General features: G+C 38.6%; 2 protein-coding genes across 2 annotated transcripts; both read right to left on the bottom strand.

Moving 5' to 3' along the window:
- Positions 1–29,329: 29,329 nt before the first annotated feature.
- Positions 29,330–40,288, bottom strand: LOC311289736 (pancreatic secretory granule membrane major glycoprotein GP2-like). The gene is made up of 6 exons (XM_084407976.1): positions 40,199–40,288; positions 38,906–39,090; positions 38,603–38,766; positions 35,244–35,489; positions 30,970–31,132; positions 29,330–30,809 (listed from the first exon to the last, which is right to left on the bottom strand). The coding sequence occupies exons 2-6, from the start codon at positions 38,906–38,908 to the stop codon at positions 30,720–30,722; spliced, it is 666 nt and encodes a 221-aa protein (XP_084264102.1). The 5' UTR covers positions 38,909–39,090; positions 40,199–40,288; the 3' UTR covers positions 29,330–30,719.
- A 2,081-nt stretch (positions 40,289–42,369) lies between these two features.
- Positions 42,370–63,366, bottom strand: LOC311289825 (uncharacterized protein; the record flags this gene model as incomplete). The annotated part of the gene is made up of 6 exons (XM_084408073.1): positions 42,370–42,445; positions 45,267–45,443; positions 46,226–46,486; positions 47,655–48,674; positions 60,075–60,189; positions 62,886–63,366. The coding sequence occupies 6 exons, from the start codon at positions 63,364–63,366 to the stop codon at positions 42,370–42,372; spliced, it is 2,130 nt and encodes a 709-aa protein (XP_084264199.1).
- Between the last annotated feature and the right edge of the window lie 8,723 nt (positions 63,367–72,089).

The following is a 72,089-nucleotide window of genomic DNA, read 5'->3' as shown; positions in this document are numbered from 1 at the left end:
ATCATAAGCACAATGTTTTTTAGTTTCCACACGCAGTCCACAAACACTTGAAAATGCGCACATTTAATACAGTATAGCCTTCATGTAATATAGAGCGGCCCGCTCATTTTAAGATGCCCATCAACATTAAAATTCAGGCTACGCCACTAGTCAAATTGCCCAATATATAAATTTATGAGATGTATCAGTAATGATAATGGTCACATTTCTAATAAGAACAAAAACATAATATGTAACCAAGGCCAAATTATGACAAACAGAAAATATTAATTCAGTACATTAGTAAGTTAATTGTTATAGATCTTAGTGAAACTGACTATAAAGAGATGACTTTCTTACCTTTCCTTGTGGTTCTTGAAATGTCGAATGAAATTAGACGTTGTCGTTGTCGTGTCGGATATCCTTGCGTTGCATATTTTGCATCTGGCAAATCTTTTTTTATTGGCACGGTCCAGTTCAAAGTCCTTATAGCCAAAGGAGACTATTTGTGGAGCTCGACTACTGTCTGCCATGTTTGGCGCGGTTTGAATTGTGCAGCGTTAAAGGTACATACTCTGATTAGTGGTGCTGACGTCACACAATAATAATTTTTTTTAATGAATTTTATTGCTGTTTATTTATTATAAGTTCAAGTCATTGTCGAGTCTTCCACTTCAAGTCAAGTCACAAGTAACTTGTTCTCAAGTCAAAGTCAAGTCAAGTCATTTTCATACTTTAATCAAGCAAGTCGCAAGTCCTGAAAATTGTGACTCGAGTCAGACTCGAGTCAAGTCATGTGACTCGAGTCCCCCACCTCTGCATAATATTACACCATACACCATTTAAAAAAAAAAATACATAGGCTACTGAGTTACTAAAACAATCTTTGTCAAATAATACACTTGTTTGTTCACAGTTTGAACGTTCATGTTTCCATTTGTTTAATTTAAAGATCTGAGGTGAATTATCCATTGTTGCTTTTACAGATACAAAGCTGGAGCACTAAATGATATTCAAAGTCACATTTCACGCTTTTAAAATTAAATAAAGCACATAAACAGTACCTGAGATTATCATCGCCACACTTGTGTTTGATGTTCCAGCGCGACGTCGCGCCTGGTTAGGACAAAAACTCTGATTAACATGGAAAAGATACCTTTTATCGCGTGTCGCGTCGCGTGTAGTTAGGACACGGTGTCAGGCGCGAGTGATTTCAATGTTAAGTCAATGCAAAGACGCGTTTCGCGCGTAAAAAATTCCTGCGGTGCGAATGAGGCGTAGAGCGCGAAAACGGCTCATTCGCGCGTCAAGTTCAACCACTTTGGTTTATGACGTCTCGCACGTGGTGGACTAATAACTTATTTTAATTAATCTGTTTGAGATCGAATTAACGCTAGATTTTGTCATATAAGCTACAGACATGGCATCTGAAGACCATTTCTAATTTTTCTCAGTTATTTTGCTTTATTACCAGACTCAATATTTGGATCGTTCTTACATAGTAGAGCACGTTCGCACATGCGCAGTCTTCAAAAACGGTGCTTTAAATCTCTTGACAAACTAAAAGACGTAAATTACATTTGTATGTATTCTAAATAAATAACACGGGTTGTACTGAATGTCAGCTTGCTTATTTTACTAAAGATAAGGATTTATTCAGTCTACATCTCAATGTAAACTAGAAGCTTCTAACCACAGCTCGAGAGCTGTCGTTCCAACCACACAAGTTTGCAATGCTGTTTGCGAACGTTCGTTGGAACGATGGTTTCGGGAAACACCAAATTGTTGAACTATGCTGATAACGACGGAACTTGTGACCATAGTTGGCTAACGATGCTTTCAGGAAACGCACCCCTGCTCCGCTCGCTCATTCCGTAGGGTCGCTCGCTCAACCCAGAATGGCCTGCAGGTTCGAAAATATGTGGAATAAGGGCTGCCTCCGACTAAATTTTTTTCTAGTCGACTAGTAGTTGTTCATTTAAGCCATTCGTGGACAAATCGCCCCTTTATATTAATTTAATTACTTAGGCTATATACAGGATAATGAGCGTTTACGTAATATAGCTGCACTCAAGCGCACGACCGCATGTATAAAGCTTGCCACAAAGAACTGGTAAAAGTAATGATTATGAATGTGTCTAAAATAGCAAGGAGACATTTAAATATTTATTAATAAACTGGTGTTTTCTGTGTCGCTGCAAAGATGAAGTTGACGATGCGGTCTGCCATGAACGCCAGAGAGAAATGCACATTTCATATGGATTACATATTCAGAGAGTAGCCTATTTGTTTTGAATATTTTCGTTTAAAATTTCAAGCTTTCTATAATTAATAGCCTATATTTCTCAAATCTGTGAGGCACAAGCTGAGTTTCGGCACCCTCCAGTTCACATTCAATGCACGTAATTGTGCCGGCGCCTTATTACATTGTCTGCTATATATTTGCTTCTTATTTATTAAATACAAGCAATTGGTTGATAACAAAATTATCAAAATTAAGATACAATTTATACTAAAACGAAAATCTTTTAAAAAGAGTCTTTCTACAAAACAAAATTCAATTAAGTAGTCAAAATCATGTCTTAAAAAACATAATATTTTCCAGGCCCCCCGGACGAAACAGTTTCCAGCGCGCCTGGACACACCCCAAAACTAGACATTCTGATAGGAATGCCCATGGGCTATAGCCCCGTTCACACCGCCAACGACACGCAGCGACAAAGCAACACGATCCCGTTCAATTCAATGGAGCGACTTGAACTTGGGAGGCCCCTGGGCTTCAGCCCAGGTAAGCCCGTGCATTAATGCGGCCTTGGTGCTGATGGTGCTGAATTGGTTGATATGGCTAGATTGAGGTTCAATAATACTGCAGGGGCAGCAAAATAAACTGACCCGGTCCTTAAACTGGAAATGGTGACGCTTTCACGGATGGCTACTGCTCTACAGCTTATGATGCAGACATCAAAAGACTAAAGCTCAGGGTTGCCAGGTGCCAGCAGGGTTTTCCAGGCCAAAACCTCGTCTTTTTTTTTTGTGGCTTGTTTCTCGTTTAAACACATTGAAATCATTAAAGGGATACTCCACCGTTTTTTCATATTAAACTATGTTATTCCCTTAAATAAGACGAGTTGATACATACCTCTCTCGTCTCAGTGCGTGCACTAAATCGCTCTGGCGCGCGGCGAAACTTTGTTAGCACTTAGCTTAGCCCAGTTCATTCAATATGGGCCAAGCAGAGAAGCTACCAAACACCTCCACGTTTTCCCCATTTAAATACAGTTACTCGCGTAGTGTAACTCGACCTAGGACGGTGACACAAAACAAAACGTTGCGCTTTTCTAAGCGTGTAAAATGGATAACTATATTGTATGGCGGAATACCATAGCAAGTGCTTGGAAGCACTTCGACTTCGGCGCAGTAAAATCTTCACTAGAGGGAGCGGGGGCCAGTGAGAGGATTTTTCACGAGTGAAGATATTACTGCGCCGAAGTCGAAGTGCTTCCAAGCACTTGCTATGGTATTCCGCCATACAATATAGTTATCCATTTTACACGCTTAGAAAAGCGCAACGTTTTGTTTTGTGTCACCGTCCTAGGTCGAGTTACACTACGCGAGTAACTGTACTTAAATAGGGAAAACGTGGAGGTGTTTGGTAGCTTCTCTGATTGGCCCATATTGAATGAACTGGGCTAAGCTAAGTGCTAACAAAGTTTCGCCACAAGACAGAGCGATTTAGTGCACGCACTGAGACGAGAGAGGTATGTATCAACTCGTCTTAGTTAAGGGAATAACATAGTTTAATATGAAAAAACGGTGGAGTATCCCTTTAACAAGCTTTAAAATGACCCATTTTTTCTTAGCCTATCCGATTTTAGAAACCATATTCAATTAAATGAACGCAAAAGTAGGCTACACTGACTTCAGTCAGACTATTCTACTATTAAACTATAAGCTTATGTTACGGAAAATAATGCGATCAACTTAGGCTATCAATGAGTGTTTATTGTCACTAAAAGTCGCTTGGAACAAAAGCATTCAGTAACATTAAAACATCGAGTGGATATATGGACATAAAAAATAACCCACTTTAACATTTCAGTTATTTCAAATGGCAACATGAAACATGCATATTAGGGCTGGGAGAAAAAATCGATTCACCTAGTTATTGCGTTTAAAAAAAAAAAAAAAAAAAAAATTATTACAGAATATTACAGATATTAATTCAAATTAAATTGCTTTATTTTTGCCCTTGCTTGTAGATGAGGTTGACAGAAGTTAGCCACTTTCGATTCAATAGAGGATGAAATGTGTCGTTACAGAACTCCACGAATCATCTTTAAAAGTCTGTGATCTCGATTCAAACACCCACGCGATCTTATTCCATTTCGTTTGTCTATTAAGCCTTTGACAAAATCATATCGCAAAATTCACATCTGTGTTGGCGCTGCCGCTGACCCAGAGAGAGTGTCATGAAACTGCAGTGTCAGCTACCTAAGTTTGAAAACCTAGTATGTTGTTTGAGGGGCGGGCGTTGCCGGCGTGCGTCACTTTAAGGTAGTGGGAGGGAGTGTCTGTTGTGAGGTTAGGGGGCACGTCAGCCAGAGTTGTAGTGTGTGTGTGAGTGAGTGAGACTGCTGCCTGCTGAACATTGGGTTGCAGGAATAAGGATCTGAAGTGCCGGTGTTTCGGCAACAAAAACCCGCCGAACTGATCCGAAACCAGCTCAATTTTTATCCACCTGCCCAAACCCATTTTTGGCAAATCGCCCAATCTGGCAACCCTGCTAAAGCTCATGATCTGGCTAAAGGAAAACAGTTAAAACGTATTTGTTGATGTAGGTTATTTGTTTTTGTTTTTAAAGCAAAGTCCTAACTACTTTTTTCTGTTTTTTCACTCTGTTACAGGCTGCCAGGAAGAACGTTTCTATTGTTCCTGTTCCTGTTCCTTTTTAATCCCTTTTCTCCTGTAAATATTTTTTTGTTCTATATTAAAGCGTCTTAACTTTGAATCGTGTCTGTTCATTGTTACACACACAAAATGAAGAGAATAATTTTTTTCGATGTCAGTATAGCATCGAGTATTTTTCATTTTGTTTTTCATGTTGGATAGTCAGGACTGTATAACATGCACCATACATTGAGGAGGGCCAAGTCTTATACGTTAAGAACAATAATAAGTCAAAAATTAGACATGGCAAAATTGTCCCCCCAATATTGGAAATTCTTGCTCTGTTCTGTTTTTTAGGATGACAAAAAAAGGCTTAAAAGATACAGTCTGCCTTGGTCTAACAGCGACAATCCAAATAGAAATCAAATCAAAGGTCTGTTCACAGAAGCAGAGCACGCATTCCGTCAGTTTAACGTTGAAAGAGTGCGAGGTGATCATTTAATAATTCAACCCAGACAGCACGTTCAGTCTTACCAACGTTGGCAATTGGAGGGCACCAGCGGCAAAGTATCGGAAGGGGTTTTTCCCCTGCACACCAAAAAAACGTTGGTGGGTAAACCATCGGCGGGATGAGTCTACAGCCACTCCAATTCATGCACACTACGGAGATCGGCGGAGGAACCGTGAGGAACCATTTTGCCGATCCCGCTTCTTTTTTTCTTTTCTTTTTTTTTCACAAATGCTGCTGCCTACTAGATCTACCGTTAGGTGGCGCGTGCACGTTTTTATTAGTGGTGGGAAGTTCGGATCATTTTACTGACTCGGATCTTTGAGTCTCGTACAGCAAAATGAACGAATCTTTTTTCGAGTCATCAGCAGAATATAATTAAAATTACATGTTAAATAGCCCAACACATAGTACTTGTGAAAATGTTGATTACATTTGTAAAAAATAAGAAGAAGAATTATAAGAAACTAAAATGTTTAATTAATTGATTAGTTGTTGAGTCTTAAGTTCAGGCTATTGCTCGAGTCTTCGGGTTCGGGTCCGAGTCTTTCGTTCTTCCTGTTAGTCCCATAGAGGGCTATGCTGTCAGTAGCGGAAACAGAAAGGATTAGTTCATCTCTCGAGTTTTCGGGTTCGAGTCCGAGTCTTTCGTTCTTCCTGTCAGTCCCATAGAGGGCTATGCTGTCAGTAGCAGAAAGAGAAATTATTAGGTCATCTCTCGAGTCTTCGGGTTTGAGTCCTTCGTTCTTTTGTCACGTGACTTGTCACCATATTGAACACTAATTCACAACCTTTTTACAAACAAGCACGTAGTTATTTATTTTTTATTTTTTTTACTCTTACAGTTACGTGATGCGTTTCTGTTCTCAATATTATTTTCTATAACATTGAATGTGATATTTAAGAGTTGGTTAATGCAAAGCTTTATCCATATGATAGGGGAAACCACTTTGATGAGACTTGTATACAGTGGATTATAATTTTCAGTTAATATCATAAACATATACAAATATGTGAAATATATTGACTATTCAAATCTAACTTCACAAATTCAAGTCAATTAGACTATTACTAATTTTGTATCATCTGTATTTTATTTTTCTCTATTGAGTTGTTATATTATTGTTGTCTTTGTGTTATTAATGAATAAAAATCAGTTAAAAAAATTGAAATGAAGTGTTATGTATTTTGGATTCATGTATATTTTTGAGTCATTCACTATGTTTTTTGTTCATAATAAATCGCCTAAAAAGTTTGAAACCTACACCTTTGTACATAGCTTATTATAACACTGTACACATTCTTGACTGGTTGTTTATTGTTTGTTTATTGTTGTTTTTTGCCAACAAAGCTTTAAAACACATTGGATAACCATCCAAAAAGGAATTAAATCAAATCAAATAAAAATAAATACAAATTAAAAGAACACCATAAAGCCACAGAGCATAATAACCATAACGGAATAGCGGAATACCATAGCAAGTGCTTGGAAGCACTTCGACTTCGGCGCAGTAAAATCTTCACTAGAGGGAGCGGGGGCCGGTGAGAGGATTTTTCACGAGTGAAGATATTACTGCGCCGAAGTCGAAGTGCTTCCAAGCACTTGCTATGGTATTCCGCCATACAATATAGTTATCCATTTTACACGCTTAGAAAAGCGCAACGTTTTGTTTTGTGTCACCGTCCTAGGTCGAGTTACACTACGCGAGTAACTGTACTTAAATAGGGAAAACGTGGAGGTGTTTGGTAGCTTCTCTGATTGGCCCATATTGAATGAACTGGGCTAAGCTAAGTGCTAACAAAGTTTCGCCGCAAGACAGAGCGATTTAGTGCACGCACTGAGACGAGAGAGGTATGTATCAACTCGTCTTAGTTAAGGGAATAACATAGTTTAATATGAAAAAACGGTGGAGTATCCCTTTAACAAGCTTTAAAATGACCCATTTTTTCTTAGCCTATCCGATTTTAGAAACCATATTCAATTAAATGAACGCAAAAGTAGGCTACACTGACTTCAGTCAGACTATTCTACTATTAAACTATAAGCTATAAACTATTATGTTACGGAAAATAATGCGATCAACTTAGGCTATCAATGAGTGTTTATTGTCACTAAAAGTCGCTTGGAACAAAAGCATTCAGTAACATTAAAACATCGAGTGGATATATGGACATAAAAAATAACCCACTTTAACAGTTATTTCAAATGGCAACATGAAACATGCATATTAGGGCTGGGAGAAAAAATCGATTCACCTAGATATTGCGGGGTTTTTTTATTTTTTATTTTTTTTATTACAGAATATTACAGATATTAATTCAAATTAAATTGCTTTATTTTTGCCCTTGCTTGTAGATGAGGTTGACAGAAGTTAGCCACTTTCGATTCAATAGACTAGAGGATGAAATGTGTCGTTACAGAACTCCACGAATCATCTTTAAAAGTCTGTGATCTCGAATCAAACACCCACGCGATCTTATTCCATTTCCTTTGTCTATAAAGCTTTTGACAAAATCATATCGCAACATTCAAATCTGTGTTGGCGCTGCCGCTGACCCAGAGAGAGTGTCATGAAACCGCAGTGTCAGCTACCTAAGTTTAAAAACCTAGTATGTTGTTTGAGGGGCGGGCGGTGCCGGCGTGCGTCACTTTAAGGTAGTGGGAGGGAGTGTCTGTTGTGAGGTTAGGGGGCACGTCAGCCAGAGTTGTAGTGTGTGTGTGAGTGAGTGAGACTGCTGCCTGCTGAACATTGGGTTGCAGGAATAAGGATCTGAAGTGCCGGTGTTTCTGCAACAAAAACCCGCCGAACTGATCCGAAACCAGCCCAATTTTTATCCACCTGCCCAAACCCATTTTTGGCAAATCGCCCAATCTGGCAACCCTGCTAAAGCTCATGATCTGGCTAAAGGAAAACAGTTCAAACGTATTTGTTGATGTAGGTTATTTGTTTTTGTTTTTAAAGCAAAGTCCTAACTACTTTTCCCTGTTTTTTTTTGTTTTTTCACTCTGTTACAGGCTGCCAGGAAGAACGTTTCTATTGTTCCTGTTCCTGTTCCTTTTTAATCCCTTTTCTCCTGTAAATATTTTTTTGTTCTATATTAAAGCGTCTTAACTTTGAATCGTGTCTGTTCATTGTTACACACACAAAATGAAGAGAATAATTTTTTTCGATGTCAGTATAGCATCGAGTATTTTTCATTTTGTTTTTCATGTTGGATAGTCAGGACTGTATAACATGCACCATACATTGAGGAGGGCCAAGTCTTATACGTTAAGAACAATAATAAGTCAAAAATTAGACATGGCAAAATTGTCCCCCCAATATTGGAAATTTTTGCTCTGTTCTGTTTTTTAGGATGACAAAAAAAGGCTTAAAAGATACAGTCTGCCTTGGTCTAACAGCGACAATCCAAATAGAAATCAAATCAAAGGTCTGTTCACAGAAGCAGAGCACGCATTCCGTCAGTTTAACGTTGAAAGAGTGCGAGGTGATCATTTAATAATTCAACCCAGACAGCACGTTCAGTCTTACCAACGTTGGCAATTGGAGGGCACCAGCGGCAAAGTATCGGAAGGGGTTTTTCCCCTGCACACCAAAAAAACGTTGGTGGGTAAACCATCGGCGGGATGAGTCTACAGCCACTCCAATTCATGCACACTACGGAGATCGGCGGAGGAACCGTGAGGAACCATTTTGCCGATCCCGCTTCTTTTTTTCTTTTCTTTTTTTTTCACAAATGCTGCTGCCTACCAGATCTACCGTTAGGTGGCGCGTGCACGTTTTTATTAGTGGTGGGAAGTTCGGATCATTTTACTGACTCGGATCTTTGAGTCTCGTACAGCAAAATGAACGAATCTTTTTTCGAGTCACTTCGTTCATTTCAGCAGAATATAATTAAAATTACATGTTAAATAGCCCAACACATATAGTACTTGTGAAAATGTTGATTACATTTGTAAAAAATAATAAGAAGAATTATAAGAAACTAAAATGTTTAATTAATTGATTAGTTGTTGAGTCTTAAGTTCAGGCTATTGCAGTTTTAGTTCATCTGACCTCAGCTCCTGATCCGAGACGTTCTTTCTTTTGCAACTTCATATTTATCACGTTTGTTCTCCTCCTCTCGTGTCTTCGGGTTCGTGTCGAGACGTTAGTTGTCGACTCGTCTGTGTCTGACTCTGATCTGGGCCGGGCCGGGCCGTGTGACACAGGTCCGGTCCGGACTCCGGAAACAGAAATGATTAGTTCATCTCTCGAGTCTTCGGGTTCGGGTCCGAGTCTTTCGTTCTTCCTGTTAGTCCCATAGAGGGCTATGCTGTCAGTAGCGGAAACAGAAATGATTAGTTCATCTCTCGAGTCTTCGGGTTCGGGTCCGAGTCTTTCGTTCTTCCTGTTAGTCCCATAGAGGGCTATGCTGTCAGTAGCGGAAACAGAAATGATTAGCTCATCTCTCGAGTCTTCGGGTTCGGGACCGAGTCTTTCGTTCTTCCTGTTAGTCCCATAGAGGCTATGCTGTCAGTAGCGGAAACAGAAATGATTAGTTCATCTCTCGAGTTTTCGGGTTCGGGTCCGAGTCTTTCGTTCTTCCTGTCAGTCCCATAGAGGGCTATGCTGTCAGTAGCGGAAACAGAAATGATTAGTTCATCTCTCAAGTTTTCGGGTTCGGGTCCGAGTCTTTCGTTCTTCCTGTCAGTCCCATAGAGGCTATGCTGTCAGTAGCGGAAACAGAAATGATTAGTTCATCTCTCGAGTCTTCGGGTTTGAGTCCGAGTCTTTCGTTCTTCCTGTCAGTCCCATAGAGGCTATGCTGTCAGTAGCAGAAAGAGAAATGATTAGGTCATCTCTCGAGTCTTCGGGTTTGAGTCCTTCGTTCTTTTGTCACGTGACTTGTCACCATATTGAACACTAATTCACAACCTTTTTACAAACAAGCGCGTAGTTATTTATTTATTTTTTAAAAAAATTTTTTACTCTTACAGTTACGTGATGCGTTTCTGTTCTCAATATTATTTTCTATAACATTGAATGTGATATTTAAGAGTTGGTTAATGCAAAGCTTTATCCATATGATAGGGGAAACCACTTTGATGAGACTTGTATACAGTGGATTATAATTTTCAGTTAATATCATAAACATATACAAATATGTGAAATATATTGACTATTCAAATCTAACTTCACAAATTCAAGTCAATTAGAATATTACTAATTTTGTATCATCTGTATTTTATTTTTCTCTATTGAGTTGTTATATTATTTTGTTGTCCTTGTGTTATTAATGAATAAAAATCAGTTTAAAAAAATTTAAATGAAGTGTTATGTATTTTGGATTCATGTATATTTTTGAGTCATTCACTATGTTTTTTGTTCATAATAAATCGCCTAAAAAGTTTGAAACCTACACCTTTGTACATAGCTTATTATAACACTGTACACATTCTTGACTGGTTGTTTATTGTTTGTTTGTTTATTGTTGTTTTTTGCCAACAAAGCTTTAAAACACATTGGATAACCATCCAAAAAGGAATTAAATCAAATTAAATAAAAATAAATACAAATTAAAAGAACACCATAAAGCCACAGAGCATAATAACCATAACCATATAACTTAAATCACAATATAAAGCCTAAAAACAATATTTCACAACAAGCCAGGCTTTTCAAATAAATGAAAAATTGTAAAACAAGGCATGTTTGCATTAAAAAAAAAACAAGCTCCCGGACCTTGGCTGGGCTGAGCCTGTGTGAGTTGGGTTAATAGCTGCTGCAGCTGCTGTAACCCTTTTCACTGTGTCTTCGGCTGCCTGGTGGTTGACAAAGGCTTGCTTTTTGAACCTTGGATCCAAGCAAGTTGCATCCGCAAGCTTCTCAATGAGCTCCACTCTGCCAAATCTTCTAGTCATTTCTGACATCAGGGTGTCCACTAGTTTTTTTACAGGTGCAAAGCTGGAGGGATTCCTTTGATTCTGGGCAACAATCCTCTGAAGACCTCTAGTCATCAATATGACTTTGGAGGCAGTCACAAACCTACAAAAATGTACAATTGTTTACATACTGTATGTAACCCTTTATAATTAAACAAATTAATTATAAAGAGGAATTAAATAAAGAGTTGTTAAAACTAAGCAGAAATTATTAAAGAGTGCAAGAAAAATTATAAAATCAAAAAGAAACGCATTTCAGTGTGATGATTGACATCTTAATGATTGTCCAATTGCGTGAGATTTATTGTTGATGTCCCGCCCCACCACGTTAGTTTCTGTATGGGGGAAGCCATTTTACATTCTCTGCGTTACTGCGAGACGAGCAGCAGCATAACTTTTTGTAAAAGTTCAGATCGACAGAGAGGATTGAAAAAGAGATTTATATGGTCGATTTTCTTTGGATTTGGAGAGTACACATTTTGAAATGTGTAAACTTTCATAAATGTGATTAATTGTGTACTGATGTGTTAAATTGAGAGAGAGTGAAAACGTATGAAGTGCTGATAAGATCTGATGGTTAACGAGCAAAAAGTGATGTAATGGTTAAAATGTGTATATGAGTTCGTAATGTTCATATTTTGTTGTTGATCATATTGAACGAGTGATTTTATGTTGTTGAGTTTGCATAATGTCATCTAAGCTGTCGAATTTAGATGGAAATGTAGCTGTTATATGTTGAACATGATAACAAGTGCTACTAATTACTGTTGTTAACCTAAAAGCAGGAACCTAATGTGTATTGTGAACTAAATACTAAACTAAACCAAATTCAGGTCGGGTTTTTTTGTCCTGCTGGAACTGCGTTCATTTCAGCGCGACGATCTAAGATGGCGAGCCTTCCCAGTGAGATGAACATTGAATGATTTCAGATTTGAGTTCAAATCAACACCTGTGGATTCGGGTAGGAAAGTTCTGATTGCCTGATAGTTTTTTTTTCCTAAACAGGACTGAGGTTTGTTTTTGAAAGACTGCTCAGAGTATTTTATTTTTCTGCACAACAGATTTTTCTTTGAAACTATAGAATCATTTTACGATTCTAAGGAACTTTGGATTCTCCGAACTGAATCTTTTGAACTGAATCTTTTGAAACGAATTTTTGAATCTGAGCCTCTAAACGAACTTGAACTGAACTTTTCAAACAACCTTTTGAACTGATTCATTGAACTGCTGTCTACTGAACTGTTTGTTTGTATTTTGTTCAATTCGTTTGAGTTTATTTTTGAATGTGATTCAGTGAGTTGTCAACATTTACAATTGTGACCATTTGTAAAGGTTTATAGGGTTGTATTTGATATTGATTTTGAAGGTGTAGTATTTTAGGATATTCTTATAGGCTAGAGCAAGGGTCGGCAACAGGCGGCCCGCCAGCAATATTTTCTGGCCCGCCGGATTATTTTGGAAGTCCGTTTTTTTTTTTTTAACAGCCTATTTTTATTTTACAATAACGGGAACACACCTATCTGCCTGCACACCAGAGCTGTCAGTCAAAAGCTTGGAAAATTGTGCCCTACAACTCTGCGATGTACTAGAATAATAAAAGTCCCTTATGAACACAGATACCAACCTCTGTGAAATTATCAGAAAATTTGAATGGCCAGCATTTTAATAGGGATGCAATCCCTATTAAAAATATTACACTTCCACCCAATAAAAGTTAATTTCCTCTGACAATGATCAATTAAATTGAGAAATATTCTTGTTCAATGAGCAATAAATGATCCTGTACCTGTAAACCATTTCATTCGTTGCACTTTCATCAAAGGCATAGTCGAAGTGGAATGTATGGTTCTCTAAGAACGGAGTCAGGTCCACCTTGTGTTTCGGTTCATGAACCATGACATAATCTTTACTTGGAATAGTGATCACATCTATGTCCTTTAATTTCAGCTATTAATGAGAAATAATAGTAGGCTACCTTAAACGCGCACGTACAGTCTCAGAGTCATCGCTGCAACCAGGAGATGAAGAGAGCTGAGATCCACATCACCTAGCACAAGGGTCGGCAACAGGCGGCCCGTGGGCCAAAACTGGCCCGCCAGCAATATTTTCTGGCCCGCCGGATTATTTTGGAAGTCCGTTTTTTTTTTTTAACAGCCTATTTTTATTTTACAATAACGGGAACACACCTATCTGCCTGGACACCAGAGCTGTCAGTCAAAAGCTTGGAAAATTGTGCCCTACAACTCTGCGATGTACTAGAATAATAAAAGTGATCAATTAAATTGAGAAATATTCTTGTTCAATGAGCAATAAATGATCCTGTACCTGTAAACCATTTCATTCGTTGCACTTTCATCAAAGGCATAGTCGAAGTGGAATGTATGGTTCTCTAAGAACGGAGTCAGGTCCACCTTGTGTTTCGGTTCATGAACCATGACATAATCTTTACTTGGAATAGTGATCACATCTATGTCCTTTAATTTCAGCTATTAATGAGAAATAATAGTAGGCTACCTTAAACGCGCACGTACAGTCTCAGAGTCATCGCTGCAACCAGGAGATGAAGAGAGCTGAGATCCACATCACCTAGCACATCTTTGTCTCTGCCACCCCAGGATGCTATAGCACGACCAGCGCCGTTGCTTGGAGGGCGCCAGCGCCTCTGCCTCTCAGCGCCTCTGCCTCTCGAGTGGATGATAGCCCTGAAGACGCCTAGCAATGGTATACCTTTAGTGGTAGCTAACCTTTAGTTAAGTTATACCTTAAGAGTCATCGTAGTGCGCTAAGAGAAAACGTTATTGGGAAACGCAGCCCAGGTATGATGCCTATGACGCGTAATGGAGATTCCAAAGCGCTCTTCTTTGGTCAGAACCATGGAGAGCGATCGCGGATAGGTCCGTCCTATGCACCGAAACTTTTTACAATGCAACAGAATATTTAAAGAGCATCAAGCATTTCAAATCGATATTATGTATACGCACAGGTAATATAACAGTATATTAGTCAGTCAAGTTTATTGTCCGACTGTAAGCGAATGAGGCATGATTGCTATTCACACCTTAATTAAGATGGCTGTAATCTGTTACCACAATAGTACTTGATCTGTTTAAAATGATTTCATTGATATATGCCTAAGATGTTAAATTAAAAATCTAAATAAAAAATTGTCTAATCCAGTAATTCATTTTTTCTATTTTTGTTCTGAGCACACAATCAGAAAACCTGTCGTTATTTGTTTTTTCATTTTAGGTCAGGAAATAAATTATGGAAAAACAAGTAGTTTTTCATTTTTTTTTATTTCTGGTTTTAATTTGAAAAAACGATTCAAACGAATGCTACACAGACCCATCATATTCCACGATTATATACCTACTGCGGGCGCAAAACAGACAAAGAAACACCACAACAACCATTTTTGTAGCAATTTTTAATGTCGTCTTTCGTCTTTTAAATCGGAAATAAAGAATTATTGGACGAATAAAACGTAATCGGTTTTGATGAGGAAAAAAAAAACCTATACGAGAAAAAAAAAAACTATACGAGTGCGGATTCGAATTCAGAACCTCTGACACGCTGGGCGAAAATTCTACCACTGGTCCATTAAAGCAGCACTCAGTAGCTTCGGGATTTCTTCGCTGTATTCTCGCTTTTTGCTCGCAGGTTTCTCTCTAGAGCTCCCCCCACAGCTTCGGAATAGATATTTGACAACACTGTTGTAAAAACTCGTTGGCTATTCTCAGACACCAGAGGCTAGTAGATCAACGACATCAAAGCAGATGGGACATTCTTTAAAACGTCTTCTTCATTCGGGTTCGGACAGCGTGAGGGAGCGCAATAATGACAGCATTTTAGCAGATTTCTTTTGGCCGTAAAGCAGTTGTTTACATCGCGAGACCTGATATCACGCGAGACTTCCTGACGCGGCGGCCCGCCGCCCCAAAGTTGCAAGTGCGGATTTTCCGCTCTCGGGCACCAGGGGGGTGCGAAACGACCACCATTCAACCCGAAATAAGTATTATAACCATTCCAAAGACTCCGAAGCTGTTCAGTTAAGGTAAAAAAAGTTACTTAGTTCACCTTTAAAATACCCGTTGGACAAACAGGCGGATCTATATACTTATTCACACGAAAATTCGGACAAAACAGCCTTTATTAAGCTACATCTTTTTAAACAACAAATGTAGCCTACTATTTAAATCGATTGCTGGACATCGTGATGTTATTGTACATGTATCTGATTTAGCATTGTAACAACCCCCACCCCACCCACTTTTGAAAACAAAGTTGCCACTGTCCATAGGCCTGCTCCCGTGTAGCTGGCCCACCATCTACTGGCTAAAAAAAATATTGGCCCGCGGCCAAAGTTACTTGCCGACCCCTGGCCTAGAGGGTGCATCCAACTAATTGAACAAACAGAGTCAAGTGAAATTGTTCATTGATTGTGAATTTAATCCATATAACTGTGGTTTGATATTGATCAAAAGACTGTCACAAATTGTTTATTCAATTTATTTTAATTTATTTTATTTTTTGAATATCAACAATTACTTCCAATCATTCATTTAAATACAAAGATTTACTTTATTATTTAACCAGTGTTGTCGTTATTACACCTCCATAGTCGAACCTACTGGCCTATAGTGAATATTAGTAACAAGTTCAATATTATTTGACACGTGTGCTACATGTACATATAACAAAGCCAAAATCAGTATTACACATACTAGAAATACATGCATGATTAAGAGATATAGAGTTTAAAATGTGGTTTTGATATGAATGTTAATAAAAAAAAAATGTATTTAAAAATACTTACTTTTCTGCACTCACTTCGGTAGTGACCTCCTCAAAAGGATGAATGATATCCACAATTTCTCTGCACATTTCCCATTCATCTGGCGACAAGGTTGGCAGAGATGCATTAGTGAGAGCCATTGTGGAGATGATTGGCTCTTTGATGTCAATAAATCTTTTCAACATATAAAATGTTGAATTCCACCTTGTGGCCACGTCTTGTTTTAAGCGCAGCTGCTCTTGACCCATTTGTTTTTGCGTGGCCTTCAGCTTATCTGAAGCAACTGTGCTTCTATGGAAGAACTCAACCGTTGTCTTGACCTTTTGCAATATTGCTTGGACCTCTTTCAGTGCAGCTCTCACAATAAGGTTCAGCAAATGTGCAAAACAGGGTATGTGATCCCAGTGGAGGTGGTCTTTCAGGGCTGAAACGATGTTGCTGGCATTGTCTGTGACACAGGCTACAATTTTGTCAACCACACCCCATTCATTGGTAACCCTGGTCAGCTCACTTGCCAGGTGAGCAGCAGTGTGTCTGTCAGTCAAGACAAAGCAGTCCAGGAGATAGGAGGTCATCTGAAAGTCCTCTATGAAATGACAAGTCACAGCCATGTAACTTGTGGTAGTCACAGAGGTCCAGCTTTTTTGTCCTTAGCCAATCACATGCCTGCTTACTCTGTTATGGTAGGCTAGAGGCTCTCTCTCTCTCTCTCTCTCTCTCTCTGTCTGTCTGTCTCTCTCTCTCTCTCTCTCTGTCGGTCTGTCAGAAGACAGGCCTTAAATCACGGCCTATTCATCAGGTACTCCAGAGTAAGTCCTACAATGTGTTGAAGCAACATTCTGTCACTATTCAACCCATATGTGGTGTCTGTATTTATATCAGTTGTTCTCAATATTTATATACTGTCCTCACACTATTGTCAACCAAATGTCTTTTAAGTTTTTTTGTAAAATGCTCTGACTTTTCTGAATTGTCTTTATACAGATACAGATACAGATACAGATAGCTTTATTAATCCCCTAAGGGCAATTCAGTTTCTACAGTACACCGTCAAGACATACAACCATTCACACAGCCATAGCATGTAGTATATAACAAGGGTAACATATAGAAAGAATAAATAAATAAAAAATATACAATAAGAAGTAAATATAAAATGAATTGCACATATCCGTAGCTCCTAAAGTGCATAGTGCTAAGAACAGATCAGTCCATAATTATTTCCTCAGCTCAATGTTTAACAGCATAATTGCTGAAGGAATAAATGATCTTCCATAACGGTTTGTCTTTCTAGGGGGCTGCAAGTATCGCCGACCTGATGGCATCAGAACAAATTCATCTCCCAGAATATGATGTTGGTTCATCAGACTTTTTACTTTTTGAAGAACACGTTTCTCCCAAAGAGAATTTAGGTCACACATTTGGATTCCAATAATTTTGGAGCAGACTTTCACAATGTTATTTAAACAGTTTCGGTCCTTCACTGAAATGTTACCAAACCAACAAATGAAAGAGAAAGTAAGGAGGCTCTCAATATAAGACAAATACACAGTGCACAGTATAGATTTAGAAACCCCGAAGGAATTTATCCTACGCAATAAATGTACTCTCTGCTGGGCCCGTTTGACCACTGATTCAGAGTTCCTTTCAAACTTCAGTTTAGAATCAAAAACCGTACCCAGATATTTATAATGATTTACGATCTCCACATCCTCACCATGGATCCTGCATATTGAGGTATTTGTCCCTTTTTTTCTAAAATCGATAATGAGTTCTTTAGTTTTAAGAACATTAAGATCGAGAAGGCTGTCATCACACCACTTTACAAAATCAGGAAGTGCACGTCCGTGATCTGACTCTGCGCCATGGAGGAGTGACAGCAGAGCAGTATCATCAGAAAATTTAACAAGAAAACTGTCCTCTTTAAGAGACCTACAACTATCCGTGTATAAAATGAACAGTAGCGGGGAAAGTACGCAGCCTTGTGGAGAACCTGTATTGGAGACTTGGGTTTTTGAAGTAACCCCATTTACTAAAACCCTCTGTGTCCTATCAGTCAAAAAGTTTAAGAACAAAGCTAAAAGCTGGTCGGGCAGATTAAAATAAGAAGCAAGCCTCTCAATCAAAATGTGAGGCTGCATTTTGTTAAAAGCTGATGAGAAGTCAGCAAATAAAAGCCTGGCATGAGATTTGGGTTTCTCCAGATGCTTATAAAGTGTGTCCAAAATAAAAAGCTTAGCCTCATCCACACCTTTATTCCTCTGATAGGCAAATTGAAGAGGATCAAGTTTGCCCTCGACCAAGATGAGAACCTCTTCTTTTAGGATTTTCTCGAGGTTTTTTACTACAAGAGAAGTAAGCGCCACAGGTCTGAAATCTTGTAATTCCCTAGATCTATTGATTTTTGGGATAGGAATAACAATGGAAGATTTCCAAATAGTTGGGAGCTTACAGTTATCAACACACATTTGAAAAAGATGGGAAAAAACACCACTGAGTTGTCCAGCACAGTGGTGTAATGTGTGACCACAGATAAGGTCCGGGCCTGAGGCTTTCCTCTTTTTTGTTTTCTTAAATAGAACCTCAACTTGTTCTTGAGATATTTTAATATCACTACATGGTGTCAAGGAGTTTTTCAACCTGGAGACATCATGCATAAAATCAGACGTTTCAAATCGTAAAAAAAAAGTATTAAAAGCATCAGGCAAACAGTCATCCTGAACACTGTTAAGGCTGATCTGCTGCTTGGGTTCATTATCGTGCTGATTAATTGTAGCCATAGATTTAATCCCACGCCATGCTGACCCAAGGTCGCCATTTACATATTGTTTTTCTATTTTTTCCCTATACTTACTTTTGGCTTTTACTATTTCAGCCCTAACCTCTCTGGATACAGACTTTCTCTCCAATGAGTCACCAGTAAAAAAGATCTTTTTTTTCTTATTAATCACTGTTTTTAGATCTTTGGTAACCCATGGTTTATTGTTGGGGAAGGTGATAACGGTTTTGACTGGGATAACAGTGTCCACACAAAAGGTGACATATGACGAAACAGTGTCCGAAAGTTCATCAATATTGTCCCCACAACCATCGAAAAAACATTTCCAGTCCGTACACTCAAAACAAGCCTGGAGGGAGGATATACTGTCCTCTGTCCAGAGCTTAACAGTTTTTGATTCTCCCTCCCGACGTCTAATACAAGGTTCATACGTTGGCACAAGGAAAATACTGTTGTGGTATGAAGCCCCCAACCCTGGCATGAGAAGAGACTTATATCCTTCCTTTACATTTCCAAAACACAAGTCCAGTGTGGTATTTCTTTGCGTGGTTATACAAGTCACATATTGGTCATATGTTCGCAAGACCTTGTCCAAACGAACATGGTTCATATCCCCCATGTAAAATTTGGGAGCATCACTGCAAATAGTATCCAACCGCTGAGATAAATCCACAATCACTTGTGTGGCTGCAGTAGCGTTAGCACGGGGATGACAGTACATCAGCGTAAAAAACAGCTGGGGGAACTCACGTGGTAAATAGAAGGGTCGTAAGGAGAGGGTGAGTAACTCAATATCAGGAGTACAGATTTTTTCCCTCACATGAATAACTTTACAGTACCTCTGATTTACATAGAAGCAGACGCCTCCTCCACGGCTCTTTCCTGTCGTCTCCCTGGAGCGGTCCAGTCTGATGGGACAGCCGAAACCAGTGAGCGCCATCTCGTTATCCAGGTCGCTCTCATTTAGCCAAGTCTCAGTGATCCCCAGCAAGCAGCACTCTTTAATCTCTTGTCTTAATTTTACCAGGCTCTCCAGCTCGTCAATATTGCGCCTCAAAGACTGCGCGTTAGATAAAAAGACCGAGGGCAGAGGTGGCAGCCGGCGTCGGTCATCAAGACAGAACTTATTAACTCTACGCTTGATGCCTCCCCTCCTACCTCTTTTCCTCCACGGTGACCGCCTTGGGGGATTCCGGTCAATATGGAGAGGCACAAAAATCTCTGCCGGTATTGTGATCGGTATCTCACCCTCCGTTGAAGAACGTAGTGACAGGAGAAGCTCTCTGGTAAACACAAGACTGTATCCATGCTGCTGAACAGCCGTCACCCCTCGACAGGTGCAGCAAACCAGCGTAATGATAAAAACAAATAAAAAAAAATGCGAAGACGACCCCAAGTTCCACATCTCTGTACTCCGTCGTTATACACACATGCACACAGCGTTCAAAAATCGCTTAAAACATAAACATAAAACAAAGAAAGCCACATAAAACAACCAAAAGACGGTGCTTGCTGTAGTGGGTCGCACACAAAGGAGCGCCCCGGATGGATCAGCATCAAGAGCTGATGCTGCAATGAATATTATAGAAACAATCAAACGAAATATAGACTTTTGTGCTACTGTCTTATTTTTTTTCCCCTGTTGCTTTATTTTAGTTTTTTTGTTTAGGTGCTGTGTTAAGAAATCCTGCCCAACAAAATTCCACTGAGGCTGACGTAGAGATGACCGTGAGAAACTGGCTGCGGCTGAGCAGGGACAGGAATGGGGGGTGGCAAAGGCGGGGCGTGCAAGCATCTTAAGTGAAATAATTGATTGGACTGATTTTTCTTTTTATTATTTTATTTACTATTTTGGAGGGAATTTCTTATTTTTGTTGTAGTTTTCTATGTGTGATTTGTGGAGTGTTAAAATAAATTATACTGCTTTTGCAAAAACAAAGTAAAAAATAAATGGTCAAGGTCCATCTCCCGGTGCCCTCCTGTTTTGTTATTTCTCCTGGAAAACTCCTGTAACTTAATTTTAAAATCACTGATCCATTCTTTTTTTCTGTTAGACTGACATTTCCCAGGTTGTCAGATTGTGTATGAAATACACCCTACACATAAACAATCACTTACTTTCAATTTAAACTTAAATTTAAACTGCCTACTTCTCAACTAGCTCTTGTCAAATTGTTAGGGAAGAAATTTTATGATTAACACATCACATAAACTGTTATTGAGTGTTGTTGATACACAATAGGAAACTTGTGTCCTTGGAACACAATGGCCCTCATTTATCATTCTTGCGAAGAAACAGGCGTATATATTGGCGTAAGATTATGCTTACACTCCTCTCATCGCCTGATTTATGAAGCTGTGCGTATCTTTGAAATCCAGGTGTATGCAATAACTGCCCTTGATAAATGCCGCGGCTGAAAACGATCGTCATTAGAATAACACGCCCCTATATATTCAAGTCTCCGCTCCCCCCACGCCCTCATTTTACGCCATGGACACACGGAAGACGGCAAAGAAGAGAAACTTCTTTGAGAAAGAGAAACCAGGGAAGTGGAAAGAAACAAAATTGATTTCTAGATTTTTATTATTAATGACGCTTATTGTTATTTAGAAGAAGAATGTCGTTATTATTTGTATTATTATTATTATTATTTAAAAGAAGAAGAGTGTCATTTTTATTATTTTGTCAGTCTGAATTATTTTTTGGTCATTGAAAGCCTTTCATTACTGAACCCAGTCCGTGCACACCTGCCGGGCCTAACCCTGGCCTAACCATCGTTTTAAAGAATAGTACAACAGCGAGCGCGTCAAGTATAAACGCCTCGTCCGTTTGGGGAGGTGCGCGCGCAGTCTGCGGAGACTCGCGCTGCGGAGCCAGGCGAAAGTATAAACAAGGCTTGAAACGTCAGGTAAAGCGCACAGGCTCGCAACTGAAGGAATACATATGCATCAAATGCTTTGGTAAAGTCACACAAAAATTAAACATTGTCCATGTTGCACAAAAATAAACACTGAAGTTTATAATTACTATGTTGTTGTTGTTTTTTACAGTGGGTAATAATATATCATATCTTTTAGTTTGTCAGTGCGTTTTGTGGTGTTAGGAATTGTTTTTCTGCGCATTCCCGCAATCAAAACGTGCGTACACCACCTCCTGAGCTGGCGTAGGATTTGAGCGTGCCGTACGCCAACGTCCATATTGATAAATCTCAAAGTCACCGTGGTTTTGGGTGTACGCCAGGTGTACGCTGGAAATTTGGTGTACGCACTTTTGATAAATGAGGGCCAATCTGACAGCAGTTAACCTAATCAAATCAATAAGACCTAATATAACGGTGGGATCCTACTAGAGCTGCGAAAAGGCTGCATCGCTGAAAACGCCACAGCATGCTTGAAAATCAGCTGTTCCAGTGTTAAGTCAAAGGGAGCGAGGCGACAGAATGCTTTTCGCAGCTCTAGTGGGATCGCGCCGCATAGGTCATAATTATTTCGGGTTTACGTTGGCTCACGGTCGGCGATCATGTCGGGTTTACGTTGGCTCACGGTCGGCGATCATTCTAATGCCACCATCTTCCCGATGTCTTGCCGATTAGCTACCGATCTCCATAAGACATCTCACCGAGGCACTTTATGTCGGGCAGGCACACGCGCCCCGACGTCGGCAAGACCTAATTTGCTGTCTGGGAACTGTTCTACAATATAAATGTTAAATGTCCGACAGTTATGTCTAGTGATGCAAACTACTCAACATTTTATTCTTGAATATGGACATTTTGAGGGATGAAAGTTGCATGTGTTCAGTATCGATGCTATTTTATTAATGAAAGTCGCGAGGCAGCGATTACTACAGTTTCTGTGCTGCTGAGTGTTGCAGCGCGATCTCCGCTCGCTGAGTGCAAATTGTGTGTGTGTGTGTGTGTGTGTGTGTGTGTGTGTTGAACACTGTATTCATGCGTGCGTCACTGAAAACAGCGCATGGTGTAATGTAAGGAGTAGCCCGAAATGTCCGACCTATATAAATAAAGGTCCTATAAAACCCATGCAGAGCGGCCAAAAGATTTACAGCTTTGCATCGTTCAAACATCGGCCGGAGATCATTTGCGATCAAAGGCCGACGTCGAGGCGACATATTGCCGATGAGCAAACGATCTCTGAGCGACATCGTGCCGATGGAACTTTGTACATCGGGCCAACGTCGGCCCGACGTACGTGTGCTATCTGGGTATAGTTTAAAAAAAAAAAAGGTAATAAAATATGAGAAGATCTCAGAGTTATCAGATCAGTTGATTATATTTCACTGGTTTTGTCCATCCTTCTTTTAGACTGTCTCTCAAATTAATTATGTTGAATATCTGTCAGTTGTTAAATTGAACTACACAATAATACCAATTTAGGCCAATAAAATACCAAGCAATGCTTCGTTTTCTGGGTATTCTGGAATTTTGGGGTATAATGTCACAGTTTACTTTATTTTGTTATCCTCACCTACATAAATTAACTATAGTGTCCGGCACCCACTAGTGAAAAAATAATATCTGGTGTCTGAAAAACTTTCGGTTTGACTGTAACTCAAACCACACCGATCAGGAATATTATTACCACATTCCTAATAATGAGTTGGTCCTGCTTTTGCTGCAAGGAAGCGTGGTGACATAGAACGAACGTAGAGTTTTGTTTTGCTCTGCTCTCTGGCTGCGCTGTCACGTTCGTTCTACGTCACAACGCTTCCTACGCTACGTCCTACGTCATACGTCGGCATCCATCTCCCGTGAACGTGCGTCGACCGTTGCCGGAAGCCAGTTATTTTCATTTATAAAGGTTTAAATATGTATATTTTTACGACAAAACCACACAGATTACCCTCAGAAGGCCTTCGTTTATCCCCCTGGAGCCGGATGGATTACTTTTGTGAAGGATGCATACACATTTTTGGGACTTGAAGGAGGTGGACCCCATAACTTGACATTATAACCACTGAAAGATCTAAGACATTTCCTAAAATAACTGAAAATGTGTTCGTCTGAAAAATGATTGACATATGCATCTCGAATGGCTTGAGGGTGAGTAAATCATGGGTTTAATATCATTTTTGGCCGAACTATCCTAACTATTAATAACCATGCTTATACTAGCTAAACTGTCATTAGCAATTGGCATGATACATTTGCATAATATTACATAGTCCTGCTGTTAAAAAATACAAATTTGAATTTAAAAATGAAAGTTAGGGGTGTCACACCAAAGGACAAAAAAACTTAACCACTTCAGTGGTCTGAAAACATAGTTACATATTTGAACAATTCTGAGAGAAATACTTACCATGTGCACTGCTCATGGGCTTCATAGGGGTCTTCAGTCACATGACCTTGAATGGGGTCTTTCAACTAAATGTAGTTGTCCATGATATTGCCCAACTTAATATCAGGTTATTGCATAACACCAAAGGACATTTTTTTCTGTGAAAAACTTTATGAAATTCCTACACTTTTAGAAATGTATGTATAGGAAAAGTGATGGCCACTTAGTGAAATAGACACTTGCACAATTATGCCAGGAGTGTTAATTAAGATTTTTAAACATTATTTTCTTTATTTATAAAAGTGAATATTTATGAAATAATTTTGTCAACCGTCACACCATAGAACGATTTTGAGATTTGGCTCAAAGTTGTAAAAAAAAAAAAAAAAACTCGGGTACTAAAACAACAAATTCATGTAAAACAAGAAAATGTTTAACCATTTGCAGCAGGTCGCCAAGTAACTTTGGCCGCGGGCCAATATTTTTTTTAGCCAGTAGATGGCGGGCCAGCTACACAGAGTAGGCCTATGGATACAAATTAAATACTCTTATATAGACCTATAATCGCGGAATATGATGGGTCCGTCACCGTCCATGGATCATTCGTTCAATCGTTTTTTCAAATTAAAACCAAAAATAAAAAGATGAAAAACGACTTGTTTTTCCATTATTTATTTCCTGAACTAAAATGAAAAAAACGAATAACGACGGGTTTTCTGGTTTTCTGATTTTCTGATTGTGCTCAGATCAAAAATAGAAAAAATTAATTACTGGATTAGACAAATTTTAATTTTGATTTTAAATTTTAAATTTAACACCTTAGGCATATATCAAGGAAATCATTTTAAACAGATCAAGTACTATTGTGGTAACAGATTACAGCCATTTTAATAAAGGTGTGAATAGCAATCATACCTCATTCACTTACAGTTCGACTTTTGAACTTTATTCCTTTTTTTTATTATTATTATTATTTATTCAGGACACACACATACACACCTATGGTTTAAGGAGGTCTGCGCAGGACTGTTTTTTTTCGTCCCGCTCCCACAAGGTTCTATTCAGCAACCGCTTAAAATACATTCGGTGTTCACCCGCTTTATTTCCCGACCTGACGGGTCCGCAAAATTTAGATCTCGTTTCCATAATCTCACATTCAAATGTCTCTAACGGAAAGAAGGAGATTAAGTAGCCTATAATAATTATAAATGCTATACAAAAATTGTGTTCCTGTCAATATAAATATTAGTCTATTTTAACATTGTACTGTCAGCAGAGAAAAAAAATGCCAGAGAAAAAATTTATGAAATATAAATAACATAAATTAAATAGGACAAAGCCTATCACTCAAATTTCTAAGCAACATAAACGAAAATCATATTGCCCTACTGACAAATGAAGTAGGCTATTTTCTGCCGAACTATTTCAAACATCCTTGCAAAAAAAGAATGTTGTTGACTGACAATGGTTTCAGTACCACAGCTCCTCAGAGCTAGGTGTACAGGTGGTCAGAATTAAGTGCGGATACGCTGTCAAAAGATGTCGGGAGTGGGCTATTGTCAGTCAGACCGCCCGCTCCGTCCAAAGTACACCAGAGTTCTGACCGCTACCGTCTTTTCACGCGCGAATTTGACGCGCTATTCGTGTCCGGTGTGAACGCACAGTTATAGGCTACTTTAAAATGTAATCCCGCGCAGCATGATTCCCTATAGCGTTTCACACAGTATGCGGCGGTCAAATCGCCACGCGACTACGGCTTTTCTCAAGTAGTGGAAGAGTTTTGTGCAGCATTCCAAAATAATCCGGCGGGCCAGAAAATATTGCTGGCGGGCCAGTTTTGGCCCGCGGGCCGCCAGTTGTTGTTCCCTGATTTACAGTATTCTAAATGATGAAAATGTGAAATAAATTATTTTTTATCTTCTGTGACGGTGAAAAAGCCATGTCACGTCAACTACCCAATTACAGTTACTGTGACTAATACTGAATATGTAATGCAAATGTAAAAATATAATGGAAATGCAAATACATTGTTGAATGATTATAAACATGGTATTTTGCCTGTTAAAGGTGAACTAAGTAACTTTTTTACCTTAACTGAACAGCTTCGGAGTCATTGGAATGGTTATATTACTTATTTAATAAACGCTAAAAGATGTTTTGTGCCTCTAACAAGTGCTTTCGATCTTCTTTCTGATCTGAATGGTATGTGGAAAACACTTGAGTTTTGCCACAGACTTGTCCCAGGGTCTAGAAAGCAACTGAATGCTTTCGGGTTTTAAAAAATTTGCTTAATTTTAAGCATTTGCTTTGTTTTAAAAATTTTAAATTTGCTTTGTTTTAAAAAATTAGCTTAATTCCCCAAATGGTGGAATATCCCTGTAACGTTAGCTAGGCTTATCGTTAGCCGGGTGCTCTGCCCTGAGTTCCGAGATATACGGCTACTACTCGAATTCTGAGCTACCCTGAATATTAGGTTGTCGTGCGCGCTCACGCGTTAGGCAGTCATTTGTGATGTGGGTAAGTTAAATGTGACTGTTTACACAACAGCTAATGCGAGAGTAAGTGTAACATAAAGCAATTTGCAATTTGGCAACCGTGTTAATCTCTTGTTGCATGGGATGCACCGCATACCTGGTAAACAGTAATTTCTAACAACATAGGGCTATTTAGATAAACAATCTGGCGAGCGTGTTGTTTTAGGCTAATACACCAACAGCAAATTTCTGTATAATAAAGGGCTACATTTTGCATCCAAGTCTATCATTTGAAATCTTTACATTGTATTGTAGCTCAGAATTCGAGTAGCCGTATATCTCGAAACACCGATAAGTCCTTGGACCGATGAGATTGGCTAACTTATCCTGTGATTTTCCATTTCAGAATGAGGGAGCTTAATGAGGAGGACTCATTATATATAGCATATAGTATGCTGATTTTTGTTAAGTCACGCTCAGAAATGTGTCATTTGCATATTAAAATCACAAAAAAAATCGACCCCCGGCCTCGGGTGTCTGCTAATTGTCACACTTTTAGTACGGTGGATCAAGCTGTGTCTTGACCTCACCCTGTTAACTCATTTTTTGTTCATTTTCCCTACCTGCTCTCCCTTGTTCCCTTCCTTATTTCCATCCCCATTTATTTTCCCTGTGTGTTCTGTCCTGTGCCAGATTGCTGGGAATGTTTCCCTGTTTATGTGTCTGGTTCTGATGTGTCTTTCCTGCCTTGCCCTTCGTGCCAGTGTGCCGTGCTGTGCTCCAGTCCTGCCACTACTAGTACTGGACTGTGTGTTTTCCCCTCACGGAGTAGTTTGTATTTGCCTTTTGGTTTGTTTGCACCTCATTAAAATCCTTCCGTTTCTCTGGGTCTGAGTCCTCACCTCATACTTCAAACATACCTGACAAATGTATACAATATTGAGTGGAACACCTCATATCTATCTCTGGATGTGTGTAACTTTCTTTTACTTAACACTAGTACAGGAAAGACTATTGCTCTTACTATGTCAGAACAACAAGTTACATTTTAACTGTTCAGTTAGGTTCCCAGTCACAAGATCGTCCCGTCAGGGTTGCCCTTTATCTCCACTTTTATTTTCTTTATCTTTGGAACCTGTTGCTCAGGCAATACGGCAGTCGGAGGCTTTAGAACCAATCATTATTCAAGACACTCCACATTGTATTTCTTTGTATGCAGATGACATTTTAATTTTTACAAAAAATCCTTCTAAATCCCTTCCACATCTTCTTAAAATTTTCGAGAATTTTAGCAGTATTTCAGGCTACAAAATAAACTGGACAAAATCGGCTCTAATGCTGCTGGGGGGATTGGACGATCAGATACCACTTTTCAATATTCCTGTTGTCAGTAGTTTTATATATCTAGGAGTGTCAATTAGTCCCTCACTCAACATGTTAACTGCTGAGAACTACAATAAAGTTTTAAAAAATGTGGAGGATGACCTGAATAGATGGGGGATGCTCCCTACTTCCTTTCAGTCTAGACTCTCAGTTGTTAAGATGAATATATTGCCTCGTGTTAATTTTGTGAGCAGTATGATCCCCCTAGCTCCACCAGGCGGTTACTGGAATAAGCTACATTCAATCGTTAGCTCCTATTTATGGAATAGAAAAAAACCTAGAATCAAAGCATCTACTTTACAAAGACATAGATTATCAGGAGGTGTTAATTTGCCTAATTTTGAATGGTATTCCTGGAGCTTTGTTTTACGTTCTCTTGCTACATGGTTGAATCCAGATATTCTGGTGTCATGGCGTCCTATTGAAGAACGTCTAATACATCCACATTGTCTGTCTAGCCTGGTATATTCCAATATACCCCATAGTATAGTTAAACGCAATTTTGGACCAATAATTTCTTATCTTTTGATGGTATGGCGTAAAGTCCACCGATTTGCTAAAAGCCCAAATACTTTCTTCGCTCAGTCCCCTATCTTCAACAATTATTCACTCTTAATAGAGAAGAAACCAATCATCTTCCCCCAGTGGAGCAATAGAGGGGTCTGTGTCCTTAAGGATATCTTAGGGGAACAGGGTCTTCGTGCATTCCATGATTTAGAGAGAGCTTATAATTTATCAGGCACTTTTTATTTTTATTTACAACTACGTGCAGCAATGCGCGCTCAGGGTGTTCCTTGGGGTATTGAGTTGGGGAATCATCCCCTTCATGTAATCTTTGAAACTAAAGGTAAAATTAGTGGCATTGTTTCAGAGATATACAAGTTTATAACTAAAGCTTCATATAAGCCCTTATTATTTTTCAGACTCTGGAAGACAGATATTAACATCTCCCAGGATCCAGATTGGTGTGTGATTTGGACAAATATATCTCTATCATCTAGAAACCTTGATCATCAAATGATACATTACAGATTGATCCATAGGTTTTACTTAACTCCACGAAGATTACAGCAAATGAAACTCAGAGATAACCCATATTGTGATTTTTGTCCAGATAAAATAAATGCTACTTATTATCATATGGTGTGGCAGTGTCCAGAGGTCAATAGTTTTTGGCATAGTGTTTCATCCATCATGTCCAGTATTATCAAAGAACCCATCCCTCCTTCACCATGCTTGCTTCTCCTTAACGACACATCGTCTCTAAAGCTTACCATCAATAATAGGCATCTCCTTCTGGCTGGGTTGACAGCCGCCAAAAGGATGATAGTTTGTCGTTGGAAACCACCACATACATTGTCCGTGAGGAAATGGCTTGCTTCTTATCGGGATATTGTTCAGCTAGAGCTCTCTACAGCACGTTTGCATTATGCCAAAACCTCTAATATTGACTGTTGGTCAGAGCTATTAGAGAAAATAAATGAAATGATGTAGATAAGGTCGGATTCTTTCTTTTCTTAATTGTTCTGATTCTGATTTGTTTTATATATGCTGCCCAACTGTTGTGTTCTTTTTTTTTTTTCTTTTTTTTTTATATACAATGTGTAATGTTTAAATGTTCAGCTCCATGTTGTACATGCACTTCATTTAGTTCTGTTATTATTATCTAGAATATTGTATTGATTTCTGTGAATTTTATAATATGAAGGAAGAATTCAGGACGCGCTTGATACTTTCAATTATGATATATTTGTTTGATATACGCAATGTCCAATATCCTGCGCTGTGTTCTATGATGTTATGTGGATATCATAATAATGGAGAAAGGATGGATGGGTGGTAATGGAAAAGGGTTGAGAGGTTTTTTTTTTTTCGTTGTTGTTAATTGTTCAATACCTTGAGCGAATCTTGTTAAGGGTTGGAGGGTGGGTTTGGGATGGGTAGGATATGGAGAGGGAAAGAGAAACAGAGACACAGACAACAGAATAAGCAATACTTTAATTGTGCTCTGTTTTATTTTCAGTGATGATGCAATCAGCCTAAGGTTTCGTGAAGGTGTTTCCTCTCCATTGTGTAAATAATGATTGTAAGAAAATAAATAAATAATTGATCACAAAAAAAAACAAGTTACATTTTAAGAAGAGATGTGTAACCTCTGAGTGACCTGTTCATTCTCTGCAATACTATGTAAGTAGCACTAAAATAATTAATTCAATCTAAACACATGAAACTAAAACTCAAGAAAAAAATGACAACTTTTTTCTTCATTTCTAACCAGGTTTATCAAAAGGTTAGTCAGGTATATTGTATTCCAAGATTACTCCTTGAACAAAGAGAAAGACAGACAGCTAATTATTTCATTTAATTCAGTTTATAGTAAGTTTAACCAATATCCACCCAACAACCTTAAAGAATTTAGTTTGCATATATTGTTTTGAATAACACTTTATCTATAACGATAAAACAATACATATATGCAGAGATTTATTAGAGAGATTTTTAAAGAATTTATTTGTAGTGTCTTGGTTAAATTTAGTAGTCCTTTTTCACCTATGAGTAAGTTATCATAAGTGATGTGCTTATTTAAAATGTAGATGTTTAAAGACAACAAAGTGCTTGCAAAACTTATTTAGATGTATTTTTTTTAACAAAGTATTGATTACAAATGCAGGATCTTTCATTCATCAGGGTTACTGAGCTTTCAGACCCATGGAGATCTCTGAAGAGTGGAGGAAGTCCAAAGATCTTTGCCTTCTACTTCTATATCCATGGTCGCATAACTGAAGATGACAGACAAGAAAATAAATTTAACATCAAATACATGCTTTCTACAATGCAAAAGCCGGTGAATGTGTTTTCTTTTAGAAAGACCCTTTGTAAAAGGTTTACAATTTGCTTGAAGGCTACTGTCAGTAGTGCAGTTTTACTGTCCAAACTTACCAGAGCACATCTGCCATTTTGTACAAGGCAAAGATTAACCTGGCAGTGCAGGAAGATGTGGTCAGAAATTCCTGAGAAGGTGAACATCCTGAAGGAGAAATGGCTTGTTGTATCAATACCGTTCTGAAGGACTTCCACAGTGGCATCTTCAGGGTTGGCGCATCTAGGAAGGGAGGAGGGTTTTTCAAACGAAGGTAATAAAGGGAAAATTAGAGCATGTCAAAATTTGAATGCCTTGTTTATGATGTACTTGGTCAGCAGGGCTGTTTCCAGGCATAGGTGAACTAGGCGCAGAGTATTTTTTGGTGAGACTTTTGAATAATGGTCCATCATTAATAGGTAACTGTGCAAGAAGTAATGCAGGACAAATTAGTTCTGCATTAACAATTCAGTTTCTTAACTAATATGGAAACATGATGAACTAATTATTAGGTAATTAGCAATAGCTAATTTAGGACTGTGCCAGTTTCTTATTATATAATCAATCATTATTGAGTCAAATTCGCCTCATGAAAAACTATTATCTAACTATGACCAATTATAAAGAAATGAAAGCGTAAGCGTAAGTTCTACCAGAAAGACTCCACTGCCACGTCATTAATTTATAATTTCGCGCAGCCAATCATAGCTTGACATCAAATATAAAAAGACTGATCTTACTCTCCAATTTTGTTACCTGTAGGTGTCGTAGTCCCCACCACCACCAGGATGGCTCCCGTCCACTCGCCCGGGGGTAGGCTCCGCCCCTGCCTCTATCATCAGGCAGGACCTACTAGTTAACTCCCAGACCTGGCCGAAGGACGGGGCCTACGCCAAAGGACTTTGAGACGGAGCTTGTTGAGGGTTTACTTTTTATTTTGTCTGTAAAATTATTTTTCAAAATAAAATCCATTCATACGAGAATCCTCCCGAGTCTTTTTGGTAGAGTTACCATTTAATTACTAATCACAACATTAACTTGTCTGAAATGTGAGCAATTTGTCAGGATCATGTCAGGATCCTTGTCACTTGTTTGTCACAAACAATGAGGCGGTACAAGAGGAGAAAAAAAATAGAGCTGTGACAAAACCTGACAGAATGAACCAGCCATCACCAGACCCAGCAGAATGAGTTTCAAAGTCGTTCCTCCTGCTACAGCTCAAGAGAGACAGGCACTTCAGCGAGGATTGGCATCACTTCGTCAGCAGGGCCGGGAGGTGCGGTCCTTCGCCCAGTTCTTTTGGACTATGGCTAAGGGCCTTGAGTACGATGATCCGGCCCTCAAGGATGCTTTTAACCTCAGCCTGAATGACCCCCTGCCTCAGTGGGAGATGGAACAACTGAGTATTTTGGATTTCTGGAACTTCACCAACTCTCTCATAGAGTCAAGTTCAAGATCCTTTTCTGACTCCAACGTTAAAGCGTAGACTAAGAAGGAAGAGGGCAGCCCAGACCACTATCTCTGAGTCAGCTGCAGTCATAGTAAAGGCAATCACTGCAGAAGATCTCAAGTCCGTTCCAGTCATCCCAGAGTCTGTCCAGCCCATTCCAGTCATCCAAGAATCTGTCCAGCCCATTCCAGTCATGCTCCGAGTCTGTCCAGCCCGTTTCAGTCATCCCAGAGTCTGTCCAGCCCGTTCCAGTCACCCCAGAGTCGATTAAGAAGGTTGCAGTCACCCCAGAAGTGGCCAATCATGCATCATCTTTTTTGCCCCCAGAAGCGTGAGAAAGGGAGGGCGCATGTTGTGCAGTCAAATGCTCTTTCAGAGGTCCCAAGCCCACTGGCCCAGGAGGGCCCGAGTACAGAGGTCCCTAATCCATTGGCCCAGGAGGCCCTGAGTCAGATGCCCCTTGGTCCCAGAGAACCCAATTCTTATGGTCCCTAGTCCAGTGGTCCCAGAGGACCATATTCAGGAGAGGTCAAACCCATTGGTCAAGGAGAGCCTGAGTCAAGATGCCACTAGTCCAAAGGTCCAGGAGAGCCTGAGTCAAGGGGCCCCTAGTCCAGAGGTCCAGGAGAGCCTGAGTCAAGAGGCCCCTGTTCCAGAGGTCCAGGAGAGTCTGAGTCAGGAGGTTCCTAATCCTTTGGTCCAGGAAGACCCTAAGCCGTATACTTCACCAGCTATGCCTGTGTTGAAGGAACCTGGGACTGCACAGCCTGAATCCTTTACCAGTTCTGTCTTGTCCAAGGTGGGCATTCAAATCAGCACGGCTACCTCCACAGAGACTGTTCTTTTCAGTTAAATTAGTTTATTTATTTTCTGTAGTCACTGTGCTGAGTCCGGTTTTTTTTTTTTTCTGTTTTGCTTTTTCTTGTTGTTCTCTCTTGTCGTCTTGTTGTGTTTTTTCCTGTCCTCCATCCTGATCCTCTGTCCTGATCCATCCTGGCTGCTGCTTTCAAGACCAGGCAGTGAGACTGATACAGCTTCGGATGCAGCTCAAAATTTCCAGCCTCTGGTTCCTCGAGCTACTGCCTGATCTCCAGTCATTCTATGGTACTTCTCCATCTCCTATATTCTCCAGCATAGCCATCTCATCTGTCTTCCCTTTCTCCTGTTGACTGCCCTGTCCTACTGTTTGGATCATCCTCACTCTTAACCATCCCTATTGTACCTTGTCTTGTCAATAAAATTCAATCCCTTGGTCATTCTGCATCTGGGTCGTCTTTCACCGTAAGACTGCTGTGACAAAACCTGACGCAATTGTCTATTTTACATTGGTTAGTGTCATAAAATAAAATGCTAAATCCTCTCTGGGCTGATCAAATCTGACCTATGTGACTGTACGACCATTTAAAAAAGGAAAGAAAACAAACGATAGTTAGCTGTTTTTTATGGTATGTAACGTTAATAAATCTTAAGATGCATTTTATAACCATTTTCAGAGTAAAAAATAATATATATAATTGCTCATGTTTCAGACACGTTAATGTTGTGAATAGTAATTAATTGGTAATTATTTCAAATTGGTCATAGTTTGTTAATAGTCTAAGGAGGCTAATCTCAATCTGTGATTGTTGATTACCTAATAAAGAACTATTTCAGCCCTAAATTCACTATTACTTGATAATTAGTTTATCTCGTTTCCATATTAGATAATAGTACTATCTAAAGTGTTAAAGGGCACCTAAGTTGTAAAATAAGTATCTGATGTCCCCAGAGTGTGTATGTGAAGATTTAGCTCAAAATACCCAACAGATAATTTTTTACAGCAGGTTTAAATTGTCACTTTTTGGGGCTCAGAAAAACGCTCGGTTTTAGTGTGTTTCCCTTTAAATGCAAAAGAGCTGCTGTTGCCGGCCCAGAGGGCGGAGCCTCACGAGCTCCGCTCAGAGCCAGGACAATCTCATTTGATAATATCAAAACAGAATCTCTCAGTAGCGGTTTTCATTTTTCAACCCTGAGTCGGACAATAATGCCGACAGAGTCAGAGAATATATGCTGTATGGAAATAGAACAGGTATAGTCTAGTTTAATTACGGTTATAATTTATTTGTCATCTGCTTTTATCCACTATTAATATAAGCCTGCTGTAGTAGACCCCGTCCGAATGATGATCAAAATATTCTGATGAGTTAAATGAAGTTTATTGTACATCACACAAAAGATGAAGCGTCAGTTTTACTCCAGAAAATCACTGTAAGAGCTGACTCTCTCTCTCTCTGAGAACTCTCTCTTTCTCCCTTTCATTATCATCAACATACACAGCGAAGTACACAAAACACTTGTTACAACTAACAGTAAACAAATATACACAGCTTTTCAGGGGGTGCTTAATAAACTGGTAAACTTTATATCCATAAAACGATTCGATGAGCTGTCATAAAGTGTGTGCTCTCCCTTCCATTTCTGCCGTGATCAGTAACGTTAGGCCTGTCGCTCTGTAAGCTGGAGACTGTAAGCTTGATCACAAACAGCTGTACTGATCCATCCTCGAGTAACAACGAGAGTAAATGAAGACTGCTATGTTCATTCTTACATCTTATAACAAAACACCTCAATCGCTTAGAAGACATTCTTGTCTACAGCTGCTCTGGCATCGAAACAATGGCGGACTGTGTCCAGTTGTGTACACACACTGCCAACACACATTTATGTTCAAACACCAAGTAAAAGTGAATTTTGCATAATAGGTGCCCTTTAATGTAGTACTCATTTCTACTGCATTACTTTCTGCATAGTTACCTATTAATGATGGACCATTATTTTTTAAAGTGTTATCCAGTTTTGTTGTATTCACTTTCTGAGACTGCAACAAATTTAATCATATAACAATTTAAACATCAAGACACTCACTCTCCGATAATCAGATTCCAGCGAACATGATATTCGGCATCGTTAACAGGTGTGGCCCAGCAGTTGTCCAGAACTGTTGCAATCTGGTTTCTATCAACTCCTTCCACCTCAACAGCCACATATATCTGCTGGTTCACCTGCATTTTCACCTCCCCTTCATATGGGCTAGTAAACTCTGCATCATGGTAGGGAATCATGCGGATCTGGTATGTGCCCTTGCCAGCAGGAAGTTCCTCACTTATCACACTGTAGGCAAAAACATAAAAATAACAGCAACCAGGACCTAAGTCGATTGTAATGGTGATAGCTCATGCCTTATGACACTCAAACCTCCAGCCTTTCAATTATCAAGTTAAGACTGCAAACCTGGTTTATAACCACTTTATCAACACTTAACTATTAACACTTTTGGATCAGGTGAAATTCTCTGGAAAGTCCTAAATTAAATAACTGATTTTATTAATTTGATTATATCATAAGCAGTCTCTGTCATGGTCAAAAAGACAGACATGTTAACCCTCTGGGGTCTGAGGTGTTTTTGGGGTCCTTGAGATGTTTTGACATGCCCTGACATTAGTGCTTTTTTCAGTTGCTTATAAACATATTAATGGCAAAGGTATAATTACACTCTATTTAGCACAAACAGGGCTACCATAATATGTGAGCAACCTGTATGTACATGTTTGTATTTTTGAGAGAAGAATGTTTATGCATGGTTATTGAAAAAACTAAAAATTAAAGTTTCTGAAATAAGGCCACAAAACACATACTAAATATGTGTCCACAAGACTTCTGAATTAGAGATGCGCGGATGGGCTATTATTTCATCCGCAACCGCATCACAAAAATCATCATCCGTCCGCCATCCAGCCGCACCAACGTTTTTGACCAATTTTCAAAACCGCACCCGCCCGCCATCCGTTGATTTGTGTATACATATATTTTTCATTTGATTGGTTCAACCGCCCGCCACCCGCCCGAATTTAATTAAAATATTATTTTTCGTCACGTCATCCGCCCAATCCGCGGTTTATCCACGGAGTCCGCGGCTGTAACCGCCAACCGCGCATCTCTATTCTGAATAATGCATTTTGTCGCCTAGAGTTTTTTCTTCAAAATGATGTGAAAATCATCCTGCCTAATCATTCACATAAAACAATACATTGATTTAAATTTTGTAAGACACTTTTTGTTTGGAAAGGCAATATGCGAGTGGGCGTGATTCACACCTGAGGAGACAATGGGCCCCCGCATAATGAGGCTGCATACATAATGAGCCATTCATTCAGGTGTGTAGCTACACAACAGCGTGCATCTGTGCATTCATTCATTCACACACAGAAACGCGATTCATATTTAAACAGTCTTTTTGCATATACAGACACTATTGCGATTAGAACAAAGCAAATATATAACTGACCTATTCCTCAGCCGGATCCGTTGCTCCTCGAAATGAAACTTCCAGCACTTCTGAGGTAAATTTTCCAGGATTATTATTAAGATATTATTATTCCTCACAGCGTCGTAAAGTATATGAGTCTGAAAGTGAACTTGCGGTGTGTGTTATCCAGCTGATGTGGGTGTTCACAGGTTTGTATGGATCGCCTCAGATTTGCGTTTGAATAGCGCGTGCTCTCCGTGGGCGGGGTCACATTAAAACAATGAGCTGAGATGAGAACGACTGACATCTCTCTCTTTTCATACATATTACATAAACTGAGAATATTTGTTTTTTTATAATAATTACTTCATTTAAAAGAAGAGAGTGTCTGTATGCCTGTTTGACTGAGTATTCGCTGAGTTATGGTTCATTTTCGGACGCGTTTCAGAATTGACTTCACTGACAGAGAGAAAGCAGAACTCGCATCATGTTTATTTAGCTTTATTTGGCAAAAAGAAAAAAACACTTTGTTTTTATTGTGAGTATACACAAAAATAATACACACTTAACAGGATCGATTGATGTATGAAACTTGTTTGTAATATCAAAGTCAACAGAGTATTTTGAGTCTCTTTTGAACTGATAAGAAAAAAAGCGAGCCTATCGCGCCGGCGCGATTGTCGACCCAGGGGGTTAAATATTAGAAAGTGTATGCAGTCAATCCAATTTGGCAAAACATGGTGATTTATCAAAATCACAGTTCTTGTTTGCCACGATCACGGCAATTAAAAAACGGTAAAACTCATGGTCCCATTAATGTGCATAAACTAAAATAAACTAACAATAATCAATCCATTTTTTATAGTAGTAATTAATCTTTAACGTTGTTAATAAAAATACAACTGTTAATTCTTGGTTCAATGTATATATTGCTCTTGCATTCTTTCTTGTGGCTCAGTGACACACCTAAATGAATGGCCCATTATGCGGGCCATGGTCTCCTCAGGTGTGAACCACTTATTATTCATGATGGTGTTGGATCGTTCACGCCCCTGCGCATATTGCCTTTCCAAACAAAAAGTGTCTTACAAAATTTAAATCAATGTATTGTTTTATGTGAATGATTAGGCAGGATGATTTTCACATCATTTTGAAGAAAAAACTCTAGGCGACGACATCCATTAGTCAAAAGTCTTGTGGACACATATTTAATATGTGTTTTGTGGCCTTATTTCAGAAACTTTAGTTTTTCTTTTTTTCAATAACCATGCATAAACATTATTCTCTCAAAAATACAAACATGTACATACATGTTGCTCACATATTATGGTAGCCCTGTTTGTGCTAAATAGTGTGTAATTTTTTTTTTGCCATTAATATGTTTATAAGCAACTAAAAAAAACAAATGTCAGGGCATGTCAGAACATCTCAAGGACCCCAAAAACACCTTAGACCCCAGAGGGTTAATTCAGGTCCATTTAATTACATTAATAGATACAACTTTTGATTTTAATAATGTATTAGTAAATGTTGAAATTAACATTAAGATTAATAAATGTGTTAGAAGTATGTATCATTGTTAGTTTGTGTTAAGCAATGTAGTTAACCAATGTTAACAAATGGAACCTTAATATAAAGTGGTAACTAAAAATATTATAGATTGTCTGAATACTACCAAAATCCCTTTAAGACAAGTCTTTTCACTTGGTGGCCATCTTTGAAACGCCACTTGGGCATGTACGTGTAGCTCCTATCTTTTTGAATGGGGAAACATCAAATTCTCCAAAAGTGTTCGCCAAGCTTACGATTAAATTTCATATTTGAGATCACCAATGAAATCTGACAACATCTGTCTCATATATTTTTTCTATACGCTCGAATCATGACAGAAAACAAAATTTTTCAGGCTGGATCAAGCTTATGATCTATAGTCTTTGATACTACACACTGTTATTCAGAAGATATTGAGAACCCTTACCCGCCTTCGGCTCGGAAATCGACGGGCATAGATATGGTCTGGATCAGAGGGTATGCACAAAAAAATGTCATGTTCATCCATATCTTTCTTGAAATGATGCTGTGGTCAGTGTCTGTCAGGTCAGACTGAATGGAGTTTTGGTAGATGAAGTGAGTCCTGTTGCTCTATGAGGATGTGAACAAATGTCAATTTCAAGCTATGGGACAACTTACTAATAATTACACACACAGGACTGTATGTACAGTATAGATATGCATCTCATTAGTAGCTCTAGTGATGAAACAGAAATGGAAAGATCATTACCATCAGAGTAGTACCACATATGTGGCCTTCATTGTCAAAATAAAACACAATTCTGCCATCCTCAAGGGTTCCAGTGCAGCTTGGGTCATTTAGGTGCAGGTGCTCAGGATAAAAACCAGATTCAAAGAGCTGGCAGCGGGATAGAGATATGGAGCCAGTGCTGCTGGCACAAGACTCCACAGCATCTGAGCAAAGAAAGGATTGCAAAGATTATGTATATGTATATATATATATATATATATATATATATATTGTGTGTGTGTGTGTGGTTTAAAATTGAATTTGAGATCACATTAATAGATGTAGGTAGCAATTTTATTGTGAAATAATTTTTTATTGCGAAAGTGGGCGATTGCAAAAAAATGTATTCTCATCTTTTTGAGAAATTTTAACCTTACCCACATCCAAGTGTTGATAAAAAAAAGAATGAATGTGTTCAGATATTCATATTGCTAAATATTCTGGGGGCCATGAAAATTTTGTGAAAAATGATCAAAAAGCTGATGGGGAAAGAGTTAATGTGATCTCAAATTCAATTTTAAACCATATGTAAAATGTAAGAATATTTTTTACAGTCAGATTTCCTCAAGAGGATATGAATGACTGCAGTTTCATTAATGTGGCTAATTTAAACTGATTGTGTTACAAGTTACAACCATCCCTGAGCTCCTCTATACAAACCATTCAAATCTAATGGAGAAAATTGTGTGACATTTTGATGGAAAACATAAAATATATATAAAAAATCCATTATATAGTAAACATTAGTTAAATATCAAACAGTTCATTATCTATGATTTTCTTATTAATAATATGCAATGTAGTGCTGTGAATTGATTAAAAAATATGATCTAATGTTTCTGTGTGATTAATTATTTTAAGTGAATATGTTTAATATTCCTTTAATAAAATCAACAAATAGTACTATGGTCAGTATTGGCAATATTGATACCAATACAGATATTATTATTAAATATACTTTTTTTCTTAAATCACATTTAATATGACAACTGCAAAACTATCAAACTACTGTTTTAATTTATTATTTGTTTCTATCACACCTGTGTGGATTGATATTTGAATAAAAGTACAAGCTACTGGTAGCATAAACAAGGTTTCGTGTGGGTTTCCTAAAAGTGGGTCTTGTAAGTGCAGTTGAGCACATACAGAATTTAACACATAATTTTAGATAGTTGTGTAGACTGTGAAACTGTGACTTGAGTGAATGAAAACGTGTTTATTTTATTTTTTTAGATGAATGTATGAATATACAACAAGTGTGAGAGCACTTACCAAAGTTTTCAGGATTTGGTCTTTGTCCAAAGCAACAACAGCCATAGACACCACCTCTTTCCTGGCAAGCCTCATTTTCAGTGCAAGTACTACAAACTAAAACAGACAAGAAGACGACCATTGCACAAAAGGACATGGAAGACGGCAGTGATTTGGATCTTGACCTATCCATATGTGTTTAAGTATATCAGTACATCAGAGTGGCTGAAGGTTAGAGCCATTGTATTTACACATTGAAAACCGTTGAAATTGGCAAAAGAACTGTCCCATCCGACTACCATGCCCAGCGGTGAGTACAGTCCATCTACCGCAACAAATTTCTCCTCAAACCCGTACTACTGTGTGTATTCTGACTCATCAAACCTCTGTTTCAGCACAAGCCCTCATGGTGCTCGTGGGATCCACTGCGGACATCATCCTTGGACGCCCGTGGATGCAACAACATGAACCCCGCGTGAACTGGAATTCAGGGGAGATCCTCCGGTGGGGTGAATTCTGCTTCCAACACTGTCTGTCTGCAGTTGTAAAGACCTGTTCCAGAGACGGAACGCAAAGTGGAGATCCCCCCTGAATACCGGGCATTCCAGGATGTGTTCAGCAAGCGATTGGCAACCCAACTTCCACCTCATCAGCCATGGGACTGCTCAATCGACCTGCTACCTGCGGCGACCTTACCCAAGGGAAGGGTGTACCCACTGTCCATCCCGGAGCAGAAGGCCATGGCCATGCCAAAAACATAGGAGTAGTTCGCAAAAGTAGGTTTTAAAAAAACCCCTCAATTTTCTCTCAAATGGCGCCTGAAGGACGAGCAAATCCGAGGCAACCATTTTGTCCGCCTTGAGCCAAGGATTCCAGCGATATAAGACACTTGAGTCTATGCCTAATGGTTTAAGAGTTATGAGCCATTTCATACTTTTACGTACTACCAGCCCTCAAAGTTTCAAGTCTCTATGACTTACCATTCGGTCTGCCCGATCAGTTTTAGATGGAGAATGATGCATCTTAGGAAAATTAACAATAACAGTAGGGTTTCAGCACTACGTGTTTGAACCCCTACTTACTATTTGCTCATACTATTTGCTCTGGGTTTTTCTCATCTCTATCAGCTTACAACGTGATTTCATTTGTTAAAGCCACAGATTCTAATTTGGTATGTTTGAGCCATATTAACTGAGGCACACATAGCATAGTCAATTAGCGTTAAGCTATTTGGCAAAGCAGGCCTAGGTACACATAGCATGGTTCCCAACTTTGGTCCTGGAGAACTCCTACATCTGCACATTTTGTATGTCTTCCTAATCAAACACCCGATTTAACTCATCAGCTCATTAGTAGAGCCTTCAAGACCTGAAATGGTTGTGTCAGGTCAGAGAGTACCTTCCAGCAAAATTCAGCTCCAACCCTGATCAAACACCCCTGAACCAGCTAATTAAGATCTTCAGGAGCACTCGATAATTACAGACAGGTGTGTTGGATCAGGGTTGGATCTAAACTTTGCAGGCAGATAGATCTCCTGCCTTGCGTCTCAATTTCCATACTATCCACCCTAAACAGTATGTGAGATAAAATAAGTGTGTCCCAAAACATAATATGTTGAAAAGAGAATGCCAGAAGTCCCCGGATGGTCTACTATTTCCGGTGGTTTTTCGAAGTGTAGATCTGTGCTCACTATAACAGCTAATATTGCCCACAATCCATTGCACTTTGTATGGAGTTTCCTTTGTGTCTTTTTTATTCAATAAAACATACTGCATTTTAGAGTATAACTAATTATTTTGTAAATTAAAAAATTAAAAAGATTAAAAAAAAAGTCTTCTTAAGGCTCAAAAATAAAGAAGTTGATAAATTTATTTGCAGTGCATGTAAATCTTTGAAAACCTTTATTTTTTTTTGTGCATGCTCTCTTTTCTGCTGTCTTTTTTGCGGATCTAAATCTTTTGCTTGCGAGTTGAAAAATGTTGCTTGCGAATGAAGCTGGTTCTCAGTGGGCGGTCTCTACCAACCAGAATGGAAGGCCCTTTTCTGTTGGTCACCCTGAATCGAAGTGACAGGTTGACCAGGCCCACTACGTTTTCCCGCTGTTGCTGCACAGTGTGTCTGAGAGAAGAGCGAGCGAACTAGTAACATGGTGAGCAACAGGTCCTTTACTGGGTAAGATAACTAATTTAATATCACTGTGGCGAGCAGGACGAGGCTGGTGGCGTGATTACAGATGAGCGACACCCGTGAGACGCACCGGTCTCAGGTCTGTCACAGAGGAGTGCAAGCATAAGAGGAGGAGCGACAACAGGAAAGGTGGAGAGAGGACTGGCCTGGATTGTTCATTGTGTTATTTTGTTTTATTATGTGTTGTGGCAGTCCTCCGTGACTTTTGTTTGTATTTGTTTATTTTTTTAAGTTTTGAACGTTCCCGCCTCCTTCCCACAATAACGAACTGTGTTACAGTCACAAAATCAGTGAACTGAATTATTCTCTTCTTATGCTCTCCCATTTAACCCTCGGGGGAATTTTCTTCACATAGTAGCACAATAAACTTAAATTACTCCGTCATTGATGGTCATACAGAAAAAAGAATCTGTGATTTTTCTACTTTTGTATGTGTCCACTTACAATCGAGTCAAAACATTGTGTTTTTGTAAAATAAAGAAAATAAACAGGGTGTGCTTTCTGCCTCTCCGTCGCGGTGAACTTTTTTTTCTTGAGCATGTCTATAAACTGAAACAAAACTCAGCGAATACTTGTCACACATTTATGAGCCATATACCTTTATAAACATTTAAGTGTGTACTTTTAAATGATCGGATTCAAAATGAAAACAAATATTCTCTGTTTAAGTAATTTGCATAAAACCAACAAGATGTCCAGTTTCTCAAACCCTTGCTCATTATTTTTAATTTGGCCATGCCCACGCACACTAAAGAGATTGACATGCAAATCTCCACGTTAAGGAACGTGAACGCGCTCGTTACCTCAAAAACAAAGCACCAAACTTCATCAGTCTCTGCTTTTCGTCGAGTTTGGAAGACACGCTGTGAGCTTAGTCAGCTTACATTGGATTTACCTCAGAAGAAGAAGAACGCAATTTGAAGACAAGAAAGATGTAAGGTAAGAAATGTATTCTAATTATATTAGTTAGTGTTATTGTTTCATAAACTTCACATTGCAGTTGAACTGTTGCTAGATATATGCTGAATATTATAATGTTTAGACCCCTGTTCACTGTTAAATACTGTGTTTGTGGATATCTGCTCAAACGTAGATATGTATATGGTAACAATAATGTTTCATAGTTTGGAGCGGCTCGATCGCTTCAGTAAATAACGCGCTGTGCATTTGAAAAGCAAAACGCACCAAACATTAGGCTTCATGTTTTTACTCCAATCTCATTTCATAACGTCATAATGAATGGAAACATTTGAAGTGACATTTGATAATCAATATATTTTTCTCTAGTGTAGTGTTACTGAAGTGTTCCTATTTAACGATTGATAGGCTATAGGTTATTGTTATTATTATTTTATGCAGCACTGCAGCCTATGCCTACAAGGCACAACAAACCTGGTGTTCATTTTATATATATATATATATATATATATATATATATATATATATATATATATATATATTGTATATATATATATATAGGCCTATATATATATATATATATATATATATATATATATATATATATATATATATATATCATGCAGCCCTATAGTTTCTCTTGATATCAGCATGTTCACAGCTGTCTTTGGATTATGTTGTGTTGTAAATAAATCCAAACAATCAAAAAGCCATTCTTTTTTTAAATCTCCTCATTCTTTGTGCAAGGTTGCTCAGAATGACAGGGCCTGATAGCACCTGATAGGGCAGTTAGGGGAGGGTCTTTGTCTTTCTCAGGTGTGAAAGCCATCAATATTAAAGATGTGTTCACACCTCCTTGCATAAAGCTTTCTTACACAAAACATGTCTTACAAATTTAAAATCAATATATTGTTTTATCTGAATGAGTTGTAAGGATGATTTTCACATAGTTCTGGAGCAAATATTCTAGGCTACGTGATACAATTTTCAAAAGTCGTGTGAAGAAATAATCAGTATGGGTTTCATGACCTTATTTCAGTGACAATTGTTTTTGTTTTTTTCACAAACCATGCATAAATGTCATTATCTCAAAACTACAAACTTTTACATACATTATTGTAGCAGAGTTTGTGCTGAATACAGTGTAGTCAGACTTTAGCCATGAAAATGTCACAAGTAACAGAAAAAAAAAAAATGTCAGCGCATGTCAGAACACCTCCAGGGCCCAGAAAACACCTGAGACCCCAGAGGGTTAAATACTTAACGTTGGCTAGTATAAGTAGGTGAATTGAGACGCAGCACAGGAACAGAATTGGGGACCCCTGAGCTACACTGCAACCTGCTTCTTGCGCCTTATATACACCTCATAGCTGCCCACATTTCTTTCTCCTGCATGTTGGTGGATTTTCACATGATGTACACTCGGCTTGTATTGTCCAATCTTCATTGTCACCTGCTCTGTTGAGGGGTGATTCATGTATGCCATTGTGCTGCAGCATGTATTGCTCACAGCGGCGTATCGTGTATGTATTGGCAGGAGCAAGTCCCGTACTTATTAACTTAATAACATTTGTCACATCCATTACTGTGCCAAACAATCCGAGAGTTGTCATGATAGATATAGAAATAAGCACAGCTTTGGAAAAATTGCTTTCTGTTTAGTGATTCTGTTTGTATTTAGGTATTTCACCTTTCTTTCCTTTTTCCTAATTCTTCCCCTGTACAAGTCTTCCATAATTATGGCAAAATTTGGGTCATCACTGCATCTTATTTTGACTTCAAAATGCATGCGCCAATGTTGTTGTACATTTTATCATCCCTTAAGATGTTCTGCCCTCTAGTGGTTAAATAGCACTACTGTTGGTTTCCTAACCTAGAATATGCCATCTTACATAAAAATCATGTGGTAACAAGCATACATACACAATGTGGTATACAGCCAATTTAAATGAATTATTAATATAGTTCAAATAGTCTATAATACCTGATGGTGAGGCTATTGATGAAGATGTTGGAGAGGTTGTTGACTGTGAGGATGATGATGGTGCTGAGGTTTGTGAAGATAGAGTATCTGGCAATGAAGATGATGAGGATGACAAAGTTGGTGAGTGTGGTGTCGTTGCTAAAGATGGTGAGGATGGTGATGAAGGCTGTGAATGTGCTGATGATGGTAAGAATGAGGAAGATGATTTATAACACTTTTACACATTTATTTAGACTTCTTGGATGGATGTTTTGTGTTGAGAAGTCTTACACTGAACGCACGTCTGCTGGTAGTCAGGACAGCAGTCACCGATTTGGACGCAAACCTCGTCACAGTAACACCCACGGTAGCATTCGTTATTATGTCCAGCACAGCAGAGCACTGTGGGTACTGAACACTGGCCTGAAAGACATAAGACCCAAGACTTTGCAGATCATAAAATTATCAAGACATAACAATACAAATAACAGCAATACTTGGTGATCCAAATGTACTGCATATAAATAGAAATATGCACAGCTTTGGCAAAAGTTCTGTTCTGTATAAGGGTTCTGTTGTTTTTAAGTTTTTTCAATTACTTTTCTTTTTCCTAATTCTTTCCCCAGTTCTAGTGTTGTTGTTGTTGTTGTTTTTTTACTCATGGCAAAAGTTTGATCATCGTTGCATTTTATTTTGGCTTCAAAATGCACACACCAATGCCGTTGTACATTTTGTCATCCCTCTAAGATGTTCTGTAAGTGGTTAAATAGCACTGCTGTTGTTTGGCAGATCAGCTTCTTTTAACATGGAATAATTGTGATACCAGGCTGTTTTTTAAGCATGACAATCACTCGGTTTCAGTGTTTTCCTAACCTAGAAAATTTGAACTCACATTAAAAAAATAATGTGGTAACAGGCTTACATGTACAATGCGGGAAACAGCCGATAAAATTATTATTCAAATTTTTTAAAATAGTCACCTGATAATGAGGATATGGACAATGAAGATGTTGGTGAGGTTGTTGACTGTGAGGATGATGATGGTGCTGAGGTTTGTGAAGATAGAGTAACTGGCAATGAAGATGATGAGGATGAAGTATCTGGCAATGAAGATGATGAGGATGAAGTAACTGGCAATGAAGATGATGAGGATGACAAAGTTGTTGAGTGTGGTGTCTTCCATGTTGATGATGGTAATGTTGCTAAATATGGTGAGGGTGTTGATGAAGGTTGTGAATCTGCTGATGATGGTAAGGATTGAAGATGATGTAGAATTAGTTTCTGTGATATTAAAGTGTTGTGATTTTTATTTTATTTTTTGCACTTTCTACATTTATTAAGATTTCTTGGATACATTTTGTGTTGAGAGTATTGAGTCTTGAGTAAATTCACAGATTTGTCATATTCCCTTACACTATTAATCATTTAATTCTTCTATCACAGACAACGGTTTGCATTTTTACATGTTCAAATACTTCACTTAATATGATTTATTTATTTTTAAATGTTGCCACAAAGTATAAAATTAATGGTATTACTATCCTTGTGGGGACATGTGTCCTCACAATGTAGGGTTTACCAGGTACACACACAAACGGTGGATTCATAAAGTAAGGCCCTTTTAATTTGCGGGCAATTTTCTGCTAAAATGATTTCCATTACTTATTTTTTCACATCAATCTACACTCCACATCCTATGATGACAAAGTAAAACCAGATTTGAGATAACTTTGTAACTTTAGTAAAAAGAAAAAAAAACTGAAATATCCCAATGACCTTACCATTCAGACCCTTTGGTATGATAGTGGACATTTTAAATTTAGTGCAACACTTAAACTTGAGTAAATATATGGGAAATTCAATTGATTGGACATGGTTTGGAAATGCACACTCTTGTCTATAAAAGGTCTAACTGGTGTAAATGCATATCAGTGCAAAATCAAGCCATCAACTTTGTTGCGTTGCTGGACACGCCCCATCCGGCCCTAATGTAACCCTCGTTCCCTAAAGGAGGGAATGGGAGACGTTACGTCAATGCGACAACGTAATTGGGATCACTTCAGTGAGCCCTATCATCTTCAAATGTGTCTACAGAACAAGGCTTTGTGTTATGTTACAATAGAGGCTTTGTGTTATGTCCACGTAAAGGCGCAGAGCGCGAATGGGACAAAGAAAAACAAGGGCTGAAGTCATCTTATTTTGACTTCAAAATGCACACACCAATGCAGTTGTACATTTTGTACCCTTAAGATGTTCTGCCCTCTAGTGGTTAAATAGCACTACTGTTGGTTTCCTAGACTAGAATATGCCATCTCACATAAAAATCATGTGGTAACAAGCATACATACACAATGTGGTATACAGCCAATTTAAATGAATTATTAATATAGTTCAAATAGTCTATAATACCTGGTGGTGAGGCTATTGATGAAGATTTTGGAGAGGTTGTTGACTGTGAGGATGATGATGGTGCTGAGGTTTGTGAAGATAGAGTATCTGGCAATGAAGATGATGAGGATGAAGTATCTGGCAATGAAGATGATGAAGATGAAGTAACTGGCAATGAAGATGATGAGGATGAAGTATCTGGCAATGAAGATGATGAAGATGAAGTAACTGGCAATGAAGATGATGAGGATGAAGTATCTGGCAATGAAGATGATGAAGATGAAGTAACTGGCAATGAAGATGATGAGGATGAAGTAACTGGCAATGAAGATGATGAAGATGAAGTAACTGGCAATGAAGATGATGAAGATGAAGTAACTGGCAATGAAGATGATGAGGATGAAGTAACTGGCAATGAAGATGAGGATGAAGTAACTGGCAATGAAGATGATGAGGATGAAGTAACTGGCAATGAAGATGATGAGGATGAAGTAACTGGCAATGAAGATGATGAGGATGAAGTATCTGGCAATGAGGATGATGAGGATGAAGTAACTGGCAATGAAGATGAGGATGAAGTAACTGGCAGTGAAGATGATGAGAATGAAGTAACTGGCAATGAAGATGATGAAGATGAAGTATCTGGCAATGAAGATGATGAGGAAGTAACTGGCAATGAGGATGATGAGGATGAAGTATCTGGCAATGAGGATGATGAGGATGAAGTAACTGGCAATGAAGATGATGAGGATGAAGTATCTGGCAATGAGGATGATGAGGATGAAGTAACTGGCAGTGAAGATGATGAGAATGAAGTAACTGGCAATGAAGATGATGAAGATGAAGTATCTGGCAATGAAGATGATGAGGAAGTAACTGGCAATGAGGATGATGAGGATGAAGTATCTGGCAATGAAGATGATGAAGATGAAGTAACTGGCAATGAAGATGATGAAGATGAAGTAACTGGCAATGAAGATGTTAAAGTTGTTGAGTCTGGTGTCGTTGCTAAAGATGGTGAGGAAGGCTGTGCATTTGCTGCTGATGGTAAGAATGAGGAAGATGATACAAAATTAGATTCTGTGGCATTAGAGTGGTGTGATTTTTAACACTTTAAAAAATTTATTAAGTCTTCTTGGATGGATGTTTTGTGTTGAGACTATTACGTCTTACATTGAATGCACGTCTGCTGGTAGTCAGGACAGCAGTCATTGAATGAGAGGCAAACCTCGTCACAGTAACACCCACGGGAACATCCGTTATTCAGTCGAGGACAACAGAGCACTGGGGGTCCTGAACACTGGGCTGAAAAACCCAAAGAGTGTGCAGATCTTAAAATTATCAAGACATGACAACATCAATAACAGCAATACTTGGTGTTATATATACACCATATATAAAATATACACAAATATACACCATATATAAAAAGAAAACATCTTTTGACAGATTTTAAGTCAACTTCATAGCTTCGGCAAAATGTATTTCCTTACATAGTTAATAGTTTTGTTCTATTTAATATTCCCCCCCTAATCCCTCTCTCCTTTTTGTGTCTAAGATGACATCACAATTATAGGCTTTTAAAATAATAAATACAATTTTGAAGTTTGTGTTCCTTCAAATACTATTTACATTTTTTATGTTTAAAAAAAAAACCCTCAAAACAGAAACACAAGCTTGTTTTGTTTTACTGTATTACTGAGGACTTTGCATAGACTTCCATTGATTTTATATCAGGATAATTATTATTATTTTTTGCCTAACCAAACCCCAACCACTACCCTACCCATCACAAAACACTACATTTAAATAAAAACGTGGTTTGGCAAATTTATAAGCCTTTTCAACTAGTGAAGACCGGAAAAATGTCCCCACTAGTCAGTCGAGTGAGGATATTTGGCCCTCACAAGCAGTGTTGGGGAAAGTTACTTTTAAAAGTAATGCTTTACAATATTGCGTTACTCCCCAAAAAAGTAACCAAGTACTTGTATTACTTAGTTACTTTTTATGAAAAGTAATGCGTTACATTACTTTTGCGTTACTTTTTCTTGCCTGGGCTGAGCTTGCTTGTTTGTTTTTTAATAACAACAAAAACAAGCAAATGTCAAGGCCCTTTGAATAAATGAATAAGCCTCAGGCTGAAGGAAATGCATATTTATGCTTGTACAGTAGAGGGCGCCATTCAAACAAACCTTTCAACTGTGCTGCCATTCTGGATTAAAGAACAATAGGATACAGGAGAAGGAAGTTCAACACTCTTATTTCTAAATCTAATCTAAAGATAACTTTTGCTTATTCCTGTGGTTGAATTTGATCATTGAAGGTCAGCAGCAAAGACATTTGGTTAATAAAGTGAGATTAAAAACAAAGTATATTTGTGTAATTTAATATAGTTAATTATAACTTATATAAGTTTTGCATAAAATTCTGAGATTGCATTTTACTGTTTTTATTGATTTTGAGGAATACTGAATGTTTTCATGCAAGTGAGATGAGTAAATTGCATTTTAACATTTAGTCTACAACTAAAATAACCATCATGTTTAAGTTACTAAGTTAACTTTGGCTAAATTTCATCATACATGCTTCATGTAGTTAGGTAAAGCCTTGAATCAAAATGAAGTATTTAATAAATAAATAAATAATAACAGTAATCACTGTTACTCTTTATAGACACTAAGTTTTACTTTGGTTGTTTTTATCTTCCGTGAGTCCCCCTCTCCTCCCCTACCCTCCCTTCCCTTCCCTTGTAGTTTGTCAAGTATGTCAAGTATAACATGTATACACACAAGTTACTTGAAGAGTGTTGTCTGTCTTACCTGAAGCCATGTTCCTGTTTCTTTGGTTCAGGAGCAGTAAGAAAAGCCAGATGTGGACAACTAAAACCTTCATCCTGGTCTAGGTGTCTAACACAACTCACTTTATTGTCACTTCACCGTGTACAGAAATATGAGGTGTGTGTATGTGTGTGTGTGTGTGTGTGTGTGTGTGTGTGTGTGTGTGTGTGTGTGTGTGTGTGTGTGTGTGTGTGTGTGTGTGTGTGTGTGTTTGTGTGAGTGAGAGAGAGAGAGAGAGAGAGAGAGAGAGAGAGAGAGAGAGATCAAGAGTTTCATATAGGTGGAGACTGCATACAGTTACCCACATCCCTCTCACTAAGCATGAAGTGGCATTTGTCACAATGCTTAGAAGTCTGAAATTATGACAGGAAAGCTGGGGGGAAGATTCTGTGATTTTATCATTCAAATAATGCCAAATACTTTCTCAGAGTAATTTACAGAGGTGTCTAGATAAAAGAAAGGAGGACCTTAACAAGGTTTTAGTAAGAGGGGAACCTAAACTATTGTATCCTTCAAATCTGCCTATTCAGTGTATTGTGTTGTTTAGACAAATTTTTTCTTTCAGTTCTGTGATAGGTGGTCCAGCTATGGCCAAGCAACAGCAAGTCAATGAGAGACTTACTTCAAATTACAGGAAAATTGACCGATCATTTCGTCCCTTTAAATGGGTGGGACATGTTATCACATGTTATCATGTTATTGATATGAGGAACACTATCGGAAAAAAAGCTGGAAAAATGTGCTAGCGCTATTCGATATGGAAACTGCTAGCAACATTAGTGAGGAGGACATTGTTGCTAATTTATTGTCCACACCGTTTTCAAGATAAATTTTGAAGAAAAGATGGAGTTAATGGAGTTAAGACCTACAACTAGAGCTTAATTTGGTGCAGAAAGCCAAAGCTTTTGAAAGCATTTCAACCCCAGCAATAACAAGTGAGACTCTGGAAGACAGCATCAATCTAGAAGGAATTGTTTGCTGTTTGGGTAAGTTATTTAAAATCTAATAGGTCATGTGCCAACTGATTTTATTCAGGCTGCCACTACTACTGTTTGATATTTTAAGCTTTATTTGAGAAAAGTCATATTGCAGGATTACCTGTCAATCTGTAAATTTACCAACTCAGTGACTATTATGTATATTTGTTGAAATTCTACATAATAGTTAATCTTTTTCCAAATAAACCATACGTCTATTGAATATGTTACATTTAACCCTCTATATGGTACGGTGTTGCCTCCAAGTGACATAGTCTACTTTAATTAATTTTTTTTATAAAAATAAGACACCCATTTGTTGCTCAAACCTATCTCAGGGGAGGAGAACTCAAATACTAATCAATTAAAGAGTGCAAAAAAGTGGTCACATGACCCACAGGGGTCCATTTTGTGTCCTGTTTCAGCACAAATACACTGATCTCGGACCATAAGCCTATTGTATTTTATATGTCCCTGCCAAATCTGTTCTATTCACCTGCAAATGCTCAAACACATGCTCGATACTTTTCTTCTCATTTTCATGTGAATTTTTATTTGCTCTTTAAAGGGACAATAAGTAGCTTTTTAGGTATTTTATTATCTAAAATCAATATTTTTATTCATAAATATGCCCTCAATGGTGTACAAATACCTATGCCAATGATCAGACTAATCCTCGTAAACGAAGAATTTATTATCTTTATATACATGGGACGGGTAGGTCCACGGAGGCAGAGCCCGTCTACGGAGAGCCTGTCCACTCCCTATTAAGCCCTATTGTACCGAATTTTGGTTGTAGTACCACCAGAGTTCCACTGGGGGGCGCTCGCCATGAGTGCAAAATGAATGGGAGTCAATGGGGCTAGACGGCTAAATTTGTCTCTTTCACCCGATTGCCGTTGAGAAATCTCAGATTTGATTGTAGGTTTTGCAAGTTCAACATGGGTTTTAGGTCGAAAGTTGAATGAACGAGTACTTATGTCGTTTTGATTTCTTACAGGTTGAGTTGTTGTTGCCCATAACACGCTAGCATTCTGCTAATGGCGTCAGCATTCTGACGTCATTGACATTTTGAAAGACTTTTTTAAAGCAAATAAGTTACTCTAAAAAATCTAACACCCAGCAATGTGTAATTTCTTTGCATCTCCTTTCGAATACAACATTCAAATTACTAGACAAAAAATTATATCCTGAGAAAAGTGGATTTTGAGGGGTATACCGCCATTGACCTCCATTCATTCTGCACTCGTCCTGTGAGCGCCCTCATATGGAATCAGAGTGGAACTGCAACCAGTTCAGAAGCCGGAAGTGTAGTGAGAGTGAAACTTCTCGCCATATTAGACATTCTCTGACGGAGGCTTCCATGTAGTTCCGCCATCTTGAAAAACTATAATAGCAGAGAGGGACAAAAAGTACTAGGCCAACGCGTTTCCACAACGCGTTTCGTTCAGAGCCAGCGTCACGTGACTGAAGCCAGCAGAAGCGGAGGAGCAGAGCAGTTGAGAGGCGCTTGTCACTGCCGCGGCAAGTTTAAAAGGATGCACTGCACGGTTATTTATACACCGTTCATTCATACATACATATGAGTCACAGGATAAGGAGTCCTCGTCATCGAAAAAGTCCAAAATAGACCGTAAAAGGTAACATGACCGGAGATTACAAAAACAAGGGTTAATGTCGGGGTTGCTAATGCAGGAGAAAGCTTTCAAAAGAGATGCTGAAGTTGCCTGCTTTCTTCTCGACAGGTAAGTCAATGTTACGGTCTTAATTACAAGCTTATTTTTCATTGCTTGGTTGTGAACTTTATTATATAGATAGTAGAACATTTATAGTTATATCTATTTATCTATTCTATTCATAGTAAGTTAAACAGGCTCTTTGATGAATAGCAGCTTTGAGTAAAGTAACGTTAGAGAAGGCACGGATGATGATGATATCTAACAATGCACGTACTTCAAAAATATAACGAATAAAAGCAGCATTACTACTAACTACCATAGTTAATGTTTTTCACAGTCAGTAATTTATACTGTAACATTCTTTTTTTCGTTGATTCAAGTTTCAGTTTGTTTTAACCCTCTGGGGTCTAAGGTGTTTTTGGGGTCCTTGAGATGTTCTGACATGCCCTGACATTTGTGCTTTTTTCAGTTGCTTATAAACATATTAATGGCAAAAAAAAATTTACACACTATTTAGCACAAACAGGGCTACCATAATATGTGAGCAACAAGAATGTACATGTCTGCATTTTTGAGAGAATAATTTTTATGCGTGGTTATTGAAAAAACTAAAAACTAAAGTTTCTGAAATAAGGCCATAAAACACATACTAAATATGTGCCAATAAGACTTTTGTCTAATAGATGTCATTGCCTAGTGTTTTTTCTTCAAAATGATCCTGCCTAATGGTGCGTTCAAGTCATCTCGTATAGATCGTATTTACGAGTTGAACGCACTTGAACGCCACCACAATGTCGTAAATACCAGTGGGGAGCTCGGGATTTTCTCTAAGCTCCGATCTTTACGAGTTGGGGGCGTGTCTAGTGATTAACATGGCGGAATCTATTTTTTACAGTCTATGGGCGGAATACACAATACGTAAAGGTATTTAGCTGTGATATTGTCAGGCTTTTCTATTAACAGCTAATCGCCAACACAGAATATGATAGTATTATAATATAACAATGCAACATGTAACGATGTGTTGGCAGTGGCTTCATAAATTAATTAAAAACATAAAAATACAAAGTACACCTGATGCACATTTCTTTGTTCTTCATTTTCTAGAACAAGAGTTTAAGAACCTTACTGTATTTTTGTGTAATTAATTAAGAGAAAGTACTCCGCCATTTTGCTCCGACGAAAGTGACTTGAACGCACATGCCGTTATAAGCACGACTTCCCACCTCGTACGTACGAACTTCCCAGGAGGACTTGAACGCACCATAATCATTCACATAACACAATACATTGATTTGAATTTTGCAAAGAACTTTCTGTTTGGAAAGGCAATATGCGGAGTGGGCGTCACAGATCATGCATATTTAGTGGTTCACACCTTAGGAGACAATGGGGCCTGCATACTTAATTAGCCATTCATTCAGGTGAGTCACTGAGCCACAAGAATGCAAGAGCAACAGTTGGAAGTATCTCAATTCTTTTTTATTTTTCCACATATTGTGCTTGCAATTTGGCCTATAATATCCAAGGAAAACATGTCTAGTAATTGTGCAGTTAATTCTCATACTGTATTTTCAGTTTTGGAATATTTATCCTCTCCCCAAATTTGTCACTAATAAAACACAATAAAAATTATTTAAAGAAAAGGCTTATATTTACCTTTTAAAAGTTTGTTTACATCTACCTTGTAAATATATTTTTTTATTAAAAAGGTTACAATTACAACAACAATTCAAGTGTAATCTTTCTTTGTAAAAACTAAAGTATACATTTTATCATACATATTTCAAAGTTAAGGATTTGATTGATTATTTGATTACTTTATTTTTGACAAAACATGCTATATTTAACATGAGCAAATATTGGCAAACAAAAGCTTATTTGAGTTGGCAGATATTTTATGTCTTATATGTCTGTAACATAGGTCTTTCATTTTTATTATAAGAAATATAAATGTTAATTTGCAGTTTAATACGTTGCTTATACAAATACATTTTATTTCAACATATTTAAGTCGATTTTTACTCAGTATAGCAATACAGTTTGCTAAAACCTTCATTCATTCACAAACAGAAACGCCTGACTGTAACGTTGTTTTTATGAAATATTAGGGCATATAAATGTTAATTTTCAGTTTAATACGTTGCTTATACAAATAGCCTACATTTTATTTCAACATATTTCTGTCGATTTTTACTCAGCTCAGTATAGCAATACAGTTTGCTAAAACATCATCATTCATTCACACAGAGACGCAATTTAAATTTAAACTGTCTTTTTGCCAGCTGTGATAAACAGCGCGCATCTCTGCGGCTGCCGTTCATTCATTCACAGAAACGCGATTAACTTGAGAAGGAAAAAAAACTTACTACATATTCGGATCCTCTCTCCTGCAATACCCGCACTCTGAGGTAGATTTTCCGTTATTATTATTCCTCACAGCGCTGCCAGATGGTGTAAACACGTAGGCTACAATGATCTGAATAAACTTGTGTTTTCTCGAGCTGATATGGGGGGCGTTCACAGGTTTGCCTCAGTAATTTGCATTTGAATAGCATGCGCTCTCCGTGGGCGGAGTCACATTACATTTGAATGAGGTCTAATTAGCTCGACTGGAATCGCTCTCTTTTAATACAGATTTCACAAGATGAGAATATTTGTTTTTTATATAAATTACCTCATTTTAAAGAAGAGAATTCAAGCTTCATGCCTGTATGTCTGTATGCCTGTTTGACTCAGTATTCGCTGAGTTATTGTTCATTTTCGGACGCGTTTCAGAATGGTCTTCACTGACAGAGAGAAGGCAGAACTAGCATCACGTTTATTTTTCTTTATTTGGCAAAAAGCACAACAGTTTGTTTTTATTGTGAGTATACACAAAACGCGTACCCCCCAGATTTCGTCATGAGTCATTTTGTACCCACCACTTTTAACTTCCGTCCATATTAATTTGACTTTTGGTTCGATTTTTTTGACCGTTTTCAGTGGTTGTGAGGAGCAATATGAGAGAGAAATTTGGTAATCATTGTCTGACCCAACAAAAAAAACATTATAATATTCATTTTATTTTATTTTCCGTGTTCGCATTTATGAGGGAAAAAACAACGTGTCAGTTTAGGTTATGGACCAGAGCGCTCTGAAAGCGGCACTAAAAGACTGCTTTAAAACTTTCACAGAGACCTCAAACAGAACAGCTGCCTTTCTTTAAAGTGAATTTCGTTTTGTATTAATTATATCTTAATTTTAATCAATGTTTCATGAACCAATGGATTTAATATAGCTATAAAAAGTAAATATAGCAGAATCATACGTGACGCATTGCTGCCACATACATATTATTTTTTCACCATTATGTCTACTAACGAGATCTTATGTCGTTTTAAAATAACTATGCATTTTAATTGTTTATTAATGAACTAGTCTTTTCTAAATCAGTGTAGGCTGCCTGCATACTTATCTCCACATCTCCGCTGTAATGTAGCCTAGATGCGCCTTTCATACGGACAGGATTACATAATCAGATGGTAGCTACCGTATTTGCTTTCGATTGGATTTTTTTTTTCGTTGGTGGACATTTTTTTTTGTAACTTTATAGTTATATTTCTCATGTCTGTGAGGCTTGTCTATACACTGTTTGTCAGTTCATTTTTGAGGCGCGCTCCAATTCACAGAGATCATGAAAGCGCGCCCTGTTCGTTTTATTTTATTTTACAAAGGCACACCGTTTTCTTGTTGTTGTGAGTTTACACAAATAAAAGTAGTTGCGACTGATGTATTATTATATTCTGTATGACCAGAAATGGAGTATTTTAAGTTGTTTCCACTGTTGATAGGAAAATGCGAGTGATGGCACCGGCGCCTCCATCCACATAGGCTATAGTGCGCGCTCCATACTCCGCACAAACACTTGGATATGCGCTTCCTAATAGCAAACATTTATTTAGGTTAACGTTAGAGCGAGCGGCCATGCCAGACGGATAATCCTCTTCATGTTTAACTAATCAAATTCTGTTGCATTTTATTGCGCCAGTTTGAAAAGGGCGGCTGAAACACTTAGCCTATACAGACAAACGCCCAACGCTGGTGTTTTTCTTTAAACAAATTAGTTTAGGCTTTAAAATAAATATTGTTTATGGGCTAATTAATGCCACAATAATTTATTTATTTTATTTGTTTTGCATTGAATACCATTGCATATTTTCATTGAATGCATTGAATATTTGCTATGCACCGCTATGCCATCCTCCCATAGAAAGACACGTTAAGAGCCACCTATTTTCCTTATAATAAAGGGTTTCTACGAAAGGAAAACGCTTAATGTATAATTAAATGCATTGCGTTCATATTCTTTATCACTGAAGCTTTTTCTTTATTATAAGGGTGTATTATTCCATTAAAAAAGGGACTGTTTATAAGGTGACAATCCGTTATACATCTTGAAGATTTTTGTATTGTATTGTATCTTCTGTTATAAACACGAAGATTGACATTTCGTTAATTAAACAAAATAAAAACACAAGGTGTAAAAAATAAACAACTTAGGCTATGTTCTGTTAGATGTGTTTTGACTAGTTTTTGTTTAATTATATCTCTATGAAGATATAGCAACAATCATTCATAATCATTACTTTTACGAAGTGGACGAGCGGAGCGGAATATTCAGAAATGCGCTCTCCACTCACGAGCTCTGATCGGATTCGGAACAAACCCGAACCTCACTGTCTGCTGAACTTGCGCAGAAACATCAAAATATAACCAGCTTTTTAAAATGTTTTTTAAAACTAAACACTATTTTAGCACAAATTATGAGCTCATTGGCGATTTTTTTATAATTATTGAAAAAATTAGAATATAGTAAAAGTTTTTTTTTTTTTTTTTTTTTTCGGGTGGGCCTGTTGAAAAGTGGGGCCGTGCCTGAGCTACAGGACATCGTCTTCCAAAACATAACCTGCGCGAAAGAGAGAAAAAAATGAATGCGTCATTGTACCCAGCACTTCTGAAAATGCACTTCCGAATGCGTCTCTGTCCCCAGCACATTTCAAACCAAACTGACGCCCATGGTGTCAACCAACATCTGGAGCTGCTTAATGATGCATGGCTGGATATTTTAAATGAAACTGCTCCTTTGAACGTTTTTAAACCAAAAACTAGAACTGATCGGTGGCAAACCTCTGAGACCCGCACATTAAGACAAGCTTGTAGGAAAGCAGAGCCAAAATGGAAAAAGGACAGACTTCAAACGTCATCTAAGTGGCTCAGGGATTGCCTAGTGGCCTACCAGTCTGCTGCAAAGGCCGCAAAAGCTGCTTATTTTTCGAACGTAATTTCTAATAACCATCATAGACCTAAGACCTTGTTCTCAGTTGTAAATGCTGCCTTAAATCCACCTGTCAATAATTTTCCAAATCCCTCAAATGCACTATGTAAAAGCTTCTTGAGTTTCTTTATTGATAAAATAGCTAATTTAAGGCCTCAGGCAATAGTGTCATATAATGATCATTATGCTTCGACTATGCTGCTAACCTCGTGGGAGGTTTTTAAACCCATTACCTCACAATCCCTTGCTGAAACTATTGCCACCCTCTAACCCTCTTTCTGTCCTTTTGATGAAATACATCCTCGGTTTTTTAAAATGTTAACAGAATCTATTGGCCCAGGCCTGTTATCTTTTGTGAACAAATGTTTATTAACCGGTTTGGTCCATGCATGCCTAAAAATGGCCTTTGTCACTCCATTACTCAAGAAGCCTTCCTTAGATACTTCTGAATTTTAAATAATTATCGATCTATCTCTGTGATTCCGTTTATTTTAAAGGTACTAGAAAAGACTGTGTTGTGCCAACTTCAGTCATTTCTAAATACGTCTCAAATTTTGGAAATTTTGGTTTTAAGTCTTTTCACAGCACTGAATCTGAGTACTAAATGTCATTTTAGTTGCTAGCGATGCTACCCTGTGGTTTTAGTTCTCTTAGACTTAACTGCAGCTTTTGATTCTGTCAATCATTCGTTGCTCTTATCTAGATTAAAAGATGTGGGGCTAAAATGTTCAGTCTTAAATTGGTTTAAATCCTATTTATCTGACAGATATTTTTCATTTAGGATTGGCAGCTTTAACTCCTCGGCTGCTCTCCTTCCCCAGGGCTCTAGCTCCCGCGCTTCTCTCCCTGTACATGCTTCCTTTAGGCTTGATTTTAAGAAGGCATGGTGTATCTTTCCATTTTTATGCAGACAATACACAGATCTATTTGCCGATAAAAAGAATTGACCCTTCTGCATTTAAATCTTTATTAGATTGTCTCGATGAGGTAAAGCTTTGGCTGGCAAGTAACTTTTTAACATTGAACGATTCAAAGACTGAGGTTATAGTTTTTGGCTCATCTGACAAATTTGCAGGGCTCTCAAGTTTTGAAGACAGACAAGAGTGACATCAGAAATACATTGAGAAATACAATGTGTGGCGGGAGTGCGTGACAAAAGACTGAAATGGGTGATTGTCATGCTCAATGCGTGACACTTGAGAGCCCTGAATTTGAGTTCGATAACAACACTCCAGGTAATTTGTCTGTTTTTAATACCAGATGTGTACGGAACATTGGAGTTTTCCTAGATAGTCGATTAACTTTAGAGAAACAGGTGTCCTCTGTTGTCGCTTCTAGCTTTTTTCAACTCCGCCTTCTTGCTAAAATTAAACATTTCGTGCCCGAAAAATCCCTTGAGACAGCTATTCATGCTTTTATAACATTCCGCTTGGATTATTGTAATAATGCCAAATTTCTTAAGAAAAGACTAAAATTCGATCATGCCACGCCCATTCTGCGAGCTCTCCATTGGCTCCCAGTCCAGTTTAGGATTGACTATAAAATTATCCTATTTGTGTACAAATGTTTGTATCATCTTGCTCCAAGTTATTCGTCTGGACTACCACACCTCCTATAGCACGTCCCGAGACCTAAGATCAGGTAATCTAAATATCCTCACTGTCCCTTGCACTAGGCTCAAACGCAGAGGAGACAGAGCTTTTTCGGTGGTGGGGCCTAGATTGTGGAACCAGTAGAACTTAGGCCCTGTTTACACAAGAACGCTTGCGTTAAAAACGCAAAAAAGTGAAACCACCCTCCAGAGTGGAAATCTTAAAAACGCTCCACCGTCGCGTTCCCGTCTAAAGGGTAAAAACGCAAAAGTCTGCTAGGGAGAGAAGTAGAAGGAAGGTTGTACGCAGGCGCGCGGACTTGGTGTTGTTGTGTGGCAGTGCTTCACATTGCCACCTAGCCGCCTGGAGTGCATACTACATCGAATTTCACACACTTTTGCGTCACCATAGGCATGCAGATTTCCCCCCCATAACGCTCGTCTAAACGCAGAATAAAAAGTGATAACGCAACGCCACTTTTGCGTTTTCTCTTCAGATCGTTTCTGTGTAAACATAGCCTTAGGGTAGCTCCTTCTTTATCAGTTTTTAAATCTCTTCTGAAAACCTATTTGTTTTCCTTAGCTTTTAAAACTTGTTAATGTCTCTCGTCTGTATGTTTCAATTTTTCAATTTTTCAAATCTGTACACGTAGTTTATTAGTTGTTCTCTCTTCGATCCTTAGTTATTTGTGCTTGTACAGCACTTTGGTCAGTCTTGTGGCTGTTTTAAATGTGCTTTATAAATAAAAGAACTGAACTACATAAATAAATAAAAATTAATATCATCAATAGATACATACATAATTAATTAATGCAATTCTACATAATTAACATACACACACAGCGATGTCTGTCACAGTTTTTTCATGTTTTACTATAAAGCTGCTGCAATAAGAAATCTATTGTATAAAGTACTATATAAATAAACGTGACGTGAATAGACTGCAGCGCTGAATTGCAGAGCTGGTGAGAGCATACACATCACTATGATCAGATGCTTTATTAACTGCTGTCATTTTTGTTGTGTGCACATATTTATACAAACGCCATTCTCAGCAGCTTGGACAGTGTCGGGATGTTCACTAACAGTGAACAGACTTTTCTAGCCCCTCTCTCTCTAACATCACTGCACCAACTCTAGTTTAGTTCTCTTTTCGACAACAGTCAAAGAATGGTATTTTTACCCGACTGTTTTTTATTTCACTGCCATATTTTTCCCTCCACTGACGTCTGTCTCTCTTCGCCCAACACCCTGAGCGTTGAAACAATCCTGGCTCTCAACAGCCAGTAAGGACTTTTAACTTAAGACATAACATGTTTTTCTTTCTTTTCAAATAAAATTACCATATACATATATTTAGGGGGAAATGTATACACATACAGTATATATAAAATGTTACAAAATAACCTGAAAGAAATATTAACAATCCAACTGAATTAAACTTCAACCAAGCTTCATAAATATAAAAAAAATCTACCCCCAAATATTAGTTTGACACTGCATTAAAATATACATAATACATAAAATGCATATTTTATGGGGAAAATTAATTAGTTAAATGGTTAAAAAACAAATAATAAATCTATATAAATAAGAATATTTGTTTTCTTTGTTCAGAGACATTAACATAATTCTTTTTTTCATAAAGTGCAGTTTTGGTTGTGATAAGACATGCTAGAAATGAATGTATTAGATGTGACACCAGATATGTGACACAGTTTTCTATTATTTGAAGCACGAACTAAGCAGGAATGTGGCTCTATAGGAGGGATTAAAACCTACTTGACAAACGTGTAGACGAACCTGTTTTACACGCGTCACTGAAACACAAAACCAGAAAACATTTCAACTCATCAGTTCAGGGAAAGAGAAACTTATCAGAATCAGAATCAGAATGAGCTTTATTCGCCAAGTGTGCACAAACACACAAGGAATTTTTTGTGGTTTTTACAGGAGCTCTTGGTACATACATACATATATGACATTAGAACAGGCATTTAAATGAGAACATAAATAAATAGAATAAACAATAATAATAGTTCTAGTATTCATCTGAAACAGAAGACTTATGTACAGATTTGTGCATTGTGTGTACAGCTCTATAAATAAAATTTGTATATGTATTTACAAAAAAAAAAAAAAAAAAAAAAAAACACAAGTACTTCTCTCACAAGTACTGAATGAATTATACAGCAGGTGTTAATTGCTGTTTTAGCTGTTTAAGCTGGAGATAGCATGGAAAAAAAATAAATGTTTTGTGCCTAGATGTTCTAGTGCGCAGAGATCTGTAACGTCTGCCTGACGGCAGAAGTGCAAACAGGTCTCGGCCGGGGTGGGAGGGGTCTGTGATGATGTTCCCTGCCCGTTTCTTCACTCTGGCATTGTACAAGTCCTGAAGGTTGGGGAGGTGTACACCAATGATCCTTTCAGCTGTCCTAACAGTCCGTTGTAGTCTTCTTATATCTGATTTGCTGGCTGACCCAAACCAGACAGTTATAGAAGTGCACAGAACCGACTCAATAACAGCTGAGTAAAACTGAGTCATCTGCGCTTGTGGTAGGTTGAACTTTTTCAGTTGACGAAGGAAGTACAACCTCTGTTGGGCCTTTTTGACAATGGAGTCAATGTGATTGTCCCACTTCAGGTCCTGAGAGATGGTAGTGCCCAGGAACCTGAATGACTCCACTGCTGTCACAGTGCTGTCCATGATGGTGAGAGGGGGGAGTGCAGGGGGGTTTCTCCTAAAGTCCACTATCATCTCCACAGTTTTGAGCGTGTTCAGCTCCAGGTTGTTATGACTGCACCAGACAGCCAGCTGTTCAACCTCTTGTCTGTAAGCAGACTCGTCACCGTCCTGGATGAGGCCAATGACTGTGGTGTCGTCTGCAAACTTCAGGAGCTTGACGGAGGAGTCTTTGGAGGTGCAGTCATTTGTGTAGAGGGAGAAAAGCAGTGGGGAGAGAATGCACCCCTGGGGGGCACCAGTGCTGATGGTAAGGGTCCGAGATGTGACTTTTCCCAGCCTCACTAGCTGCTGCCGGTCTGTCAGGAAGCTGATGATCCACTGACAGATGGAGGAGGGCACAGAGAGCTGGGTTAGTTTATTCAGGAGGGTATCCGGGACGATGGTGTTGAAAGCGGAGCTGAAGTCCACAAACAGGATCCTTGCATAAGTCCCTGGTTTGTCCAGATATTGGAGGATGTAGTGTAGTCCCATGTTGACTGCATCATCCACAGACCTGTTTTCTCGATAAGCAAACTGCAGGGGGTCCAGCAAGGGTCCACTGAGGTCCTTCAGGTAGGCCAGCACCAGTCTCTCAAATGACTTCATGACCACAGATGTCAAAGCAACAGGTTTGTAATCGTTAAGTCCAGAGATTTTAGGTTTCTTGGGTACCGGGATGATGGTAGAGTGTTTGAAGCAGGAGGGGTCTCCAGTGATCTGTTGAAAATCAGTGTGAAGATGGATGACAGCTGGACAGCGCAGGCTTTGAGACAGGCTGGTGAGACACCGTCTGGGCCTTTGGCTTTCCTTATCTTCTGTTTCCTGAAGACTCTGCATATATCCTCCTCACTGATCTGAGGTGCAGGCTGAGAAGCAGTAGGGGGGAGGGAGGGGGGTGTTGATGGTTGTGTGTAGAGACGGTCAGAGCGGGTGTGGGGTGTGAGAGCAGGCTTTTCAAATCTACTGTAAAATACATTGAGATCGTCGGCCAGTCGTTGATTCTCAACAGTGTTGGGGGATGGTGTCTTGTAGCTGGTGATGGCTTTCAGGCCTTTCCACACTGATGCAGGGTCGTTAGCTGAAAACTGGCTTTTCAGCTTTTCAGAGAAGCTCCTCTTAGCTTCTCTGATCTCCTTTGTCAGTGTGTATTTGGCCTGTTTGTACAAGGCTCTGTCCCCACTCCTGTAGGCATCCTCTTTGGCCTGACGAAGATGTTTTAGTTTTGCAGTGAACCATGGCTTATCGTTGTTATATGTTAAAAAAGTCCTAGTGGGGACACACATGTCCTCACAGAAGCTGATGTAAGATGTCACAGTGTCAGTGAGCTCATCCAGATCAGTGGCTGCAGCCTCAAAAACACTCCAATCAGTGCAGTCAAAATAACCTTGTAAGACCTGCTCTGTTTCGCTGGTCCATCTCTTTACAGTTCTTACAACTGGCTTAGCAGATTTAAGTTTCTGCTTGTAGGCTGGGGGAAGATGAACCAAACAATGATCAGATACCCCTTTTCCACCAACAAGAACCAGGTGCTGGTTCGGAGCTAGAGCTAGTGCCGGTTCGGAGTTGGTTCGGCTGACGAGCCTCCAAAGAACCGGTTTGCTTTTCCACAGGCTAAAAGAGCCAGCGCAGAGCCAGGTCTTACGTCACAGCTACGTCTCATCTTTCCCAGTAACGTTAGCGTGGCGCCGCCAAACACAAACACATCATCAACAATGGACGTTACTTTGCTATTGATGTTCATGGCTTTGCGGACCTACATCGGCATCCAAACACGGCGGATCCAACGTGTTCACGCGGCTCTTTGTATTTTCTGCAAAACCGATTTCGTCCGCGAAGCCCCGTCTAACTTACTCTGGACTTCTGAAGAGGACCAAAGTGCAAGAAAGCAGCTTGTTTCGTCGTCTGACCACTGCTGTTTTTGTTTAATCGCGTCCATTGGGCCCTATCTTGCACTCAGTGCAATTGACTTTGTACACGGACGCATGTATCATTCCTATTTTGCACCCGCGCAAAGCGGACTTTTCCCTCCACAGAAGCACGTCGGTTAACTAAGAAATACACTTGCGCTCCCCGGCGCGGTTCAGCGCAAAGAGGAGGCGTGTTCCGGCGCAAACGTTCCCTCATGCTATTTTACAGGTTTAGAAAACAATTGCGCCACTAACCGAAAAAAAACAGTTTAAAGTCAGTGGCGCGTTGCGCATGTTATTAATATGCTATTTTAAGGGCGCATGATTGGCCTTAATCAATGTAGCGTGTGCACAATGCGCATACACTTTGATTCTCTCATCTACACATAGACGCAGCAGTTATCATTTTTGCAAATCATACATTATTACGAAAGATAAATAGATAAATAGATAGATAGATAGATAGACAGTTTATTATAAAAGCATACATCTAGCTTATACATTTACCCAAATTATCATACGCCTGTTTAACCGAAGTTAATTTGGGTGTGTTTCTCCATCCCCAACGTCCCTGACGGGAACGTTGCTCTCCTCGGCTGTGAACCGCTCCTCGCGTGCTCCTGGCAAATCCGCCGTTATAATAGGAATCCGCTTTAGAAAAAGCGCGCCTGCTCTTAAAGGGAATGTGAGATGTCGCTCTGATTGGTTTATTTCACGTTACGCCCAAACCACACCTATGAATAATGAAGCTACTTCAGACCAACCCCTTTTAGATTTGCGCCAGGCGCAAGAGTCATTTATCCCGCCGGGAAAATAGCAACAGCGCCAAGACCCGCCCACAAAGTTACTTGCGCTTTGCGCTTTGACACTTGCGTTTCAGATCGTTAAAATAGGGCCCATTGTGTTTAGCTGCTGTTAGCTCGATTAGCTGCTATTTGAAAATGGCGGTCACAAGTTTCTCTTCAGTCTTGTTGGCCACGGTAACCCCGCCCCCAGCCTCTGACGCAAGCGGTTCTTTCTTGGCTCCGTTCTAGATCCTGCAATGATTTGGTGCTACTTAAGAACCAGTTTTACTGGTTCGGAGCTGGTGCTTTGGCGGTGGAAAAACAAAGAACCGATTTGAAACTAGGCTCTGAACCAGCACCAGCTCTGCCTTGGTGGAAAAGGGGTAAGAGAGTCCCAAAGCTGCTCTGGGGACAGAGTGGTATGCGTCCTTTAAAGCAGTGTAGCAATGGTCCAGTATGTTAGTGTCCCTGGTGGGGCAGGTGATGTGCTGTCTGAATTTAGGCAGTTCACGGGTGAGATTAGCTTTATTAAAATCGCCGAGAATGATAGTGAAAGAGTCCGGGTAACTTTGCTCCGTGTGTGTGATCTGATCAGCCAGCTGTTGCAATGCCGCGCTCACACACGCGTCAGGGGGAATGTACACACTCGCCAGAATAAATGAGGAAAACTCCCGCGGCGAATAAAAAGGCTTACAGTTAATGAAGAGAGCTTCCAAATTAGGGCAGCACATCTTCGTCAACACTGTCACATCTGAACACCAGCCTTCGTTGATATAAAAACATAATCCACCGCCTCTCGTTTTCCCAGTTAACTCGGCGACGCGATCCGCTCTGAACAGCTGGAAGCCCGTTAGATTTAGCGCACTGTCCGGTATGGAACCGTTCAGCCATGTTTCTGTGAAGCAAAGAGCAGCCGAGTTTGAAAAGTCCTTGTTTGTGCGGGTGAGGAGTAGTAGTTCGTCTGTTTTATTTGCTAGAGAGCGGAGATTTGCCAAGTGAATGCTCGGCAGCGGAGTCCTGAATCCGCGCTGTCGAAACTTCACGAGCGTGCCCGCGCGTTTCCCTCGTTTGCGTCTTTTGAAGCGCTTGTACAGGATCGCAGCTCTGCCAACTAGGATGTCAAATAAAATGTCGGAATGCTCAAAAGTCGGCAAAATGTCGTTTGGTGTGTTGTTCCTGATGTCTAGGAGTTCGTTCCTAGTTAAACTGACGGGGAAAAGGTTACATAAAACAGGACAAACAAACAAAAACAGTGAAAGTACTGAGGAGCTCAAAACCGAAGCAGCCATCCGTGGCAAAAAATATATATATATTTTTAAGTATGTCAAAAGTACAAGCGCGGATAAAAAGTACAAGCTCCCAGCCTACAAGCGCAGATTTTTTTTCTTTTTTTTATAGTTGTGGTCATAGGCTTTTGTTCAAAATGTATACAAGTGAGTACATCATGAATCCACCTTTCAACCTTTTGTCTTATCCTGAATCACTATTGTACACTTATAAGTTTTTATGTGCAGACTATTTTAGACCTGGCAGGAAGACAAATGCTGCATAACCTTTATTGACATAAACAGAGAGAAGTAGCTCCAGCTTCTATGTTCTTCTGACAAACACATGCAGTCTTATTAACTCTTTCCCAGCCAGCGGTTTTGATCATTTTCACAATTTCATGGCTCCCAGAATATTTTGTTGAATGAATATCTGAACATGCAATAAAAAGTGGGTAAGTGTCATAAAAAAAGCATACATTTTGAGCAAAAAGCTGAGAAAATCACGTTTTTGTCAAAGATGACGTCTGGATCAGATTCAGAACGATGATCAAAACACAGATGGAGTAGATCGAGACCACCAACACCCCAAAAGCTTAACAGTCCTAACCACTGTATGGGTCGACATTTCATTTGGTAACATTAGGCCGTTTTGAAGTACATGCTGTTTATTGTATTGTTGATGACAGCATTATTTTTCATATGCATCTGCTCACATATGAGATTGCTTGTTTCTGCTTCTTTCTTGCCTGTGTTTTGATCTGGAGATACTCTACTCCTTCAGGAGATGCGTAATAGCGCCCCCTACCTTATAACAGGGAGAAAGCCGTAAAAACTCGTCAATGGCAGGGAAGCACTTTCTCATTAAAAAACGAGAAAACTCGCCAGTGGTGGGGAAAGAGTTAAACGCTAGAGTGCCAAAAGTTACATAGTGTACCTTTAACCCTCTGGGGTTTTGAGGTGTTTTCTGGGCCCTGCAGGTGTTTTGACATACCCTGACATTTGTGCTTATTTCTGTTTCTTGTAACATAATAATGGCTAAGGTCTGATTATACTGTATTCAGCACAAACTCTGCAACAATAACCCAGCAAACACATTTACTTTGTGGCAAAATCTGTGGCACGTTGCATTTCTGCTATGGCAACGTTGCTGTCTACGTGCTCGCCAACATTGTAACAACGTAGAATTGTAAGACGCGACAGGGCTGCCCATACACAAAAGAAATATATTTTCTGGATATGTTTTGGAATATATGCAAATATTTGAAATTGGCCCAATAAATATATTTCATACTTATATTTCATATATTTTTGTTATATTTCAGAATATATTTCAATGTATTTTTTTCTGTACGGGTCCCCAAAAGTGTCAAAAATATATGTGGCATATATTCCAAATACATTGAAATATATTCTGAAATATAACAAAAATATATGAAATATAAGTATGAAATATATTTATTGGGCCAATTTCAAATATTTGCATATATTCCAAAACATATCCAGAAAATATATTTCAAATATAATTCTTTTGTGTATGGGTGTAAGCAACGCTGATGCGCGACATTCAGCAACTGAGAGACAACGTTCTGACCATTTATTTTTTATGCTAGATATAGATATCCCCCATTTAGCATGTTATGTTTTGTGGTTAATTTTTAATTAGTCAGATGTTAGATAATTATATAATTTTTAAATATTGTTTATCCTTATTATTATTTATGGGCCTAACAGTAAATTAATTGTAATTAACACCTGCAAGTGTACACTTTGAAGAGTAAAAATGACATAGAAGGTTAGCTAATTCCACTTTATTAAAACTGCATATGGTAATAAAAAAAATACCTTTGTTAGAAAAAACAAAAACATACTATACAGGGAGTGGACTAACGTTAACTAGCATGAGCAGACATGAGAAAATCTAGCAAAGAAACGAATGAGACGACAAATCAAATGAAAAAATAAACAGGTGCGGTTGCAAACATTATTAGTATTATTATTTTCTCTGTGCATTTCCAAAAAAAAGGAAACAACATTAACGTGCAACAAGTAGGCTACGCGCTTAAGTCACTGCCTGCTCAATGAGTGCTGAAATCCATTACTCATCATTAAAGTCATTTTGGCTTCATACTTTTGACATAAAGTTAAATATTTGTCAAACCTGACCAGAAGATGTTCAAATAAATGTCACATTAGACAAGAAAGTTGTAGGTTGTGTTTGAATAATTACGTATCTTATTTAGCTGAGGTAAATTAAACGCAATTTTCACGTATCCTTGCTTGATGAAGAATGAGACGGTCCAACTGTCAGTTGAAATTTAAAAGGCTGATTTTCCCGCTTCAGGGCAGTGACGAGTACATATGTCGTCCAGTGGTTGTCCAGACACCCTAGGCACAACCTTAAGCAATGGCCCTGAACAGTGGTTCAATGTCAACACTGTGACAACGCTGTAACAACCTTCACCACACAACATAGTTATAGCAACCTTTTAGCCATGTTGTTAAAACGTTGTTAGAAGGTTGGGTACGTTTTGCCAATGTTCTGTGTTTGCTGGGATTGTGTTCGGGGAATTTGGCTGTTAAAGTATAACATTTTAAGCCACTTAAACGAAATTGATTAAAGATTTGTTCATTCTGAATGAGATTGAACAAGAGAGTCAGTAAAATGATCTGAAGTTCCCATCACTATCTTGTAGCCTAGGGTTTTTACTACAACGTGTGAAAATCACTCTGCCCGCTCATTCACAAATAACAATATATTCATTTAACTTTTGTAAGACATAATTTGGGTTACAAATGCTGTATGCAAGTGAGGGACAATGACCATGAATATTGATATGATTCCTACTTGGGAGGACAATGACCCCGGTAAGAGATTTTTTGGTTTCTGTGGGCGGAGCGTATATGAGTGTATTCATGAGGACATGCACGTGGAACCAAGTACACCTGGCTGCAGGCTGCAGATCGGGGCGGGGGTGCACCTACGTGCAGCCCCGCCCATAACGCTTCTCATTGGTTAGTGGCCTCAGTAATGATGTCGACGCCACGGTAAACAGGAAATGTGGTTGAAAACAATGCTTATGACTTATACATGGTAGTATGAAACAAAACTTTCTTACATCTGGTAATAATATATAGTATTATAAATATTGTTATTTTTTGAAAAACGTTTCATTATGTACATTTCCAAGCAATAATCCAGTTACTTCTTTTAACTTGTCACATTGCAATGTCAACGAACTTAGTTTCAAGCTATTTTTATTCATTTTAATGTTATTTCAGTATATGCTTTACAGTTACAAGTATTAATTATTAACATTTAAATAAAAGTTGAATATTTTCAGCAAGTCTCAAGATGTTATTAAAATGAATAAATTATGGATTTACTTGATAATGAAAAGGGTTATGGTTAAAATACCAGCATTGTTTGTATATGAATAACATGCCAAGACAATTATTTCATTGTTATTTATTTAGGTATCAAACGGTTTCACACTTTCCTCAATCTCCTTTCCCCAGTTCACGTCACCTGTAGAAAAAAACACACAAAACAGAACCCTTGCATATGCACATCTAAGATCATGTTAGCCATGATACTGCTTTAGAAAATGCAAGAAGCAAGATTACTTTAAAAAAAAAGCCAACCTTATACCCATGAGGCCTTATGCCGCACACATTTAAACATTAACGCACTTGTTTGCCTTTTGTGCCTAAAAGGATAGCAGAGAATACAAGTCAAAATATACATGGTAGGAGAAGTAAACATGTTTTATTAAATGTCTCATACATTCTTTTCAGCATGCCTCATTTGAATTCACCCAAAATACAGTTGAGTTTATTATATTAGAAAGGGAGCAGACAATGAAAGAGAAAAAGTGAAAGTGATGGCCAAGTATGGTGACCCATACTCAGAATTTGTTTTCTGCATTTAACCCATCCAAGTTTGTGCACACACGTTAGGAGTAGAGTCGTGAGTAGTGAACACACACACACACACACACACACACACACACACACACACTGTAAATACAATGGGGACCAGCAACTGTTTGGTTACCAGTCGTCATCATCTTTTGTGTTCAGCAGAAGAAAGAAACTCATACTGATGTGGAACAACTTGAGGGTGAGTAAATTATGACAATTTTCATTTTTGGGTAAACTATCTCTTTAAGCAGCTTAAGTAAATTAGGCACAAAATATTATTTTGACTATTTAAATGACTATTTCACCTGTGATTTTGCTATGGTCTCTATCACCTTCAGGCAACAGTTGAGAACCTGTGTTTAAATAAAATATAGAAACTCAATATAAACAGCATTCACCATTAATTGAAATATTCAAATATAATGTCTTTTGAATTGTGTACCGTTCCCTCAACTTCTCTTTCCAGTCCCAGGCAACTTGCGACCATAGTTGGCCAACGATGCTTTCGGGAAACGCACCCCTGATCGGTTTAGCATGGTTTAGCATGGTGTTGTATACAGTTGTCAATAGCTCGTCTTTGCACTTTCTGACATCCAAAGCATTGTTTAGCTAACATTCAGATAGAAATACATAAATGCTCAGGCTGATGAACAGTATTTTGTAGAGATAGAATCCCTAAAATTCACTTACCAACTGCTGTTGCCCCTCAATTTGGCATTGTCCCCCAAAATGTTTTTCTTGATTTAGCAATGTTCAGGCTTGTTACCACAGGATTTGGACAAAGTTTAGGGTCACACTGCGACTGGACAGCTGTACATAAGTAAAAGATAAAAATAAAATAAAAAAACACTTAAAATGTAAGCAAATCACAAACTTCAATGAGTGAACAACCTCAACCTGTATGCATTTCGTTCTCATTCAGAGTTGTATTCAAAGTTTGGGTTGTCTTTGGAAAATTTGGTCCCAGATTTGGTTCTGCTCCTATGCATGTGTTATAAAGATATAGTTAATACAATTAATAGAATGGAATGACCTATTCACATGCAGCACATTAATAGAATATTTATAAATTACCAAGTATGAGCTTTCCTTTGGAGTCTAATTGCAAATTAGGATTGCCACTGAACAGTTTCTTGAATTGTTCCAACTTCTTCCTGTTCCGTGTGAGATTCCAGTGGTGAAGGATGTTTCGAGCAAGAAAAATGTGTAACAGCTGCTCTGCACACTGACTATTGATCTTTCCAGCCAGCTCTGGTACAAGACCATCTCTCTTGTCTTTACTATTGCTTTGGTGGAAAACGTCACACAGGCAATAGTGCTCTGAGGACTCTGTCAATGGGTGGCAGTCAGGATCCATAGGTTTTTTTCTTGTGAGCCAGCCAGGGAAGATGAACCTTTAGCTTTCCTTCTTTTGCTTTTTGAGGAGGGGTCTTGTACTCTGCCCTCAA

The sequence above is a fragment of the Rutilus rutilus genome (genome assembly GCF_951802725.1).
Source record: "Rutilus rutilus genome assembly, chromosome: 4".
NCBI lineage: Eukaryota > Metazoa > Chordata > Actinopteri > Cypriniformes > Leuciscidae > Rutilus > Rutilus rutilus.
This window is presented reverse-complemented; position numbering and strand designations above follow the sequence as displayed.

Coding starts and splice junctions, on each gene's coding strand:
- LOC311289736 (XM_084407976.1), bottom strand. Junction 35,490..38,602: donor GATTTCCGAGCCGAAGGCGG/GTAAGGGTTCTC, acceptor TTTTGCCTACAG/TGTGATAAGTGAGGAACTTC. Junction 31,133..35,243: donor TGGAATCTGATTATCGGAGA/GTGAGTGTCTTG, acceptor CTCCCTTCCTAG/ATGCGCCAACCCTGAAGATG.